Source organism: Artibeus jamaicensis, unplaced genomic scaffold, assembly GCF_021234435.1.
Source record: "Artibeus jamaicensis isolate MK-2021 breed Jamaican fruit bat unplaced genomic scaffold, CSHL_Jam_final contig_1015, whole genome shotgun sequence".
Taxonomy (NCBI): Eukaryota; Metazoa; Chordata; class Mammalia; order Chiroptera; family Phyllostomidae; genus Artibeus; species Artibeus jamaicensis.
In genome coordinates this window covers 5,265,473-5,336,959 of record NW_026521194.1, presented here as the reverse complement: position 1 = coordinate 5,336,959, position 71,487 = coordinate 5,265,473, and the positions used below count along the sequence as shown (strand labels likewise).

The 71,487-nt window shown below is 42.6% G+C and overlaps 1 protein-coding gene and 1 non-coding gene across 3 annotated transcripts; one reads left to right on the top strand and one right to left on the bottom strand.

The window, feature by feature from the left end:
- Positions 1-12,405: 12,405 nt before the first annotated feature.
- On the top strand, positions 12,406-69,356 carry ACSL3 (acyl-CoA synthetase long chain family member 3). 2 transcript variants are annotated; one of them, XM_053666604.1, is made up of 17 exons: positions 12,406-12,593; positions 15,520-15,586; positions 27,491-27,551; positions 41,236-41,653; positions 49,662-49,839; positions 51,087-51,196; positions 52,054-52,192; positions 54,268-54,418; positions 55,594-55,717; positions 55,955-56,026; positions 57,254-57,393; positions 58,596-58,768; positions 60,358-60,432; positions 61,452-61,643; positions 63,208-63,322; positions 64,667-64,824; positions 68,650-69,356. In XM_053666604.1, exons 4-17 carry the CDS (start codon positions 41,276-41,278, stop codon positions 68,805-68,807), a joined length of 2,163 nt encoding a protein of 720 aa, XP_053522579.1. In that variant the 5' UTR covers positions 12,406-12,593; positions 15,520-15,586; positions 27,491-27,551; positions 41,236-41,275; the 3' UTR covers positions 68,808-69,356. The 2 variants fall into 2 exon arrangements, with proteins under 2 accessions (XP_053522579.1, XP_053522544.1); XM_053666569.1 differs by lacking the exon at positions 15,520-15,586.
- On the bottom strand, positions 52,895-53,015 carry LOC119050975 (small nucleolar RNA SNORA68). Its single transcript, XR_005082848.2, has one exon. It is a non-coding gene; the product is annotated as a small nucleolar RNA SNORA68 (small nucleolar RNA).
- Positions 69,357-71,487: the final 2,131 nt, after the last annotated feature.

The window sequence follows — 71,487 nt, the reverse complement described above, 5'->3', positions numbered from 1 at the left end:
GGTACCTCCCACCCTACAAAGTCAGTATAGACACACACAGCAACAGAGGTGTTTATTTTACACGGTGACTATGCAGGGGATGGTGTGCAGTAAGGAGAAAGTCCACTGAAAAGCCGCAGCTGCAAAGTCCCTTCTCATTCTATCGTCCAGCTCCAGGAATGGCTGAAACTGCCCCTGCCTTTAAATCTCTTCTGTGTGTTTTTAGGAAGCTTCAAAAAGCTCGTGAGTAAAGGGGAAAGGGGAGATTGAGCTAAACTATAATTTTTTCACTTTCCCCTTTACTCATTAAAAACATATAATTAATGTATTAAACAGGTGCTTACTATACAAGATTCAAAAAAGAAATACAGAAGTGCATGGGACAAAGGGGGCAATCGCCCTCACCTCACAATCTCGCCTTGTCAGTGCCCCTCATTATCTCATGCACTTTTCAGCCCTCTTTCTGCATTTTCAGTATGGAGACACATGTACAGCAGCAACATATTTTAGATGCTTCTCTGTTAGGAAAAACAAAGGACGTAGCTTCGGATCATGAGATAAGGATGGACAAGTCTGGAAGGGTGGGCAGGGCAGGGCATCTTTGTACACAGGCCTGAGAAGGGAGGTCTTGGGCCTGTAAGTTGAGAGTTCAACGGGACAAAGCTCTCAGCGGGGCAAAATAAACCTCCTGTCAAAAGCGAACCTCACTGATGTCCCGACTTTTCCATCCCTGCTTCTAAATCCTGCGATAAGGCAGATAGTGGTGTTAGTGGTGGTAATAGAACTCTCTAATTTTTTCTATTCTGAATTGCTACTTAAAACTCAATTTTAACCATTCCCCCCACAATATTTAGCCTTTCCTTTTCAGATAAGTCAAGATAGATATCTTTTTTCCCTCCTTATGTGCCAATTTCATGATGGAATATGGATGGTCTTTGATGAATGCTTCTTGTTTTGAGTTCTCTTGTTTTAACAGGTAGAAACAACCTCGCCCTCTTCTCTCTTCTCCTTCCTCCCCCTTCTCTTTATTTATTACAGTTTTGCACGGTTTTGGTGGGGCAGGGAGCATTTTCTTTTCATTTTGGACTTTCGTCCAATTTAGACCCAGTATTGTGATTAGTTATCTAACACGCTAACTATTTTACAGTGAGGCTTAGAGAATGCCGATTATGCTTCCAGAATATCTGAGCACATGGGCATTTGGTGGGATACAAACAGACCACCAGGAAGACTGACGTTACTGTCTGGGGGCGCCCCAGAGAAAATCAAGAGCTGGGGGTCAGACCTGTGTGTGGGGCCGGTTCCACCACTCACTAGTCTGAGGATTTCAAGGCGATACCTAACAAAGTATCAGTGTTTTCTTCGGTGAAACAAGAAATGCTTTATGGGGGTATTTATCAGATTAAACAAAATAATACATGTGTAAACACTGATTCAAATTTCACATGATCCTTCCAGTTGATCAAACAGAGGAGAAGACAGTGATTCAGGCAAATGTGCCCCAAAGGAAGCACTGCTTTATGCTGCTCTTTTACTGTGTTTACTCAGAAGCCTGGGCTTGCCTGACCCCGGGCAGGAAGGCAAGGAAGCTCTGGAAATAGGATTCCTGCTTTCCAGAGTCCGGATGACAGAATGTATGCAGAACACCCGGTAAGGGGTAATGACTCTGTTTCCTAAAGACATAGCTGCAATTTCATAATAGTAACAAGCTCCCTTCCCAAGATTCAATCATTTAGTTTTTCTTCTGAGAGTACGTTTAATAAAGCTGAGGACAGTGAAACGAGGAAGGGCCCGGGATACAAGAAGCAACAGGAGAGAGCCCAGGCGAGGCTGCTCTGGCTCCCTGAGAAGTCAGGGAAAAGGGCCTGACTTCTTTCCTTCCTTCCCTTAGTGTAGCTCAGGGGATGGCGGGAGCTTCTGCTTTTAGGATGAGTAACAAACACATGCCACAGACTTCAGATCTCTGCTTCCACCACCTTTACCCCAGCTTTTCCTCCATCAGTGCCTGGGCAGGGGTGTCCACCCCGTGGACCATGCGTTCCATGTGTTTCAGGATGGCTGTGAATTTGGCCCAACACAAAATCGTAAATTTACTTAAAACATTATAGGATATTTTTGTGATTATATGTTGCACTGTATTTAACGTGTAGCCCAAGACAAGTCTTCTTCTTCCAGTGTGGCCCAGAGACACCAAAAAGTTGGAAACACATATTATGGGAAGCTCCATTAAAGTCCCTGCTCAGCATGCCAGGCGCTAGAAATCAGAGATGCTGTCTGTTCTCCGGGCCAGCTGTTTTCATTCTGTGCCTGGTTCCCATCTAAGGGGCAAGTATAACTGCATCTGGTGGTAGATTTATTGACCGTAGTGCTGGGTCGGTGTTTCCTGACCTTTAGGCACATAGGAATCACATGTTGTCACAATGCGGATTCTCATTCAGTACATCAGGGAGCAGCCTGAGAGTCCGCATTTCTAACAAATTCCCAGGGACTGCTGCAACGGCTGCTGCTGGTTCATGAAAATACATTTTCGGTAACAAGGTACTAAAGGCACAGGTAGGTGTTCCCCTGCCCTAATTAAAGCTGTTTTGTACCCAGGTGAGATTAAGTAGAAATTCTCACTAGACTTTTAATTAATACTTGGGTACTTCCATATTTTACGCCAGTCTGAGAAATACGCTCCGAGCAATGCATGGCAACATAATGAACACCGGATTGTTGTAATTTAGAAATTACGTGGAACGTGTATGAAACAGCTAATATATAAAACATGTAAAATGTGTTTATATTTGTATGAATCCTGGAAATATTTACAAGATCATTAGAGAATCAATATAAAGAGGAACAAACTGGCAAGATGCAAATCGGTAACCTTCATGTGTACTTTAGTTTACCAAAAATTGGATGTTATGATATAGTCTTAAAAATTTCTGCCCTGGCTGGTGTGGCTCAGTGGATTGAATGCCAGCCTGTGAACCAAAGAGTTGCCGGTTCGATTCCCATTCGGGGCACATGCCTGGGTTGTGTGCCAGGTCCCCAGGTGGGGGCGTGTGAGAGGCAACCACACATTGATGCTGAAAAAAAAAATTTCTGGACTAAAAACTATCTTTATCTAATGGGAAAAATACAAATGATAAAGGGTTTCAATAGCCAAAATCTGAGAAAGGAAAAGAATAAAACCAAAATGTCTTCTTTGCTTTGGCATTGACCAGGAATCTCAATCCTGTTTACCGGGTGCTTCCATCTTGGGATGGAAGCAGAAGAAGGGCAGGGGAGGAAGAGAAAACAGAAGGTGAAGAGGAGGCATGTTCCAGATCGATTTGCACCTTCCCAGTAGTGGGGTAGCAAAGGTGAAAAACACAAAACCTAGGAAGATGGCATCGTGCTTCACGCACCAGCGTTCTTTCCCTGGATCCGAGGTGAGCTTACTCACGGTTCTTCCTCACCGCAAGCCTAGATGCTACCAACTATTCTCGACCCCACTCTCGGCTCTCGGGATGAGCCCTGAATACCTTGAGTTGGAATATTTGCTCTCCTTGCACACTGGAGCTGGTTTTGAAGGAATAATAGCAGGTTAATCCTAACATGGCCAACAGAGTGGAAGAAGATATCCCCCAGGAGTTCTGGAAAGGAGAGCCATGGTCTCTTGGGCTTGATTTGGTGATTTGAGGAAGGGCAGTCTGGAGCTGGGGTAGTATTGGACGGCGAGGTCAACCCATGCAGGAATAGAGCCCTGGACACACAGGAGAATGGAGAAGCCTGCTGATGGGAGTCTGGGGGAAGCTGCCCCAGAAGCAAACGCTACCTCCACTGTTTCCATTACATAACTGAATAAATGCCTTTGTTTATTTATATCAGCTTGACTTGGGGTTTCTGTTCCAGTGAAAATAAAAATGATTTAATTGACTGGGGTATTCTTGGAAGTGCATGGATAACGTTCTTCTCTGTGTCTCTTCATCCACTGGGCCCAGCATGATGCTTGTGCACACAGAAGATGCTCATTAGTGAGCACCTTCACAGTGTGAGCCTTTTGGGGTTGCAAGTCAAGATCTGAGCATCCAATCCTAGTGTTTGTAATAAGGAAAGCGTGACTATGTGCTAGTCTCTCACCGGTTTGGATCCCAGGTTCTCCTTTGAGACACAAAGGGATTGGACTAGCTCGTGTGTTCTGGGCTGATGCTATGTAAGTTCTCACCGATGTGGCAGTACTGGCTGTTTACATCCTGTGTTAGTTTCAGTTGGTACAAGGGCCTATTCTGTTTGGCAAGTGCTTCTGCTGTGCTGGTTAAATATTTTAAGTATCCTTCCTCTCAAACTTACTAATTCAACAAACATTTATTGAGTGCCTACAATGCATCGGGCACTGTGCAAGTCACTGGGATCAGCGGGGGAGCAAAACAGACATGGTCTGTGGTTTTCATTTCTCTTACAGCCCAGAGCTGTGCTGATCAATGCAGTAGCCACCAGCCATGTGCGTCCATGGAGCACCTGAAAAGTGACTGGTGCAAACTGAGCTGCTGTTAAGTATGAAATAAACCCTGGGTTTCAAAGAGTATCCCCCTCCCAAAGTATCTCATTAGTAATTTTTATATTGATTACCAGTCGAAATGATGATATTTGGGATATATTGAATTTACATAAAATATGTCAATAAAATTAATTTGGCTTGCCTTCTTGGTACATTTTTAATGTGGCTACCAGAAAGTAAAAAAATATGCTGGTGGATCCTGTTATATCTCCAATAAAGGGCTCTAGTCTAGAGCAAGGGGCCAGCATACTCAAATTTTAATGTGTCCAGGAATCACTTACAAAATCCTGTTAAAATGCTGATTGGGTTCAAGTAATTTGGGGAGAGGCCTGAAATTCTGCATTTCCTAAAGGCCCCCAGGTGGTAATGCTGTCCTAAGGGACACACATTGAGTAGACTAGAAGAGACAAGAAGACTTATGGAATGGAAAAAACATTAAAATATATGAGAAAATATAGGGCTGAATTTATTATAGAGAGAATGAATATTAAGATAAACTAAAGATACCACAGAAGAAATAACTGAAGTAAATGTAGGGTGAGGGCAGTCCTCCCATTGCAGTTTTAAGAATCACCTTGATGTCTTGGGAAGGATTAAACACACTCTAAGTAGGAACTAGGTTGGTGTACCGCTGTGCACTTAGGCATGCATGAAGAGTATTCAGTAGTTGAATTGGACAAAGGTCTCTTGAGCTGACCTGGTGCAGGCATTGCATCTCCCAGCACATTGGGTACATCTGAGGGATGGCAACATGAAGAAGACATGCTGTTGCTCTTCCAACAGCCCATCGCGGAGTTACAGGCAGAGATCAACACAACTGCCTTGATACAGCAGCACAGGAAATGCTAAGCTTGGGCGGTGTCGGCTGGAGCTTTTGTTGCCTTTCACCTTTCTACTCAAAACTGCACTCAGATTTCCCTATGGGATGTCTACCCCTGCCTCCCAATACGTTTCCTTAGTGCTTTTTGGACGCGGGCTGCTGAAGTCCACCCGAGCGGCAGGATGGAGAGAACATATGTAGGGTTCTGAATGCACTGACTGGGTAAGGAGGGACATGTAATACCTCAAGAAGAAATGAGATTTCTGGGAAGGGAACCTGAGTTGTCAGTGGGATAGGAGTCTGCAAGTTCCTCCAGCTATCTTGCTGCCATTGGGGGGAGCGGGCAGGATGTGGGGGGGCAGGGCTCAGGATAAAGCAAATACACTGAGGAAGCCGCCTTGTGCAAAGCAGAGTCAAACTGCTCTTTTGGATTTAATGGAGTCCCTATCAAGCTACCCCTGAAGGCAGGTATACTCCCTTTCATTCTGTAAGCCATAGTTTCATTTGATTAAGCAAGCTTAATTTGCATTTTTCTATCCCTTATAACCTAAGGAGGGCTAACCAATAAACCAACAGCATGAACAAACACAGGAAGTGGGACAAGTAATTTTCCATGGGAGTTTAATAGAAGGTGTGGCATTTGAGTGAAATGCCTTAAATGACAAAGCAAGAGCTAATAAAGTTTTAGGTGATAGGACTGTGTTCCTTGTTATATTTATGGATTCTGAAAATTGAACAGGATTCCTAAAAATGCCAGGTGAAGTCCATGTGATACAAGATCATGCATGATTCTAGTTTCTGGGAGAGGCCCTCTAGGGCTGGTAGGTATTTTTCCTGCAAACAAACAAGCAAAGAAAACAAACAAAACCCAGCCCATTCCTTGTTAGGATTTAAATGGCACCTCACAGGGTTGTCTTTCTGACCGTCCAGTCCAAAACTCTATTCCTCCTTTCTGCCACTTATCCTATTTAAATGCCTGAAGAGCACTTTAGATTCCGTAAGTATTTCGTTTACTATTTTTATTTATTTATTATAATGATCTTATCTTACAATATAAGCTCCTTGAGGGTCAGGGCCTTTTTCTGTCTCCAAAAGTGCTATTTTTTGCAACACTTGTCATCTGGTGGCACTGAAATATTTGTGGAATTAATGTTCAATTGATTAGAGCATTTAATCCAGGCTTGGCTTCCAAATAGTTTACAATGACGTACAGAAACTGCAACAGGGCCAGAGAAAAAGAAACAAGATGAGAAGTTCACTAATGGACTGAATGAAATTAAGACAGACAGTTGGTAAGAAGAGAAGGCTTGGATACACCTTTTTTTTTTTCCAGAATTATAGGAAGTTTTTTTTTTTAATCAGGAAAATGTAGAACAGTTGCTCTCTATTGTCACAAACTTTTAAATCAAAGGGAGAAGCAAACAGGAACACTTTCAGAGGTCTTGGAAAGACCCTGAGCATTATCTTGTTAAAGGAATGTATTTCAGTGCCGAATATATTGTGGGTTCCATCAGCAGCCTTACCTTTAGTGAGGGGGTGGAGGATGTTGGTTGCTTACCCAATAACTGTTGTCCCCATTTGTGGTTAGCAACAGAACTGTGATTTTATTTAAGATGGCAGTGGGTGCTTTTAGGAAATTTCTGTCTCAATCCACTTCATAAGTGATGACATTCTGATCAATGAAATATAAGGTGAGATGTTGTCTGGGGAAAACAATTCTGTACCTCTTTCTATTTCCTTAAAAGAATTACTGGTAGTTACATGCCTTATATATTCTTCTTTTCTTCCTTTTTTTAAATGTCTGGAATGTGGATGTGATGAATGGAGCTCTAGCAGCTATTTTATGACCTTGAGTAAGGATGTCAGACATGAAAGAGCCACACATTAAGAACAGTAGAACAGAAAGAGAGAAGCACCTTGGGTCCTCAATGATTTCATGGAGTTGCTGTACTGGCCCTAAATGACCTAGTTCCACATTCCTTTTATATAAAATAAAAACCCTTGTATGTTTCAACCACTATTATTTTGTCTTTTCAGGGCCGTGCAGCCGAACTGAATTCTAACTGATACATCTAGGTCAGCAATTTTCAACTGGTGTGTCCCAAGAATTTTTAAAATGTGCAGTACCTGACTATTTAGTCAAGGGCACAGATTTCTTTTTTCTTAGATTGTCAAATAAAAAATGACAAGAGCCACCACCACAACAACTTTCCGGTGTGAATCAATCAAACTTATACTTATTTTTCTGTCAATTGGCAAAAAATAAATTTTCCGGTGTGCTGCAGAGTTTTAGTAATCAGTTTATGTGTGCCATGAAATGAAAAAGTTGGAAATCACTGATCTAGCTTACCTCTTTTTAATCAAATATATCAAATCTATTCCAGAACATCTGTAAAAAATGATAAAAAGCCAAATACCCTGGAAAGTTTAATGTAATGCTTGAATTCGGAGTTCTTTATAGATAGATACAAGATGGAAAGGAGATTCAAATAAATTAATATATTACAGAGAAGGTTTAATGAAAATATAAAAGACTGTATATGCAGAAACTCACACATAGAACAGTAATCAAACAAGCCCAACAATGGATTTAAAGAGACCATGAGACATACAAGAATGTGTAGCTAATAAATGTTCACTGCCTTAACTGGAAATTATCATTGATCCAAATAAACCACAAATGAGAAAGTGTGTGCTGTTATGACTAAAAACTAATTAATTTTAGGCTTTTAATGTAATTCTGTTGGGTAAGGGCTGGGAATAGATTCTTTGGATATATTTTATAATTGTCAGACCCTTGTTAAAATTTAAGCATTCTGCTTTGTGCTCCAAATGACGAAGAAGGGAGAGGAACAATAAAAATGATTAAAGAGATAGAAGGTAGGTCATTTGAAAAAGAATTTAAAAAACCAACAAAAAAAGGTTTGTCTAGCCTGGAAAAGAAAGAGTAAAAGAGGACTTTAAATTATTTCATGAATACAAAAGATTATTAAATGGACACAAAAAAAGGGGGTGCTGGTCAGTTCTTAATCACTAAAGTGAAACAAAATTAAGTTACTTTAAAGTAAAGAAAGAACATATTAGTATGTAGAGTGTTTTTGCAATCCAGTGTCATTGGAGACATTGAGATTGAGAGTCCTAATTCCTAGAGATCGTTATACAGTCTAGAGAGGATGCAAGAATGACCCACTGCAATGTCTCACCCCATGATCAACCCGGTGCATCAGAAGCTGATGCCTGTGGTGCAAAGAAGGGAAGACAGGACCACAGGATTTGGCCGCACAACTTTTCAAAAGTCTGCTGATTCCTTGTTGGAAAATTTCTTGAAATACACTCCAGTTTTTTTTTTTTAAACAAAACAACAAATGGCAGCCACTGCTGATTGCGAATGCTTTTGCTGCCTGGTATGTATCCATCCCCGTGGCACTCAGGGTCCAGTACATGCTGATGCCACCCGTGAACCTTCAGGGCTTTCTCTCTACCAGTGTGTAGCACAGTGACCTTACAGGTGCTAGCATGTCACCTGGGTATGAGTTTGCCATGCCTGCCCGCTGACCCTTGCCCGCACCACAATCCGAGGGCTCTCAGAGTGTCTGATTAACCATCATGAAATCTTACATAATACTGGTCTGCAACCAGGAGACCCATTTTATGGCAGAGGAACAATAATGGGCGTGTGGCTGTGGGATCCAGGGGTCCTACCAAATACTTCCTCATAGAGAAGTGCTATTTGATAGAACTCTTACAGGTCTCTTAAAGGCCCAGCTAAGGGGTCAGTTTGAGGATGATGTTCTTTTGGGGTGGGGTCCCTCAAAATGTGGTATATACTTTGAACCAAAGGTCAAATCATACCATGTCCCCAGTGCTAGAATACCATCCCAGCCCTAGTAGATGGTCTGTAACTGAGCTACGTTCATCAAGGCAATTGCATTTGTTAGTGATTGGTAGGGGAAGTGGGCTCAGTACAGCTTGGAAATATGTAGCTCCCTGATAAACACATACTGACATGTAGGAGACACTGCTTTTCCTGTCTGGCTTTGGATGTATTGTGTAAAGATAATGCTTGGAGCAGTTACAGCCGTCTTGTAACCATGAGGGGAGAGAACACGAACACTGAGAATGGCAGAGTAGAGACAGAAAAATCTGCCTCCTTAAAGATGGTGAGTCTTAGAAGTAACCCTGGAATTGCTTTCCCCTGGACATTTCAAGCATGACAACAGATGGTTTTGTTGTTTAAGCCACTTTTCATCGGAGATGAGTACTTTCAGGTGATATTCATTTCTTCCCATGGCTGCTTCTTTGTTGATGGCACCTGCCTTCCACTGGAGAAGCCAAAAATGCTGATACTTTCCTGGCCTCCCTTGCAGCTAGAATATAAACATGTGACCCAATGGGACTTGAGGAGCCGTTTGTTGTGAGCCTTCTGAGGAAGGGTTTCATTTTTAACAAGAAGTGGTCTTCAAGGAAACATGCCCCTACTCTTTAGCCAGTTACTGTTGTGTTTTCATGTGATACTGGAAGTGGTGGCTGCTTTCTGTGACTAGGATGATGTAAGGATGAAGCCAAGGATACCAAGACTGACAGACTGAAAGATGGTGAAAGCTCAGGTCCTCAGTGACCTGGCAGAGTCCCTGACCCACCTTGGCCTTGCCCGACCTCTTGAATTATTTTTGTGTGAGGTACACAAATGTCATAGTTTAAGTTGGTTTTTGTTCGATGTTCTCCTTGCAGCAAGAGCCACCTTAACGCAAACATGTAGTATCATATACCACTTCAGCTTCCCCCTTTCCTCCAATCCACCAGAAATGAAAAAACAAAGTGTCTGTTAAACTTTTAACATCGCTTTTCCTGGTTTTACATTACAAAAATGATGAAAAACGCTAGTATTATTTTGTGATACAGTCAGACTATTTCTTCTGCCCTTAATGAAACAGATCATTAGGTATTCATGAGAATTACAAAGGCATTTCCCCTCAGTACTTCTGTAATTTGGAGAAATAACAAAACAATAAAAGGAATCTGCTGGATATTTTCATTCAGTTGCTTTACAGTTTTGGAATTGAATTTTTCTAAAAAGGAAAATGTAGACAAATTCTGTAACTGTCAAAAGCTCTAAATAAAAATAAAAGTATACTGAAATCTTTTCTAAAAGAAAAGCAACTGCTCATGTATTTTTTTAAAAACAAAACATCTAAAGACTAGAAATATTACACTTCTGTTTCGCCTAAGCAAACAAGATGAGAATTTAAAATTTAAATTCTGAGTGATATTTTCTTTAAAAAACACGCCTCATATATGTACATATATGTATGTGTATATAAGAGGTACATATGTATACATGTACATGTACACATACAAATAAATATACAGATTCACACATATGTTTTATAATATGGAAAGATATAGTGAAGAAAAAAGAAAATAATGAAGAAAGATGTTAGGATGTCGCTGGAATTTGATAGTCTGCTAGTCAACTAAGGTTCAATATTAGTTTTCTTCCTTTGGAAATGTTATTTTTCAAGAGGTTGTTTTTTCCTGGTCTTGGAGCTACTACTTCCAAAATATACTTCCCGCTGCATGCAGAATGGCGGTAGTCTTTTTAGATAAGATATTCTGTATGCCATGTATTGTCAGGGTATCCTTTGATAGTGTTGTGGTCGATTGACAAGCGATTGAACATACAGTATTTTGTAGTGGAAGGACAGGTTGCCTGAGTCAGGGATACATTGTTTTACGTAGCTAAATTGGCCTGAGCCCAAGGTGAGAGAGCTTGCTTTGCTCTGTGTACCATCACTCCACCTAGTTCAAGTTCAGGCAGCTTCCCACATTTTGAAATTCTCCTGGGAAGTGAGCCCCTGCTTTTAGCCTGAGGCTAGATCATGACTGTCACCTTTCACCTACTTAACGAAATGTTTTGCTTCCCAGCGTCGAGATTTACTATTCAAGTCGCTATTTCTAGCCCCAACACTACTTAAAAAAAAAAAAAAATCAAAGCCCTCCAAATCTGTTTTATTTCCCGTGCTATCAAATCTGATTTAATGTTACAGTTTTGATCAGAGACTAACTAAATTATATGTTGGATTAAAAAAAAAAGGCCGAAACCTACTGCTACTAGGTTAATGAAGGTAGCCTTTCTTACAGTGCACTGCAGTTATGGTTTTACTCGTTCTTTTGGTTTCTGCTTTTTCTTTTTAAATTTAATTATTGTTCAAGTACAGTTTTCTGTTTTTTATTCCCATCCCAGCCCATCTCCCCAGTGCTCACCACCTCCCTCCCACGGTTTCCGCTTTTTCGTTTGAGGCAGTCTACCTGCCTTCCACGTCTTTATTCCTTTCTGTAGTGTCTAAAATGAAATATAAAGGCAAACTGTTAATCAGAAACACTTTTAGATTCCTAAGAACATCCAAAAACAATAATTTGGAGAGTAAACTTTATCCTTTGAAAACAAGCGCTAACCTTGCATAAATAGTGAGTGCATTTAGGGGAAATGGGTTATTTGCTTGGTTAGATGAAGCCAAAACAAAAGAAATAATAAAGCAACATGCTTTGAATTTTTTAGCCCCTTTCGCTTATGGCATTTCCAAAAAGTCATTTTATTTGACAAAAATGACAGAAATTTGTGCAAAAACAGGATACTGACTCTAGTTAAGTATAAAAATAATATGCATATTACTTCATGATCTAGACGAGTTTATATATACAGTAAAAGTGCATTTTCCGTTCTGCTTTTTTTTTGCGGGGGCCCGCGTGGAAGTCTGTTCCCGCAGGAGGAAGAGCCCTTTCCGCAGACTCTGCGGGACCCGCCTCCCTTCAGTCCGAGTCCCGGCCGCAGAGCTCGGCTCTTCTCCTCTCTCTGTCGCGATCCAGTCCCTCTCAGCCAACCCCGTTCTCGCCCTGCGGCGGCCGCGGCCGGCTCCTTTCGGTGGCGGCTCCGGCAAATGACCCGTAGTAACCCCGCTCCACCCCCGGCCGCCTGCGCCTCCGGAATTCGATAGGCCCAGCCCTGCACGCGCCACCGCCCGCGGGCCAATGGGCGGCGGCCGCTTTGCATATGCAACGAGCGCCGGCCCGGGAAGCGCGTCCCGGGCGGTTCGGCTTAACAGACGCTGGTGTGCCGGCGCGGGGGAGAGTCGCTGCAGTTGTCGCCACGGCCGGGGCTGGGACGAGGCGGCGACAGCAGACCGGACAACCGACGGTCGCCTACTCGCTGTGCGGCCACTGCGGCTGCGCCTGGGTCTCCAGGAGACGGCGCGGGACGTGAGTGCTCTGGTACGCTGCCAGGCCTGCGTGGGCCGGAGGCCGCAGGAACCGGAGCCCCGGCGCCGCGGTGTGTGCGGCGCCCACTGTGGAAACGGCAGGGGCCGGTTGGCTGTGCGGCCTCCGCGTGCAACTGGGGTGCGCCCCAGGCGGCCCCGGCGTGGGGGGATGAACGTGGACGCCCTGGGGCCCCCGTCTCCTCGGCGGAGCCAGGCTCCGGGGGCGTGCGCGCAGGCAGCCTCGGAGTCCCGAGCCGGCTAGCGGCGTGGGGACCAGCTGCGGGCAGAGTGGGAGGCACCGCGGTCGGGTCTGGGAAGTGGGTGACGTGGGGCCTCGGCCGAAGTGCCCACGTGAGCCGGGGAGGGGGGGGGAACCGCGGCCGGAGGGGCGCCGCTGTCCCGGGGTGGAAGGATGCACGGGGTCTCCCGGCGCTTTGGGGGCGGGGCGGAGTGGGGTGGGCGCTGGCAACTCGGATTGGTTGGGCTCTGACGCGGTCCTCGGGAGAAACTGAGTCCTACATTTAGGAAAACCCTGTTGGAGGGATGGGTGGGGATGTCTTGCTGCAGGGTATAAGAAATTGGGTGTGCGAGGTGGGTCGACCTTGGTATTTGTTTCTGCCACAGTCTGTGGTGGTGGGATGGGGATTAAGACTGACCGAGGTTTTGGGGTTGACAAGAGAGTTGGTTTATTTTTCTCTAAATGCGTTTTAATTACAAGCCAGTAATAGAATGTACTGCACGGAGGGCGTGCTTACTATCAGCAGTCCTGGGGGTAGGTATTATCAGGCCCGTTTCAGAGATGAGGAACCCGAGGCAGTGAGTCATTGAACTGGTTTGCCCAGTCCGGTTTGCTCTCAGCTACTGTATATATGGTCCCTTAAAAATTAGAAAGGTTGGAACAGTGTCTTTAAAATTATATGTAAGCAGGTGGTGATGGAAGAAGACTTGACTTGGGGGGTCGAACACAGAATACATTGTACACATTGATGCATTGTGGAATTGTGCACCAGAAACCTGTATAATTTTGTTAACCAATGTCCCCCCAATAAATTCAATAAAAAGAAAAATTTATATGGAAGCTAGAGAGGGCCGAGGCCTTGTGAAAGTGATTGCAACTGAGTAAAATGACAAATAGTTGACATTTATTGAGCCTTTATTACATGCCAGGCACTGTACTAAGAGCTTTATGCATGGTGTCTTTGTACTGTTAACAACTGTCTAGGGCAGTGGTTATTCCGGAACAGCCGGAGGAACTGCAGTCTGGACATGGACACATTAACTTGTCCCAGATCCCAGCAAGTGAGGAGAGAAGGTGGGATTCAGAACATCTGTCTAAAAATCCGGAGCGCCCAGAGTATTCTGCTGACTCTCCGTGGTGGCGGCTGAATAGTGCCACAGCAGATTTTTGTTTGGGGGGCCAGGAGAGCTGTGGTTTGGTGATACAGCGTTTGGTGTCATTACCACCTTTCTTTCCGTGGGAATAGCCCCCAGGGTTGAAGGGTGCTGCTGAGTTGTTCCTGCACTGTTTGGGTTATTACTGGAAAAGGTGTTGTGACTCTGTGGCAGAGACTTTATTCTTTTGTTTCTGCATCTTCCTGTGCAGGTCGCACCCTTAGGGATGAGTAAGGCTTCTGTAGTCATTCTGCCCTTTTTTCATCAGACTTTTCCTGGTTTCTCTCTTCTACAAAAAGGGTTGGTTCTGCAGGATGGCATTATTAATGGCTGTAGGGCAGACAGGTTGAGGTGACAAGTCACCTAGTGTCTTTTGGTTTCAGTTACTGGATTTATCAGACATTTGGACTGGATGATTTAAAGCTGAGCTGTTCTGTGAGTCTAAAAAGGTCCTCCTCTCAGGAGAAAAGGATGGGAAAAATGAAGGATGGACACGTTATGGGGAAGATCATGCCCTGTCAGATTTGGGAGAATCAGATCTTAAAGCTCTTTCTCATTGCGAATGTGCTTTCCTGCTGTCTGGTTCTGCTTAAATGGTTAGTTCACCTCTCATTCAATTAATTGCTCAGTTAGAACCTTTTGCCTCCTGTTGTACGTCAGGCACCATGTCAGATGCTGGGGGACAGCAGTGAACAGAATTGTGTGACCCTTGACCCCACTGAGGAAACCACAAAACCAACATGAAGCAGATCATCATATGAATGAATTGTAAGTTAGGTTATGCAGTGAAGGGAAAGTGAATGAAGACTATAATGAGGATTGTGATTTAGATGAAAATGTAGTCTAGGCAGTTTTTTGAACTGATACAGTGAGATTTTACTAGCATGACAGTTGTGCATTCTGAGGCTGTAATGAAATGTACCTAATGGGTCTGAGAACTCTTGAGCAACATTTCATTTCACAGTATCTGTTCCTAATCAGAATATCACTCATATTGCAAGATGTGAAAATGAGATAGGGAACTTTTTCAAGTAGTCATTCTGCTTACCTTCAGGGTACGTAAAGCTAAAGCTTAGATATTCCTGTAATGCTTAAGTTTTCCCCTCTGAAAAGGTACCTTTGGGAAGCAAGAATCTTTATGTGATTTGGACTTGAGGAGGGGATTTGGATGTTTTCAGCAAAGCAAGGCCCAAAAAGGTGACAGGATTTTCTGACTTTAAATAATAAGCATCATAATTATCAAAAGTATCCAGCATAGTTTACAATTACAGAGTAATTCTCAGTTCAAAGGAGATAAAAATGATGACAAGATTTGAAAAATATAAGCTGTTAAATATGTGAATATTTTAGTTGAATGTGTCTTAAACCAGTACAAACGATTCATTGTAACATATTTACTGAAGGTCATTTCCATACAAATTACTGTGTTAGGTGTGCCATATGGAATAAATAAAAAAATGAACTTGAGAAAGTCCTTACTTCAAGGCGTCTATTTAAAAAATACTAATACTCAGACTAAGTTTTTTTTTTTTTTTCCCATTTTTCAGAGTACTGTCATGTTGGCTCATTTGATTCTCTTAATTATACCATGAGCAAGAAGATGGAGATTTGGAGGTAAAGTCTCAGACGTGGGGATTAATAGTATAGGGAAGGTAGAAGGAGATGTTATTACTACGTTGCTATTCTGGAGCTATCAGTGTAGAGGTGATGGCTGAAACCTGGATGAGATTGTCTGCAGAGAGACTGGAAAAAGAACAGGAGGAGGCCTGGGGTGGAGCTAGGGAGAAGGGGCTGAGCTTGCGAAGGAGCCCAGAGGAGTGGCCAGGAAAGTGAGCGGGCAGCCAGCAGCTGGGGGAACCTATTAGTACTGCGGAATGCCCCTGTGAGAGGAAAATGGAGTCCAGCCCTTTGGATTTAGTGACTGGGAAGGTGTGAGTTGAGTGGGAGACGTCGAGTACAGATGAGAAAAGTGTTAGTCATTGATACCAAGTTCCTGAGAGTCTGGGAGGGGATGGGGTCCAAAGCACAGGCTGGGCGGAGGGACACTTCTTCTGCAGTAACAGGAGATAGGCCTGTCGTTGAACTGATAGAAATCAGTATGTTATCATGGAGCCCTAAGCAATTTCCAAAAAATTGCCAAGAATTGTTAAATTCTCATGAAAGCAGCCCACTCTTAGTTCACCGGTGACAGTCTTTTTGAACACCTTTGTACAGAATCACTTCTCTCTTCTTCCTTCATTCTTTCTCCTTTCTTTGTCCTTTGATACATGAAAATCTGCACATATTTAATGTGTACAATTTGATGAGTTTGGACATGCATACACCTGTGCAGCCATTACCACCATCAAGGTGTAATAGGGTCATCACCTCCAAGTGACCTTGTGCCTCTTGTTTGTTTTTTTTGGTTTTGTTTTGTCTTGTTTTTCTCTGACCCTCAGAAGTAGTGTTTTGGTAAGTGGTAAATTCTGAATCTGGTGCATTGAGTAAAGCCATTATATAAATAAAAGCGTACATCACTTAAAGGAGACTAAGAAATAGTAACCATTTAAGGACAAGTTAGAGAAGCTGTAGGAAGATGCATAACAAGATGTGGTTAATGTTGAGAGAGTAGTACGGAGGACAGAGTAGCCAGGGAAAGGTCAGCTAAGCAAAATGAGACATAGGTTGAATTTCAAGAAAAAGTTGAGTTTGAGGAAGGTAGTCAAATGGGGATGTCCAGGGCAGTTGGGGAAGAACAGGATTGATGGGTAAAATCGAGGCATCAGCTGTTTGGGAGGACCAGGGAAGCTGTGAGGATAAATCACATCCTAGGAGGGAAGCGAAACGCAAAGCTTGGATTGGAGGACACAGTTACATCCTGGCACAAACTCGTCTCAGAAAGTAATTGTTGAGTGGTTGAAAGGTCCTAGTCTGAGCAACCAGCAAGTGAAGACAACCGAATGGGCTCTGAGTTGTTAGAGAAAGGGCACGAGGGTCTGGCCCAAGCTCTTTCTAATCCGGCTGCTGTGACTGCCGGCGCGGCCCTGCCTTGTGGCGCTGCCCTGCCTTGTGGCGCTGGGCACAGCAGGCCTGGCAGTTGGCATTGTCTGGCTGTTTAGCTTGCCTGGAGCTCTGTTCCCTTGTCCGTAACACTTTCTTGCTCAACAAAGTTATGATCTGCTTCTCCATCGGTGTCTTTGTCTTCACCTCCCATTCTACCTCCTCATTTTACTTGCTCAGGCTTTTTGTTTTCTGTGCCACGTTTCTGTCTTAGGTTTCTTTGAAATTTTATTAGCTTTGGGCATTTCCCCCTGTGCGTTCACTGATGTGTTTGTTACTGGAATTCCCTGGGGTACTTGCGTGGGTTTTATTGGATACTCACTACCCTGCTGCATAGATAGTCTTAGCCTTTTTAATATTATTTTAGTTCTAAATTGGTTTTGCAGATATATAACCTTTTCTGCATTGCTTTTTCTGGGTTTTTGACTATTCAGTATCATTTTGGCTAAAATTATAAAAGGTGCCTATTTTAACTACAAAAGTTTGTTATTTTTAGTTATTTTACTTTTTTGGGGATTTCAGTATTCTCATTGTGGACCTTCACTTTGGTGTTTTTACTGTAAGACTAAAACAGTTGGAAACCTCCTCCCCTTGGAGACTGACTTGGTCTCTGGACTTGAGAGCCTCTCGTTTGGGGGCAGGGTGGGAGGGGGGAAGGGTGAGATAGTTACCTCTTTCTAAGATGAAGCAAGCACTTTATTTTAGTTCCATAGAAAACCAGAATGAATTAGTCTTAGAACTTTACTTGAAAATTTTAGTGTAAACAGAATTAACACTAATTGAAACTATACCAGGTGAAGCATAATACGTGGACTCATTTTTTACATACTCACAATTACTATTTTCCTAAGTCATTTTCCTTTTGTATTATAATTTTCCTTATTGCTTATATGTTAGAGTCTAAGAATTTGTATTCATCATTTACTCTGAAACTTGGTCTGACTTATAGGCTGATGCCCACTTATACAGCATAGCACCTTCCTTAGAAATTTAAAATGTTTAGCCTGTATATCATTTTTTTAGTTAATTAAAAAATTTGATTAGAGAGATTGATTTGTTCTTCCTCTTATTTATGCATTTATTGATTGATTTTTGTATGCACCCCGACTTGGGATCAAACCCATAACCTTGGCATATCATCAGGACGATGCTCTAACCAACTGAGCTACCTGACCAAGGCTCATGCATTATTTTCTGAGGCATAGGGAGAACACCTGTTCTCTCCAACAGCATCCGGAGGGGGTGGGTTGTGCTGGCGGGTAGTGAGGTCAGAGAGGCAGTATAAGGAGAGATTGGCACGGTCCAGAGGAGTGACAGGGGCTTGTGCTTTGTGACCACGGAGTTGTTTGAATCCCCAGATCACCTGGCTCTACCTCACTCTAGTTTTGTGACCACACAAATCACATAACCCCGGAGCTTTAGTTTCTAGGATAAGGATGATGTCTGCTTATAGGGCACCTGTGCTCTGGGGCGTGTGTTCAACCCATCTCTGGGTGCTGGAAGAAAATGGTAGAACTTTTATTTCTTATTTTTAAAAACTTTCTATATTTTGTGCACAATATGGTGGAACAGTCTCATGTATGCACAGTACTGAAGGCACACATGTTTGGGATGCTGGCAGTTTTTACCAACAGGGTTTTGTGGTCCTTAGAGTTTTGAGGTGGTGAGCTAGTGGATGAAAGCTAGGACCATGCTTGGAGGCTTATTGGTTTGGGGGCAGCTTTAGAGATGAACTGAGTTTGGGATGGGATTGAAGGGCTTGGGTTACTTGGCTCTGGGAAATCAATGGAGGGGTGTTGGATTTAGGTAGCGTGTCTCTGCAAGTTCATTAGAAAGATGGTGGGCCTAGTAAAACTGGCATGTGTAATGATTTGAATTCTTTTGTGAAAGTCTTAAACTGTGTATTCTTGCACTGTATCATGTGTTATCACACAGTAGAAGTTTGGATGGGGCGTAACCCAGAAACATGAGTCAGTATTAGGGAATTGCTCCTGATGTATGGCTACTTTATCCATGATGACTGAGAGCTGGCTGTATGATAAGTTAATAATGTTTATGTATATTGTATGATGCCAGAGGACAGGTGTGTTAACTGTAGGTGATTAGTTTTGTGCTTCTTGTTGATTCTAAGTAGCTTTATAAATTACTAATTGCGTTTGCTATTTTTCTTTTCAGGTAAGTCTAAAACATGGTGTGTTTCTTTTGGGGCTCCTTCTGGGGCGAGTAGCTGATGTGAGGAATCCCTCCAGTGCAAAGGTGGCTCTGTGAGGACAGGGACTTTGTGCTTTTGTCACGGGTGCCCACCCAGGGCCCAGCGCATAGGAGATAGAATCAATCATTGCATCTCTGCCACCTACCATCTGACATCAAAATGACCAGTATGCATTTATTAGTGGGAACTCAGGAATTCTTTCAGTGTGGACTTACTGTTGATACAATATGCATTTGAATAGCTAGCAGGTTGAGTAACATGTGGAGATAAATTTAAAAATTATGTGATCATGAATGCGAAAAGAATGATGGATTGTCCAGGCCAGACCAACTGCTTGTGCTTTCATGTCATACCCACTCGTCATCTTCTCTGAAAATGACGACACTCTTCTGAAGCCTCTGACACTCTTGACAATGTCCTCATCCACCCTCGTGTCTGTCTTTGGCTTCTAGGACACTGCTCTGGGCTTCTTCTCTTAGTTGGCTTTTGTAGTTTGTCCTTAATCCTTTTATGTTGCAAGTATACAGTTGACTCTTGGACAGCTTGGCATGAACCCTGCTGCATAGTTGAAAAGCCTTATATCACTGTTGACTTCCCCAAAACGTAACTACAAATAGCCTACCTCTGACAAGAAGTCTTACCAGTAACATCAACAGTTGATTAACACGTATTTTGTTATATGTATTATATATGGTATTCTTACAAGAAGGCAAGCTAGACAAAAGAAAATGTGAATAAGAAAGTCTTAAGAAAGAGAAAATAAGTTTACAGTACTGTATGTACTTATCGAAGAAAAGTCCATATGTAAGTGGACCTGCGCAGTTCACTTCCTTGTCGTTTTTGCGGGATCCTGTGGTTTTGACTCTCACGTGGATAGAGTCCGTGATGACTAAGATCCACAGCTGTGGCTCTGGAGCCCCAGTCCTGTACTTAGAGCATCCTAACCACCTCTTCTGGCCTTTCCCCACACTTCATAGCCAACCCTCTGCACGCGCTCGCTCATGTGTATCTGCTCTCTCTTCTGTCCCCTCACATCTGTCTAAGAAATGTTGCCACTAGTCTTCATAGATTAATATTTACACGTCCCCATCTCCTCCTGCTGGTTGTACCTCGGAAGAGTCTCTGCAGTTGGTCCTGCTGCTTCTCTAAGTACTGCCATAAACTCAGGACCTTCACCTGGACGTCTTTCTGGTTGGTTTTTTGTGTTGACCCAACCAGTCATTCTGAAAAAACAAATTTGGTCAGATACCTCGCTTAAAACCCTGTCTCATTCGATTTACCACATGTTTCTATATTCCATTTGTATTTCTGACTCCCCCATATTTCCTGCGTTCCAGCTGTCTCGGGGTACTCGCGGTTTCTCCTTCTGTGCTGCTCTGTGGCGCTGTGTGTGAGGCAGGAATGGAGGGAGGTATTGGAGCACACTGGGACCCTGTAGAGCCGTCTGTGGGGCCGAGGAGAACTTCAGTGGAGGCTTCAGCTGATCCTTGAAGTTTGAGTTTACTTTGACAGTCTTTGTACCTTCTGGGCAAATATGCACTAAGTATTCTCAAATTTTAGCTGATCTTTGGATGTCTTCTAGGTAAACTTTGGGATTAATGTGTCAAGTAACCATACAAAATAAGTAACCAAATCCTAGTAGGATTTTGTGGTTGGGATTGTATTTGGTTTGGAGGTTAATTTTGGTGGGATTGTAATTATCCTTTCTACCCAGGAACTAGCCTGTCTTTCCACATATGCAGATCTTTTAATATCTTTTTTGTAGCATTTTAATACACATATAAAACACACATGTATATGTGTACATATGTGTAATATATAGCTCATCTATACACATGTTTAAGGTGTTGTGTACATTAAGTGTTTGAAAGTTGCTTTTGCTAGTGTGACTAAGATCTTTTCCCTTTTCATTTTCAACTGCTTATTAGTATGTAGGAAAACTGCCAGTTTTGAATATGTACCTAATATTGAGATATTTTAGTGATTCTCCCTCTGGTTAGATAGTTTTCAGATGGCTTTTTTTGATTTTTCCTGTCAGCCAGTTAGCTGCCAACAGTAACGATTTCGTGTCTCCTTTTCCAGTGTTCATACCCCTCGATCCTGTTTCTCGTTATTGCATTGGCTAGACTGTGGTGCTCTCCAAAAGAAATGCAGCGAGAGCCACAAATGTGGGCCATGTACGTAAGTTTAGATTTTTAGTAAGCATTGACAAGGAGAAAATTCTGAGATGTCCTAAGTTAAATTACAGTAGGCCAGAGGGTGGCAGGAAGAGACGAGAAGGGGTTAGTCAGTTAACAACTCTAAGGCAAAGCCAACAAAAGACCGCTCACCTCCTGAGTGTCTGTTGGAATTTTAGATTAACTTGCAGGTGACTGTTTCACAGTGAAACTAAAGAGGGAATAACCAGGCTCCTGGAACCCCAGCAGCCTCCTGTTCACACCTGGGCTCACTGGCTGCTGCATACAGCCAATGCAAACTTCTGCGTGCGCCCTGCTGCGCCTGTCCCAGAACTACACGCATCTCACCGTTTCCCAGCTCTTTGTCAGTAGCTAATGTAAATTCTTCCAGAGCAGCCTGCCTCTCTTCCCCTCCTTAAGGTATAAAAAGCACTTGCCAACTCCGAGAGGGGAGAGGGGAGAGGGGAGAGGGGAGAGGGGAGAGGGGAGACGGGAGACGGGAGACGGGAGAAGGGAGACGAGCTGGCCTTTCCCACTCAGCCATGCTGCTGGTTCTTTAGACTTCCTGCCCCACAGACCTGCCTTTTTCTTACTAGCAGTGGCCTTATAAACCCTTCCTTTTGAAAGACTTCTGGCCGTGGTAGTTAAAATTTCAGTTTAAGAGCCTATGAAATAAAAGTAAAAAGAAACAGTAATTTTAATGTCTTTTATTTAATTCAGTATATCCCACATGTTATCATTTCAGCATATAATCAATATAAAAATTATTAATGAGATGTTTTACATCTTTTTTATTCATACTATGTTTTTGTAATTCTTTGTATATCTAATCAGGGTGTCCAAACTTTTGGTGTCTCTGGGCCACACTGGAAGGAGAGGAGTTGTCTTGGGCCACGCATGAAATACACAAACACCAATGAAAACAAAAAAAAAATCTCATGATGTTTTAAATAAACCTACGGTTTTGTGTTGGGCTGCATTCATAGCCATCCTGTGCTGCAGGTTGGACACCCCTGTTAAATTTAGAGCACATCGTAATGTGGACAGACCACACTGAAAAGTGTTCAGTAGCTACACGTGGCGAGTACTTGTAGGGCTGGAGTTTTCCTACGGTCATAGCCAAATTGCTCATGTTGTTCCTGACTTTAATGGAAATTACTTTTGGCTATGACATTTGCTGTTGGCTTCTGATAAATATGTACACTTTTATTAAGTTCAAGGAAGTTTTTTTCCTTAGTAAGACGATCCTTTTAAAGTTAATTGATATTTACTGTTTTTAAATACTTAAAAAAACTAACATGATCACATCACACCTTTCCTTCCACTTAAACTATTAACATATAGAGTGTGATAGTAATAGAGTCCTGTGGTATTCAAAAATATATTTGGTCTCTGTCCCCATTTTGGGAACAGAGTTCCTATATCCTCTGAATTTCCTGATAGGATTGTCTTTAGTCAGATCAAAGGTGTCACCCTCTTTCCCTCCAAAAGTCCCCACAGGAAGCAGGATCTCTGTGACTGCTCTCTGTGATTGGACTCTTTAAACTATTCTTTTCTGTTAATACCTTGCCTTTGTGTGAGCTAGACAAACAAATGGAAGAACTCCTTTTGACCACATCTGAGTTTATGCTAATGAAGGGATAGGGTTGGGGCTCCTGAACAGCCTCAGGATGGGGGGGTAAGACTGTAAGGAGTGAAGAGGCTGTAGACAGAGCTCTGCCTGGCTCTTGACACGGTGAAAGTCAGCCTGCAGGCTGGCAGAGGCGGAGGCTCGGGGAGGTGGGGGTCAGAGAGGGCGGGAGGCTCAGCTGTGACCCCCTTCCCTCCATCCCTTGCCTTACGCATCTTTTCCAGTTGTCTGTGCCTAAGTTGTATTCTTTATAATAGTTTGGTTAAAACGCTTAGAAAGGCCAAAACTCACAATGTCAGAGTTTGGAGTGAGGAAAGGTTTATTGATCGAGAAGATGCCGACAGAGGAGAGGGGAGACTTCCTGGTGCTGCATATCCCTCCATCTTAAGAGAGTACAGAGTCGAGGCTTCTTTATGTCAAGGGAAGGGGAAATGGGAGGGGCTAGAGGTGACTGATCAACTAGATAGATAATCGGAATGCCTGCAAGGGTCCGAAAGAGATTGTGTTAGTGATGTGAGTTCAGTCCAAGGTTCCTACAAATCCTTGATAAACAGGACTGCACTTCGCTTAGCCCCTCAAGCTGCAAGCAGAATTCCTCCAATGTTCAGCATGTCTACGTGCAGGACTCAGCAGAAGCTACTCGCCTGAAGGCCTTGGGAGCGAAAAGACTAGAACTGGATGCCCAGAGGCCGAGCAGTTCACGTCGCCCTTTTCAGTAGAGTTGGGGGTTAGAGTTCATTTCTGCCAGCACTCTAAAGACACTGTGGCCCTCCGGCTTCCAGTGTTGCTGAGACGTCTGATGCCAAGTGTGGTTCTTACTCCTTCGCAGAAAGGGTGACTGTGTATCCTGGTTTTCTGGAACACCCTCAAGTTAGGTTTTCCAGCGAGTGCTCTTAAAAAGTATCATTATTTGTTGATGAGCTACAGAATCACTGTATTTGTAGGTGACCTGATTTTTGTGTTTTGGAAGCTTTTATCATATTCTTACACCTGAGAATTAATTCACAGGCCGTGTCTAGAGGGCGGTTTCTGTTCCCCCTTTATCTGCTCTGCACCCAGCTGGGCCTTCCGTTCTGAAGCCCATCGGCTCTGGGATATTTTAGTGCAGAGTGCTTTAGGAATTTCTGGCTCTTCATTCTCTTGTTCTTTCCAAACCTTCTTTTAGTGGAACTTGGTTTTTTGTATTAATTTGACATGTTACTTTAAAAAATCTTTTTGACTCCTGTTTTTAGTTTTTGCTTTCCTTTCTGGGAAAATATCCTCAACCTCATTTTCTAATACATTTATTGGCTTTTTAATTTCAAGTGCTATTATTGATTTCCTAGAGCTTTTTCTTATTTTCAGTCCTTCAGTATAGCCCATAGCATCCTTGTTTCATCCATATAATAGTCTCTCATATTTTGAGAAAATTATATGTACATATTTAAAGTATGTTGCTTCTATTTCCTACATTGTCTATTTTCATTGAGTTTTCTCCTTCCTCCTTTTTCTTTAATTTTTAAAAAATTGTACTGGTACTAGAGAGAGAGAAAGGGAGAGAGATATCGATTTGCTTTCCACTTATGTAAGCATTTATTGGTTGTTTCTTATATGTGCTCTTATGGGTGATTGAATCCACAATCTTGATATATCAGGACAATGTTCTAACCAGCTGAGCTGCCTGGCCAGGACCTTCTCTCCTTTCTCTTTTTGTTTTTGTTTTTGTCATTGTCTTTGTCTGTCAGTTGGATGGGTTTTTCCTCAGATATCTGCTGATCAAGAACTACATTTTCTGTCTGGACTTTTGGTTTGGATACATCTTCCTGTTTCTAGTGTCTTTTTCCGTTAGTGAGTTCACGATATTGGCACTGGGTTCAGCATTGTGAAACAGATGGGGTTATGCTCCTGTGTAAAAAACCTGAATGGTTCTTCAGAGACCTGGGCGATGTTTGAACTGCTCTGCACTTAGCCCGGCGTGCAGGGCAGTGAGATGCTGTGTGTTTCCTAGAGCTGTTGTTAACGCCTTAGGTTTGGGGGCTTGAAACAGCGGAAATTTACTCTCTGACAGTCATAAAGGCCACATGCGGAATCAGCATTATTGGGCTGAAACCGAGGTGTTGGCAGGGCTGTGGTCCCTCCAGAGGCTCTGGAGGAGAAGCTGCTCTTGCCTCTTGAGCCTCCGCGAGGGCTGCATCGGCGCAGACCCGGCCTTCCAGCCCAGCGTCTTCACGTCCCCCTGCTCCTTCTTCATGTGGCCTTCTCTCTGTGCGTCAGATCTCCCTCTGCCCGCCTCTTAGACGGACACTTGTGATGGCGTTTCAGGCCCACCAGGAAATCCAGAATCGCCTACTCATCTCAAAATCATTAACTTAATCATACCAGACCCTTTTCCGAAATAAGGCAACACTTACAGGTTCCAAGGATTGGTGCTCTGATACCTTCGGTTTCATTTATCAGCCTACTACAAGGACTTACTGTTGTCTTAAATGCCGGGTTTTTTTTTTTTTGATAATATCTCTGTACTTTTACAGATGCTGTTACTGCTGCCTCCAGTTCTTTCACAAGGTTGACTCCTTGGCCCAAAACAGTAGCTTTTGACATGTCAAAATCCTGTCTGTCTCTACCACTGGAGTAGGAACTTTTCGAGTACCATGGTATGAAAATCGTTAGGTATGGAGCTGAGTAGAGTAGGCATTTAGCAAATATTTGTTCAGGAGCTGCAACATTTATTGAGGGCCAGTTAAATACTAGGGCCTGTCATGCTTCGTCACCGTTGAAGTTTCTCCACAGCCGTTTCTCAGAAGGGATTTGCTAGGTCATAGGAATTTACGTTTTCAGCTTTTGGTAGGTGCTGCCAACTTGCTCTTCATAGTGGCTGCACTTTCCCAATAATGGCAGTAGCTGTCTTGTTTTATCTTGTTTGAGTTATTTATTTTTTATTTATGAAAATTGTGCAGATGTTACAAATATGAGTTTTTATGTATGTTGCCCTCATTTCTGTGAGATCCCCGCCTCTCCCCCCGTGGACAAATTGATAGATAAATAAATGAATGAACTTGTCTAGAGCAAAGCTACATGGATAAATGGATGAACTTGTCTAGAGTCATAGCTACTAAGAAACAGCAGGGATTAAGGCCTGTTTTTCTTTTTTGTGTTTTTTAAGTATATCTGACTGCCTTCCAGGGAATGAGGAAATTGACTCCACTTACTAGCTCTGAGTTTAGGCTGATGTCAATACGTTTTTAAAATAACTGTGTTGACAGCTATCTGCTTCCCACCTGAGAAAAATCATTGAGGTAACGCGTGAAAGTGTTGTATACACAGTGAAATAACTGTTTATAAATATTGGTAATTCTTTTGACTATCATCCTAGTGAGTGAATAAACTTGATACACTTAAAAAGTTTTGGACGTACATTTACAAAAATAGACTTTTTGGAAAGCAGTTTCAGGTTCACAGAACAGTTGAGCAGATACAGAGATTTCACGCATACCCCCTCCCCTCATATGTGCGTGGTCGCCTCCATTATCACCGTCCCACACCAGAGTGGTGCAGTTATTGTAATTGATGAATCCACACTGGACCCACATCGATGTGTCTGTATCACCCAGAGTCCTCAGTTTCCGTTAGGATTGACCCTCGGTATTATATCTCATGGATTTTGACAAACATGTCACGACGTATATCTGCCCTACACAGTAGTTCCACTACCTTAAAAATCCTCCGTGCTCTGCCTATTTATGTGCTTCTTCCCCAACCCATGGCAACCCCAAACTGTCCACATCGCCTCAACAGCTTTGCCTTTTTTAGAATGTCATATAGTTGGACTCATACAGTATGTGGCCTTTTCACACTGACTTCTTTCATTTAGTAAAATGCATTTAAGGCTCGTCCATGTCTTTTCCTGACTTGGTTGCTCCTTTCTTTTTGGCACTGAGTAGTATCTCATCGTCTGCATGTACCTCAGTGTGTCCCGTCAGCCACTGAAGGATGTCTGGGTTAGTTTTACGTTTAGGCACTTATGAATAAAGCTACTGTAAATTTGTGTGCATTGTCTTCTGTGGACATAAATTTTCAGCTCCTTTGAGTAAACATCAAGGAGCTCGATGGCTGGATCCTATGGTAAGGGTCCGTTGCGTCTGTCAAAGACGGCCAGCTGCCTTCCAAAGTGGGTGAGCCCTTTCGCATTCCCCCAGTGATGAGTGGGAGTTCCTGGTGCTCCGCCTGCTTGCCAGCACTTGGCGATGTTAGTGCTTTGTGTTTTGGCCATTCTGATAGGTGTGTATTGGTCCATGGTATGCTTTTTTGGTGAAAATTATGTGATAAAACGTCATTTGCTAGTATGATTTGTCGAGAAAAACTCAGCAGAAATTCTTCATTGAGGTTTGGAAGTAGAAATGTCTCCAGGAAAAGGTGGATGCGCGGCTCTGATTCACCAGACTGCGAGCAGTGATGCTTATCTCGTGTGTCTGTTTTCGCAGGTGTCGAAACCCAGTCGCCTGTCGTGAAGACGCTACCAGTACCTCCTGCCATTGTCAACTGGTAAAATGTTTTAATTACAAAATATCTCTATTAGACATAAAATACTATTAAGTTCAAGTTAAACTGAACTCAAAGTTAATTATTCCCATTTTGTGATAACAGAATTATGAAGTTATGAGATGGTAGCTTTCATACCAATTTTAACTCTGACCGCATTGGGACATTAAGCCATGTTATTCAGCAACATAATTTACCTTCCTTTCCTCAGTTTGATTTCATTTTGCATTTGTGTTCTGTTTGAACTCAGCAGCCTCTTTATTTTTGCAAAGGTTAGTCCTTACTGGACTGATATTACTGATTCAACATGTGATGGTCATTTTAAATTTGTGTGAGTGTTATTTTAAGTTTCTAACTGGACATTTTAATGGAAGCAGGTTCAAGGCCAGGAAAAGGACAGTGGGCTTTTTGTTAACCTATAGCAAGTTCTGCATGTTAATTATAGTTGTCGTGGGGGTGAACTATAGCACAGTTTTATTCTTTCCTTCTGAAGTGAATTAGAGCTTTTGGAATTTGGGGGCAGGAATTTAAGGATCAAGCAGCTTGAAAGATTTTTAGCATTCTGAGAAGCAAAAGAAATTGGATAGAACTGTTACCAGGAACAGTGTTGGTAAAGTACTTTGAAACTATAAAACAATGTAAAGTGCTATGAAACTATAAAACAATAAATGTAATTGTACCTACTTTTTATCTAATTTTATCTATTAGAATCAGGATTGTTGATATTTGTCTTGTTTCAGAAAATCATTTTAGAGTCTTTGCACATGTTAGTTGAATTTATTAATCCTTATATTTTTTTACTGATTTTAAAAAGAAACTACACGAATGTATTTATTATTAAAAACTATAAACAGTATCAGAGTGTGTAAGCAAAAGGGAAACGTGCCTTTCCCCCAATTCCTTTGCTAGGTACTACCCCCCCACCAGTTTGGAGTGGGTTCTTCCGGGCCTTTTGTGTGCATAGCCAAGGTTACCATCTTTAAATGAAGTGCGCGTGACCCTAACCTTGACCATTGATATGCCCTCACTTTATTTTAGACATTTCTTTCCTATGTCTTCTTGAGTGATATCCTTGGCCAAATGAAAAGTGCTTTGAAGAGACTGAGTAAACACACCGGGACACAATACTTTCTTTACACCTTTCGTTTGTGATTCGTGGGTTATGGAAATCCCAAACTTCGAATTTCTAGCTAAGAATGGATCAGCAGAGTTTAGATTTACATGAAACTGATACTGCAAATATAATTCACTGCATATTAAACAGTAGGTATGGCATTTATGTAAATGACTGCAATTAGTATTACTTTACAGAAGGTCAGCTAGACTGGGATAGAGAGAGAAGTGGTTGGAGTTTAGTACATCTACTTAGGGGCCGGGCTGGGAGGCGGTGTCTGAGACTAAAGTGACAGAGCTAAGTATCTCATAATTTTGCCTAGACTTGAGTAGGCAGCTGAAAAGGGAAAAGAGATTTGTGAGAGGGAAAAGAGTATGTAAAGAATTAAAAAGAAAAATAAAATGATTGAGATTATATGAAGAAGATATAATAGAAGACTAAGTATTGACTAAAGGGAACAATTGCAAGTTTAAACCTTACTCTTAACTGTTTAACATTTGGGCAGTACAAATAGTATGTTAGTTGTGATGTAGGTGATTTATTCTGTAGTTATATGTATTTCCACGATATACTTAAACTTCTAATTAGGTATGTATTTGCTTTTTTTAACGTGTCTTGTGACTGATAGGGCAGATACAGATAAGATGGTCTGAGGAAAAGAGAAGGAGGCGTCCGAGGCCTCTTACTGAACAACTCGTAAGTCGTTTGAAATGAAAGAAAAGGTATGGCCTTCGATTGAACAGTCTTAGATGGATTCAGACTGCAAAATTATCCTAAGCACTTGTAGCTCTTACTCATAAATGGAATAAGCATTTTTGAAGTTATCTTGAAAATTATAAATAAGATACTTCAATCTCTTTATATCCTCAAAGGCTAAGTTTACCTGAAGAACTGTTTTTTTTTCTCAAACATAGATACGATGTTCTCATTATAGGCACATTTACTTTTGCTGACAATATTTCATACATTTAAAACAATTATATTTAGCCTCTGGTTTTTGAATTTTCTTTAATTTTTTAAAATTTTAATCTGGGAAAGAAAATAGGTAAATTTGAAAGTAAAATTGTTAATTCAACTAAAACAACCTTCACTTAAAAATTAGGCCACCTGTTCAGTCTCCTAGGTACAGGTTCATGCTGTATTAATTACAGTACTTGGCTGGACTGAGTTGGAATTAGTAAGACCCTCAGTACCAGCTAGCCAGGAGGATGTCATTGTGCAATCTAATAGTTCATGTTCTGAAATGTTCATGTCATTAGCTCTCATTAACCATTTTGTAGGGGCTGATGGAATACATAAATCATACTAAGGGGGTAAGTAGTCCAGTTCACGTTGTCTTAGTACAGTCAAGCTGTTCAGTGGTTGGCTAGTTAGTACCGACCGATACACATGTCAGATGGTTGCACCAAGTAGGGCTCCTGCTCCACCATTTGGGTAACGTAATGGTGACTGAACATGCCATCCCCCTGTTCTTCGGTGAGTCAGTCCTGAATAAAAAGCTCAACTCTGTGGCTTGGGAAGGTAAGTAGAAAGTAGAGTAGCACTAGGTTTTTCCATAGATGAGGAAGCTGAGGCACAATGGCTCAGCACCTTGAACTCAGTGTTGAGGGGTGTGTGGGGATATACCACGTGACTAGGTAGGTGAGTGGACTGTGGAGCCACCTCTAGTGCTTCCCTGTGTGGCACTAGGTCCTGGTATGGGGTAGTTAAGGGCGGACATAAGCCTAAAAACCCTGAGAGTTAGGAAGCCTGTGGTGGGTCATCTGTTTTAGATGTGTGGAGTCTGTAAATTGAACTGGTTAATAGACTTGGTTCTGAGCTATGTTCCACATGTATCCTCTACTTTTGGGACTGGAGTGGAATTCGGAAGGTGGGGTTCAACAGTTCTGTGTCATAAAATCCCAGGACATGTAAGTTTTACCCTGGGGTACTGGACATAAGAAACAAAATGCTTAATATATGAATTTTCTTAAAAATAAATTTGGAATCATCTAACTGAAGCTTATGGAGAGATACCCGCTAAACTGACTAGTTAAGTAGGGATGCTAGATGGAACAGTTGCAGTTTCACATACAGGATGTGTTAAATATCATTCTTAAATATTTTACTTACTGTTATTGTATGAGGAACTTCATGGGCAGGTATATGGTGTCAGTCTCCTGTGGCCTCCGAAGTTGTAAATGTATTAAACGTGAATACTAATGGTAGTGGGGAGATTTGAGTGTTTATTATTATAAGGCAAGCATTACATTCTGAATTAACTGTTTAATCCTCTTAATAATCTTATGATGCAGATATTATTCTCCACACTTTACAGATAAGGGACTGGAGGTTAGAAAGGCAATTTGTCTAAGGCAACATTCAGTAAGCAGTAGAGCTAAGTGTCAGACTGTTTGGCTCTAGAGCCTGAGCTCTCAGGAAGAGTCCAGTTGAATGGACTTTGGTATCTATCAGCAGGATGTAAGAAATAAAGGAAAACAAAATATTAGTATACATAGTTTTATAGCACAACAAAATTTTAAGTATCATTAAAGCATACATTGTGTTTATGTAGAATGCTTTCACCTACTTTCCTTATTTGTCCCTAACGGGAGTTTTATGAGGTGCTCACTGTTATCACCCCAGTGTTACAGTGAACCTGAAGCTGGGGTGTTTGGGGACTAGTCCCACGTGACATGATGAGTAAGTGGAGAGGGCGCGTCAAACCCAGAGCTTATTGCCGTAGTTCTAAAAGGAGCAGGTTTATTGAACGTTTTTTATATGCAGTCAAACCAGTGTTGCAAGTAATCAAGACCTTCAGCAGATCACATAAAGTACCTAAGTAAAGTAAGTACCTGTCGGCTTTGAAACTGCTCGAAACAGAACTTTGTGCTCATTCCAGCTGTACTAACTTGCATTTGTAATGCTTTTGCATTTTTCCAAAGTCCTTTACATCTACTGCATTCCATTTTATCCTCACAGCAAATTTTGTGCATTAGATAAATGATGACAGATATGTGAAAATAAAGTATAGTAATGCTATTTCAAAGGAAAAGAGCAAACTTAATTACTGGTGGGGTTCAGGCTACAGTTTGTTTGCTTACTCTGTGAGATTATTGACTGTAGGGTGATCAGGTTGTCCCAGTTTGGGACTTTCCCGGTTTTTGTAGTTTCCGAGTCCTGGGGAGTCCCTCAGCCCCAGGCAAATTGGAGAGGTTGTTCATTCTAGTGACTTGCCCCATGGGGTGATGGACTGGGTGTTGGGAGTATTTTCCATATGGGAGTACAACGCACTCATGTGAATCGGAATCCCAGTCAGCACTGGCTAATTTTTTGCTGTATGTCCCAAATATTGCATTGGACATGCATATTTTGAAATTTGTTCATTATTAGAAATTTACATTAAATTAGGCACCTTGTATTTTTATTTGTTAAATCTGGCACCCCTAAGTAAGAGCAAAGGGAAATTCTGGTGTGTAAAAGTCCCCACTTTTTTGGTGAACACATTTATGTCTGTAAGGAAGCTCCACCTGCAGTTTACTTCTGTGGGGTCCAACTCTTGTCCTTTCAGCTACATGGGCAGGATGGGTGTCTGAGGTCAGGATGAATATGTGAAGCCAGATTTTGCCTGGTACGTCAGACCTGGTTTCTGAGTGTGTTGGTGTGAAGCTGTTCTCCTTTACTTGTCAGACTGAACGCAAATCTGAGCCCATTTCATCTTTGTTGGACCAGTCTGTCAAAAAACAGCACATTCTCAGAGACCACCCATGTACTGTCTTCAGATTGTATGTTAAAAAGTAATTTTGTTGTTGTTAAGATAGTGCATTGGTGTGATTGGAAGTGAAAAGGAAGTAAAGGCTTTACCCGTCCTGTTCTTGCACCCATTATTCAGTTACTTTCTGTGGAGACCATGTGGTCTGATTGGAAGATGTTTCAGTTTTTGAAATGGACCTTAGGAGTCTTCTCATTGAATGCTTTTTTCTTTTTTAGAAGTAGGGGAGCTCTTCCTACCTCCCTACCTCCTAAAAGCAAGTGTGTGTGTGTGTGAAGGGAAAAGTACTTTATACAGAAGAAAGAAGTGGGTTCTTGGGTTACTTAAATCCTTATTTTTTGATGATCATCGCTACTTCTAAATTGATGTGGGAGTTGTCCTAAGCCTTAGTAGGATAGATTTAGTTGAATTGCATCAACATTAATGGAGAGCAAATTATGAGGTAGTGACTCAGATAAGGTCTCATGGTAACTAGTGCCACAGCAGAGACTAATGTCTCTGTGTGCATGTATGTTTCTGCACATGTTAAAATTCCTGTTCTGTGTCAGCCTGAAAAGGGTATAAATTTCCTTGTTTAATTTTCTGTTTCCTATTTGATTTTATGTAAACACCTAGCATTTGTGTGTGTGTGTGTGTGCTTTGTTTTGTTGTTTTAAGAACATCTATCTTGGAAGTAGATTAAAAAAAAATGTGCCTGGATCCTGGGAGTCCGGGGACTATACTCGTGGTTCAAGGAGAATACTCGAGAGTTGTACTGTCATTTCAGCTATTATAATAAAAGGAGTAAAAAGGGTTTAAAAGTTACAGTAGGCAGCTGAAGATTACAGAAAGTTATTTAGCTCTGTTCAGTTGATTTTCAGTTTTTAATTTAAATATATTCATGGCAAGAACTTTCTGGCTTTTCTTCCTTCCTCCTCCATTTCTCTGTCCCAATATATGTCTTTATGGCCCAAATTTTATTTTCTGAGGTTAGAATAAATACAAGCTTCATAGTTTCCATAAAAAAAGACCAAACTTATTTCTTTATCAGATTTTCTAGTTGTGAATTGAAAATTTATCTAATCCAGATGGCACTATGACTCAGTCCTGTGATAATGTCTTTAATTGACATTCTGGTCTAGCATCTCTGGACCTTTTTTTTTTGTTTTTAAAGATTTTATTTATTTATCTTTAAAGGGGAAGGGAAGGAGAGAGGGAGAGAAATACCAATGAATGGTTGCCTCTCATGCGTCCCCTGCCAGGAACTGGCCTGCAACCCAGGCATGTGCCCCGACTGGAAATTGAACCACGATCCTTTGGTTCTCAGGCCCGTGCTCAATCCACTGAGCTACATCAGCCAGGGCTCTGGACCTTTTTATTTGTTATATGAAGGAAGAACTTACATGGATTACTGGTCTTGATTTTCCAGCTGTACACTTTAATTTATATTCATAGAGAATTGATAGCTGTGGGATCAGAGTTGAAATCTTCAAGATTGTTATAGATTGTGTTAGTACTTAGGGTTTTAGAAAGGAAAAATTCGTTTTCTTTTTTTTATTAAAAGGGAGAGTGAGAACCACTGTAGTACATAGTACTGAGTTCTTATTAAACTCAGGCAAATAAAAATATTGCAGTGAAAATAAGAATATTCACTGAGAGTTTTCAAATTCTGGAGGGATCAAGTGGGGAGAAAAAGATAAGTGTTTCAATTGTGCTTATAAAGATATGTCGGTAATTCACCAGATTGCTCTAAGTCATAGATGGCTTAAGAGAAAAGGTTTCCTAGTATCTGGAAAATAAAATATTAAAGAACCAGTACTATTTCAAATAAAAAGTCATAAAATTATAATCATCCTTAAATTCAGTCTCATTAAGTCTTATTGATCTTAATCTTTTTGTTAGAAGTTTTATAAATTCAGTTTTTCAGAGTTCTGCAAATCCTTACCCAGTTCAAAGGTATGATCTTAAAATTTGTCAGAAACCTGTTTTTTAGCATATGAGTCTTCTTCATTAATCTCTGAAGATGAAACATATTTGCAAAAAGTACGAGTAATATAACGACTCTGTAAATGAGAGGCTTAAAATGACGTGGTTAAAGATCTCTGATTGCATTGCAGTTGACAAAGAAATTTGCTTTTTTCTGCAACACAGCATTTTCAGATAACTAGAATTACATTCTATAATTGATATTACATTCTTTCAAGATACTGTAGAGTATTAGAAATTTTATATAATTTCTGGAACATTCATTTTTAACAACAATGTATTCATCCAAATACAATATTCACTCATTCATTCATTTATTTACTTATTTTAGAGAGAGAGGAAGGGAGGGAGGAAGGGAGAGAAACACTGACGTGCCAGAGAAACTGATGGGTTGCCTCTTGCACGCCCACTACTGGGGACCTGTCCTGCAGCCCAGGCATGTGCCCTGATTGGGAATCGAACCAGGTACCCTTTGGTTCGCAGGCTGGCACTTGATCCACTGAGCACACCAGCCAAGGCCAATTATTTCTTATTTGACAAAAATTTCCATGTAATTTAACATATGAAATAGGCCTAATTAATTTTATTTCCCCTTTTATAAAGACAGAAGTGTTCTTTCAAATTTTTCAGAGATGTTTTAAAAGACATTTTTATTTATTGATTTTAGAGAAGGGGAGAAGGTGGGGGAGACTGAGTGGTGGCTCACCCACTTACGTGTTCATTGGTTGTTTCCTGCATGTGCCTCGATGGGGGCGTGGACCCAAAGTATCCAGATGACGCTCTAACCCACTGAACTACCTGGCCAGGCATCTTTCTGAAAAATTTCAAAGTTATTTTCAGGCTAAAAACACTATTTAATTTTTTATGGGAAGTTTGTCAAATATATCAGAAGTTTTAAAATACTTGGTCAGATAGGATTGTAGGTCACTCTTGCTGTGAATACTTAGTTCTTAATCATGGTGACGAAGACTTCACAGGCAAACACAGAAAGTTAAATAGTTATAAGTAAAATTTAGCTTTTTAAATATTAGGATGACTTGGTTGACCAAAGTAATCAAAGACCTGATGATATATAGAGCACAGGAAATCGTTTTAATAAAACACAAAATCTTTACTTTCTCTTTGTGATGTCTTATTAAGAGCAAACCAAAAGATAACTTGGCTTCTCTGCTGGACTCTCCCTGAAAAGGACGACCGTTCAGCGCTGGGCTGCTCACCGCAGGTCACCTGACCCAGCTCCAGATGAGGAAGGGAACCCAGGACGGGCCGTAAACACCATCAGTTTGCTGAGAACCCCCAAAGTTACCTCTCACAAAGCTGAGCTCTTCTTCCCCACACCTGTTTCTCCTGCAGTCTTCCCTGTCTTTCTCAGTAAATGACGGCTCTTTTTTCTTTCAGTGTCTAAAGCCAAAACCCTAGTCGCTTAGACTCTTCTTTCTCGCTGCACGTGAGGCTGCACTTTCAAAACAGTCAGAATTGGGTCATTTCTCACTATTTCCTTCGTCCTTGCTCTGGTCCGAGCTGCTGTCACCTCCAGTCCAATCCCTGCGCAGGCTCCCAACCAGTCTCCCTGCTTCCTCGCCACCCAGAGGCGCCCTGTCCCTGGTAGGTCACATGACTTCATCCCCGTCAGCGCAGTTCTCAGTCTGGGGGCCCTTCAGCCTCTGGCCCCCTCTTCCCGCTCGCTCTCGGACCTCATCTCCTTTCTCTGTCCCCCGTCCTCCCCGGGCTCTGCTAGAATGCTCTTCTCCGAGGTGTCCATGCCGGCCCCTCTCTCACTGTCTACTCCTAACACGCAAGATGCCTTTGCCTGACGCCCTACGAAGGGGCAGCCCTCTCCGCCGTGGTGTTCATTCTCTTTAGCCTGCTTTCTTAGTGTGCGTTACCTCAGGACGTTTAGCTGTTTCTTCATGGTCTGTTTACCTCTCATGTCTGGGTCACGGCTGTGACTTGTTCTCTGGAAGAGTGCCTGGTGTGAAGTCTGTGTTCAGCGTTTGGGGAGTAAAGGAATAGTTGAATCCTAGTTCATATGTGCTTAATATGTACTTGCTTTTCTCCAGACCAGGATTCGGAAAGTGGGTTTGCTGAGTGTGAGTGTGTTTTAAATATTGCCAGCTTGCTTCAGTGGATTGCAGTCTTTTACACGTGTGTGAAACTGTTGGATGGAAATTGGCAGGGCTTCGGTTTAATCTCGATTGCAAGTTAAGGAGAACATATTGTCAGTATGTAGTAACCATCTGCATTTCCTCTTTTTTGGCTTCTCTGTACACAATTCTTTGCCCAGTTTTCTGTTACTTAATTTTTAAATTTTTAGGAGCTTTTTGAATATTTTGTTACATTTTTCCCTGAATATTGTTTTCCTTTTTATATTTTAATTGTTTAATCACAGATATGTTAAGATTCAAAATTAATGTGGAAGAATAAATCTTTAAAGATTGATAGGGAAATTTTGAAAAGTAGATAGTGAGAGTCTTACCAGCTAATGAAAGCTGTAAGTTCTTAGGCATTAGTATACATAAAAATCACATGGATGCCATTTAAAAGTGAGCCTGCCACTTGTGTTTTCAATTTATAGGTATGGGGAAGTGAGGGAAGGGGTTAAGACATGTCTGAGGGATCATCATTTTAAAGATTCTCTAGTATAATTCTGATGCGACTGGTTCACGGGTCACAGTTGAGAAACACTGCTACAGATCTGCTACATTTGGAATAGTGTGGTATTAGCACAGCAGACGACTAATAGATCCAAGAAACTAATAGCATCCAGAAAACAGATCCAAATGTGAATGAGACCTTATTGAAGGTGACATTTTGGTTGAGAAAAGAGAGGCTTATTTAATAAATGGTTTCAGGAAGTTCCTTTGAAAGATGAGCTTACCCTACGTAGATAAATAAACTCCATGCTGCTTAAAGATCTAAATGTAGAAAATATGCAAAGCCTATGAACAATGTAGGTGACCATTAGTTTAGCTTGGGATAGAGGAGGCCTTCTTCATGGTGGGAATCTAGAAGCTGTGAGGGAAAAGATTAGCAGATTTCATTGTCTGACTTTACTTTCTGAAAGGTAATACTCTTCTGAGGTGTGACAATGTCGTAAAGTACCTTTTCTTTTTCTGTCTTTTAATCATCGTGCTAAGACTACTCTTATTTATTTATTTATTTACTTATTTATTTAATTATTTTTATTCCTAACCCAAAATATGTTTACTGATTTGAGAGAGAGAGACATCAGTTGGTTGTCTTGTGTACACGCCCTTACTGGGGATTGGACTGCAACCTCCTTAGGTATGTGCCTTGACCAGGAGTCAAACCCACAGCCTTTTGGTGTACGAATCTATCTATGCTCCAGCTGACTGAACCACCTAGTCAGGGCCCCTATAACGTTTTTCTGCCCTTGAACTTGATCTTGGAGGTGTCCTAAAGGTCGTCACTGGGCACTCTCATTTTCTATCTCATTGTGACTCCAATATGTGTACTTCTAACTCTGGCCCTTTTTTTAGATTTCAAACTTCATGTATTTGAATGACTCACTGGCATCTTAAACCCATTATTTTTTTAATATATATATTTTTAACTTAATTATTGTTCAAGTACAGTTTTCTGTCTTTTACTCCCATCCCAGCCCACCCCCCACAGTGCTCCCAACCTCCTTCCCATTTCCACCCCCCTTAGTTGTTGGCCATGTGTCCTTTATATTAGCTCCTGTTAAACCCACTATTTTCAAGAGTTATATTCATCTCCTTTCTACCAACCATCCAACCACTGACCAAATGGTCTGTCTTGGTTGAAGGCACCACAATATTTTCGTGTCTTTTACTGCCACTGCGGTCATTTGTGACTGGACTCCATCCAGGACTCAGGTACATACAGAAGGCCCTGACTGTATTACGCAGGAAGATTCCAGTCGTTGGGAAGGGCTGGAGCAACAGCTGCTGCTGGTGCCCCACTCTCCGCCACCAGGCCTTGGGGAGTCCCAACTGCTGGCTTTACGCCTCACCACTCCAGCCTCCTCACTGATCTAGGAGTAAAAGGGTATTTCGATTTTTTAATCGAATTTCCTTGCCTTCAGTTCCTGCTGCTTTCGGATTAGTTTTCCTCTGTATACACTTATTTGTAAAACTATGCATCTGTGTACATTAGAATACAAATTAAGTTCCTTCCCCAGCCTCAAAGCCACAGCAATTGGACCTCTTCAGTTTGGGGCCTTACACACCTGCCCTCACTCATCTCCTCACCCCCACCCTGCTCTGCTGGGTGGCTGAGGACTTCTGAGCCCCTCCTGCATCTGGTCTGGGTCAGATGTGTGGTGCCATTTATTTAAAATCTCTGTTCTTCTCTCCTCTTCCCCCTCGGCCTTGAAGATCCTAAGTTGCTATTTGGTCTGAGAAGACTCAGAACATTGTGGAACTAGCCTCTGCCTTTTCACTATACGTTCCTCAAGTGCTGTTTACTCTCAGTGATCAGTACCTAGGAGTTAATTTTTTTGTGTGGTATAGGAAAGGGGCCTGTTCTTGTTGTTTTCCATCTGGATATGCAGTTGTTCCATACCATCTGTTGGAAATGCGAAGACCGTTCTTTCACTGTTGAGTTCTCCTGTCACTCCGCTGCAGGCCGGTGGTCCGCAGTGCGAGGGTTTGCTTCCGGGCCCTCAGCTCGGTGGCGCTGGTCTGCCCGGTGCTGTCTGTTCTTTCGCCCGGGCCGGGCGGTCCCCGTGGCTGCTGCTTCGTAGTGAGTTTGGAATTCAGCTTCGTTGTTTCTCAAGATGAAATTTTGTCCTGGCTACTTGGAATTGTCATATGAATTTTAGGATTAGCTTACAGATTTCTGTACACAGGCCAGCAAAATTGTGATAGGAGTTGTGTTGAATTTGTATATCAATTTGGGGAATGTTGACATTTTAACAATATCGTTTTGTAAGCCATAAACAGAATGCTTTTCTGTTTATTTACATCTTAGTATCTTTAAACAATTTTCTCTGGTTTTCACAGTACAAATTTTGTACTTATTATAGCTAATCTTAAGTGTGGTAAATATTCTTAATATTCATCGCTAGTACATAGAAATACAATATATTTTTGTATGTTCACCTTACAGTCTGCAGCCTTTGTTGAAATCTTTGTTATATTAGTTTTTTAGTGGGTTACTTAGGATTTTCTTTCTTTGTTTTTTTTTAGGGACATTTTAAAACCTTTTTTAGTATGAAGAAAATTAACCATATAGAAAAGTAGAGAGAATAATATGAATCTCCACATACTTGCTCCTGAGGTTTAACAATTATTAATATTTTGCCATATTTGATTTACATATTTTAACTGAAGTGCCGTGATATCGGCACTTCATGATGTTTTCCCCTGAAGTAGTTCAATGTGCATCTCTACTCTGCCACCTTGACTGGAGGGCCCCGGGGCTTTCTGTATGTACCACACCATCTGTAGGTAAAGATACATATTTGTGAGACGTCCTTCTCCGGGGTCATCAAGGTGCATCTGTTCTTGCAGCTCCGACTTCCTGGAGGTGGCGCAGCCCTTTGTTTTCATTGTGCCCTTTTCCTCTGCAGAAACCTTCAGTGGCTCCCCATGCCCTTCATGGCAGAAACCCAGGCTCCCTGGACTCATCCTGCAGGGCACTGCTCAGCACACTGTCAGAACACAGCTTGGTGGTGAACAGAGCCCTGGGGTCGGTCGAGAGTCTTGGCTTCTCACCAGCTGTACACGGGCGGATTTGCAGCTGTTTTTATCTTACGAAACTGCAGAGCTGGACTTTTAATTTTTCAAGCATTATTTTCTTTAGTTCTTTGAACATATTATAGTAGCCGTTCTGATGTTTTGTCTGTTAAATTTGACCTTTGGGACCTCTGAAAGATGATTTCTGTTGCCTTTTCTCCCTATGTATATATGGTCAAACATTCCTGTATTTGCCTGCCTTGTAATTTTTTGGTTTAAGCTGGATATTCAGATGTTTTATAGTAATATGGAATTCTGATTCTGAATTCTGATTCTTTCCTCCCCTTTTCCACAGCCTCTTGTCTTGCTGGTGTTTGCTTGCTTATTTGTTTAGTAGTTGTTGGCTGGCCCGTTGCGGTGAAGTTTATCTGTTCAGCAGTGTGCATCCTCTGTTGCTCTGCAGAGGGCACAGCCCACTCTGCGTGCTGCGCACAGTGGATTTGTCTGCCTCTACCAATGACTGTGTAGGTTTGTTTCATGAGGGAAAGGACTTAGATTTTTGTTCACTGTTAAATTCCTTGTGCTTCCAGTTGTAGCTAACACATAGTAGACTCTCAGAAAATCTGATGAATGCCGTGTAAGATGACCAAAGTTTACTGCCTTCTTGCTTAAATTGGAGAATACCTAGAACCACTACGGGAAGTGAATTTCATGTTTCCTTACTCCAGTTGGCTTGTTGCTGCCTAGAGTGAGGGAGTGGGGGCTCACTGGGAAGGAACACAGCGATGAGCAGGAGCTGCTCTGGGCCACGGGAGAGGAGAGCTTGGTGGGTACGCCAAGTGCGGCCATCCTTAACGTAAAGAGACCGAAGAACGAGAAGTGGGTACATTTTTGGTCTCCATTCTTTTGTAGGTCTTCCGGCTTGTTCCCTCCTCACCCCTGGGAAGTGTTTGTGGATCCTTGGGGTTAGTTTGGAAAAGCTGCCCGTCACAGAATGATGTGGAAACATTCTGTGGCAACTCCATTATTAATTCTTAGAAACGCCAGGCACGACAGACTGCCCTGGGGCCGGTGTGCCAGCTGCTGCTTCATGGGGAAAAAGAGACTTCATTTGCCTACTTAATATGAAGAGTCTTTCTTTAAAATAATTTAAAAATGGTTTTGAACTAATGTCTTTCCTTCTTTTCCTTCTAGATTCTTATGGAAATCTGTTAATCCTACTTTTTGAGCACTTATGAATAACTACATATCTTCAGCACCATCTACCATGAAGCTAAAACAGACCATCAACCCCATTCTTTTATATTTCATACATTTTATAATATTACTTTATACTATTATAACATACATTCCATGTTATTTTTTGTCTGAGTCAAGACAAGAAAAATCAAACCAAATTAAAGCAAAGCCTGTAAATTCGAAACCCGGATCTGCATACAGATCTGTTAACAGTTTGAATGGCTTGGCCTCAGTATTACACCCTGGATGTGATACACTAGATAAAGTTTTTATGTATGCAAAAAACAAATTTAAGGACAAAAGACTCTTGGGAACCCGTGAAGTTTTAAATGAGGAAGATGAAGTACAACCAAATGGAAAAATTTTTAAAAAGGTAAGGTGATGTTTCATTGTCTTTGAATTGTTTTTATAAAATGTACTTTTAGAAGTGACAGCAAGGGACAGGCCTGGCCTGCTTCTGCTGGACTTGGATGATGTGGCAGGAGAAACAGGGTGGGAAGGGATAGACTGTGTTCTTACCTCTTTTGTTCTTTCCAGCACTGAATTGTCCTGAATTTTCACAAAGACACTGAGCATACCCCCTGGTGTGGGGCACTTCAGAATCTGCATGTCTGGCAGGGCTTGGACGAGAACGTCTAGGGCAGTTTGGGGTATAACACCCAGAACTTCCGGTAGTTCCAAAAGCACCCGTGTGTGCTTGAGACTTGAGATCTCTCTGGCTTTTAGGGTGGGTGGGAACCTCTGTTTCTGATTGTAATGCAGCCTCCGTTGGAACTTACAGCGTCTTGGTTCCTTGGTTGTGGCAGTTGCGTGGGTTTTCAGAATGTCTTTTCACAAACACGAAGAACCTGCCCTTGTTGGTTGAAGTCGGGTCAGACATCCTGCAGGGCAGCGCGGCACAGCGGGTGGGAGCCAGACTCTGGGCCAGACTGCATATGGATTTGCACCTTGGCCGGTTTACTTACTAGCTGTGTGACATAGTTAAAAATTTGCCTCAATTTTTTTTACTTGTAAGGTGGGGATAATGATCATTGCTGATGTTCATTAGCACTTCTTCTAGCCAGGCTGTTGTAAGAGCTTTGCATATATCAACTTCGTTAAGACTCACAATAGCTGAATGAGTTAGTGGTACTGTCCTTACTTTATAGGCGACCACAGGGAGGCACAGTCAGGTCGGGGAACCTACCCAAGGACATCACAGTTGCAGGTGGCGAAGCTGGAGGTGGAACCCAGGCTGTCTCCCTCCATCCCCTTTAAACTAATCCCCACTCTCACAGTGGTGTGGAGAGGATTAAGTGAATGTGACACACATGCACACACACAGTGTGCTTATGACAGTTTGTGGTGTCTAGTATAAAGAAAGGCTCTAGTGTTTATTACTACTATACCTGGGCTTTGGAAAAACTATGAGTGGATACAGACTAACAATGGGGTGCTGCAGCACTGTGAAGGGTAAGTATACAAATGGCACGAAAATGCCGTTTTCGAACTTGGATATGTGACTTTGTTATAAGTTGTTCTTGAAGTCCCTGTAGGTAAAAACTGAAGATAAAATTATTTTAGAGGCAGTAAGGTGATCTGTAGTTGGTTGATGATTTGATCAGGTTATAGGTTCGATGCTGTTTGGCCAAGTTACCTTGTACCCCTTTTTCCAGAACTACATCCTGACTCGAGCTGCTTTTTCTTTTAACTCAGTCATGAAGGAGCTGTCGAGTCTTGGAGGAAAGTCCAAGTAATCACACTAGGGAGTAAAATACTCAGAGTTCTTCCTGTTACTGCAGGACTAAGGGGATGTTGTTTAACCTAATTCATGGTCCTTTAAATTTGGCACTTATCATATGAATTCCATCAAGCAAGTTAGTGTCATTAACTCCTAGAAATTGCAAACGTTGCTTTAACTCTAGACAGGAGTCTGTGAATATTCCTCAGCTTGAAACAGAGCGGTCCTTTCTCTTCTGCTGCAGCAGCCCTGGTTCATGCTCATTCTTTGGATGCTGTCAGTTCCCCTCCCAGGCTCAGAAGTGGTTTGGGTAATTTTGTGGTTAATCCACTTTTAAGGTGTATTCCCTGTTTCTTTTACTGACTTAATTTTGACTCACTTAAATGAATTTTTTCTACTAAATTAACCCAAGATCTAGCTGGAGTTTATAGCACATTTCTAGAAATTGAAGTCATGTGGTTAAACATGCTTGATTATTCTGTAGCCTATAGGTTATAATTTGCAAAATGTATTTTATCATAATGGTGTCTGGTTTTTGTCATATTTAGTTGCCACTTTTTATGGTATATCAGCCTTGATTCTGTCTCTGAGAGATCTGGAAGTTATAAATGCTATTTGAGTTCAAAGATTGGGTTCTTTTATTTTTAATCTAAGCACATTATAACAGAAGTCATATTAAGTAGGAAGCTTATTCCACACATTATAGGCTTGTATGAAGCTAGTACCATTTTTTTAGTCATCAGTCAATACTTCAATACTCAACAAACTATTTTCCAAATTTATAAAAAGAAAAATATGGTGAGTATGAAATTTCTTTGTAGTTCAGGTATCAGTATCATTAGGACAAAATAAAATCCCAGTACTCTCTCAGTTGCTTGTAAATGTAGACAGAGAGCACACCGGACACAGAGGAGTCCTACCCCACGTGGGTTTTGTTTACGCCTGCGCGTGTGTGCATGCAGCGTGTGCGGCTCCTTCCGCCTGCTCCCAGCCCGGTGCTTTTGTAGTCATTGTTTATTCGGTGAAAAAGGATTTGAACTCAAGTACAAGAGTTAAAAGGTAAGGAAAACTTCCTAGTCAGCAATGTTTTCTTTCTGTATCACATTACTCTCAGGTCTGCCTACCTCCTGTTGACCTTTGCCATCAGGCTCAGAAGTCGATATAAACGGATGCAGAAAACATCACCATACTATACGAAAACATACTATATTTTCCTTGTTTGAAATTAGGCTCACGAGACAAGATCAGGCTGGTTCAGGGTTATGTGGCTATAGATACGCATCATTAGAAAGTGAATTAACTTTTAGGGTTGGAGTGTACAAAATGAGGCAGGTATTTTCTGTTAGACTTCCTCAGTGAGAAAGGGTGCAGTCACCAGGCCACTGAGGCTGGCGTCCGTTGGTCTGTGTGGCAGCCGTGGGCAGGTCTGCAGACTGGACCATGGTGTGTGTCCCCACTGGGTGTTAAACAGCTAGGCTTTTGTGTCCCTCTTGGTTTCGTATTTGCACCCGTGGTGTTGCAGCAGTAATGGCCTCTGCTCCAATAGGCTGACAGAGAGGGGACCATTCACAGCTGATGTGAGAGAGGGGTCGCTTAGGTGGTGTGGCTTCTGCCCGGGGTGCTTGCCAATGTGGAGCCCAGATGTATTTTTGACAAAGTGTCTTCATTTCATAGTTTCCATATTTGAAGACAGTCCTTAATTGGGAAAGAAAGCTAATGATGTAGCAATATCTCAGAGTTTCCACCCAGTTTTGAGGGGCTGAGCTTTGGGAATTAACCCTAGAATGTATCTGATATGGTTGAAGCGAAGTTACTCACACCTTTATTTCCAATTAATAACTCTGAAGCTTTCTGTCCATCTTATTTTACAAGTCTATTTTGAGCTACCAAGGGAAGGAAAGCGGAAGGAAAAAGGCAGTGTGAGGATTCTTGTCTTTCCCATCTGTCTCCAGGGGGCACAAATAAAAAGATAGAAGGCAGAGAAGCAGCAGCTGCAGCGTTTGTTTGAGGCTCAGCAAGCTTTTTCAGGTCTATTGTCACATTATTTTGAGAGTCATGTGGCTTTGTGAGACAGTGGCAGAGTTAAGCACCTGGACTGTGCGTCAGTACCTCCTGATTGCAGCCTCTCCAGCGGCAATCTCACTGTCCAGCATCTGCTGAAATGAAGAGCAGGGGAGCTGTCGGCTCCCAGAGCGGCTCTAAAGTGCCTGTGCCCGAAATAGAACAGAATGGCAGAGAATAAACTAACTTTACAGCGGAACTGAAAAGAGCACAAGGCTGGTTCAGACATTGTGTTCTAGCTACCAGCAACACCGTAAATTTTTTTCTTATATTTTATACACATTAGATAGGAGAAAAAATAGAACCAGTTATGTAATGAGTGCCTGAAAAGAGATTTTACCTGACATTCCTTCTAAATTGATCCAAAAAGATAACAGAAATCTTTAATTCTTTGCTTTCTTTTCTCCTCTTACATGTGTGCTTTTGTGTCATTTCTTACTGCAGCGTCACATTTCTTTCCCTGTTTGCATGTGTTTACAGTGTTCATGGTCTGACTTACTAGGACACCGACATCATAATGAGCATATATGGTGGTTGGTCTCTTTGCTGGGGTTTGTGCGGTTATTACATTCCTCTCCCCTTGTTCTCCCCAACCAGAACTGTGGGTTTGCCTTTCCCTCCTTGTTCCTCTCTGTCCGCTCCCTTTGTTAGAGGCTCCATTCGCACCCAGTGGCTCAAATCAGATAGTCAGGAGTCTGTTTTTTTCCCCCTTACAGCCACCCCTCCCCCCCTTTTAAAACAGGTCTCGTGTTTCCACTCTTGCCCCTATTCCAGCCTACACACACCAAGCAGCTGAAGCACTCTGTCACCGCCAGGCCACCGTGTCCCCCCCATCCCCCCACTGACATCCCAGCTCCTTTCCCTAGTGCAGGTGGAGCAGAGTGATTTAGTCGTTAGTTCCTGGAATGAGTCTGCCCGTGTCGTATTCTTAGTATGTCACTTGTAATAGCTGTGTGCTTTCAAGAGCTTACAGGTTTTCTGTGCCGTAGTATTCTTGTATGTAAAACAGGCACAGTAATAGTGGCTGTCTCCTAGAGTCACCGTGAGAGTTGAGGAAGCTAATTCTTGCAGCACACGGAACACAGCAAACGCTCCTGCAGGCTACCTGCCTTCATCATCACCACCACCACCACCACCACCATCACGACAATTACCAACCATCCAGATTTCTTGAATATTTGCACTTTCTGTGCCTACCTTGTAATAATTTCATTATAATCTTTATTTGCAGAGAGAAAGGTTATATGAAGCCAGCTGTGTTTTGCTAAAGAAGGCAGAGAACTGTATAATGTTGAACTATTTCTCAGGTTAGGCTCTCAGAACTTGATCTTAATAGACTGTCTCATTCTTCAGAGTCCTAAATTGTGCAGTGTGTGTGCTTTTATAAAATGTTCTATATGTTATCTTAATTTATTTTTATAGTTTTCTTTTGAGATAACAGACTCCTGATCAGTGTTATCAGATGTGTACTTTCACATGCTCTTGAACAAAGTAAATAAGTTTTTGTGTCCCAGGCAGTGAGAGTCTGAGTGCGAACATCGGTGTCACACATCTGTGTGTCACACCTGTCATGGAGTAAAAATCCAGCCAGTTAAATGTGAGAGAGGAAAGTGGCCACAGGGACCGTCCCAGACCGGCCCTTACGTTTACAGACAAGGAAACCACTCAGAGACTCCGCCCCCAGCATGTGTTTCCCTGACTCTCAGGGAAATCCAGCGTACTGATGTCTCACGTGAGTCATGGGTGGAATATTCGAGAAGTCGGAGGTGAAGGAAGTGTGTGTTTGAGTGGTGTCAGAACAAAAGTAGCTAAATGATCAGGTGGATATGGCTTGTTTTTGAAGCATTTTTTTAAAAATGCGGCTGCTGAAGGAGAGAGCAGTGGAAGACTCCCTCCAGGCTCGGAGTGAACTGAAGTCGTGTTTGACTGTACCACCCGTTCCACACTCTCAGCAGATAACCGCCAAGCGCCTGCTGTGTGCCAGGTACTCCTGTGGGCACCGGGGATGCTGGTGAACCAGACACACAGGCTGTTCCTCGTGCGTCTTATTTGTATGGGAGGAAGAGCGCGCGTTTATAGATTTACCGAGTGCCTGTGAACAAATGGGATGTAGCCTCTCCGGGTAGGCCAGGGAGGGCTGTGTGGAGGCCTGAAAGACGGGGAGGGTCCAGGCAACGACCCTGGTGTGCAGTGGGACAGGGTGGTGCCGTGGCTCTAAGGCAGGGGTGGGCCCAGGTGGCTGTGGCCTTGGTGGGCAGAGTCCAGGAGGCACTCAGACGTGGGGAGAGTGGGCCCGCTCCAGTTCTGTGCCCTGGGTGCCTTTCTTGCCTGCTCCTAGTCTTGCCCTGGCCCGTGCAATTTGAAGGACAGAAAGGACAAAGTTGAATTCACAGGGAGTGAGGCAGGGCAGAGGGTTTGAGATGATGGGCACAGGGACACCTGCAGCACTGGGTCCCCCAGGGCCTTGCGGGCCAGGGCGAGGTTTGTGGGCTCCGTGCTGATGGACCGAGGAAGCACCACAGGGTATTCAGCAGAGCGGTAAGTTCATGTGTATATGTTTTTAAAGAAACCACTTACAGATTTAGTGAGAATGGGTTGTCGGGGAATAAGACTGAAAGCAGGTTGGCCAGTCACATTCATTAGTTCAGTGGAGAGATGGCCTAGGGTGGCCAGGACCGGAGATGGAAATCTGGGATACTCTTCAAGGCACAGTCCTTGTGAATTTGTCTTTTGTCAGGGAAACCTCCGCCGTTGTAACACCGGAGGGACTCTGGGAAGAGCGTGGGTACTGATGTGCGTAAGTTACTGAACTTGATGGTAGGAAGTTTAGGGACTTTCTGTTTAATTTCTAATTTCCCGGTGAAGTGTGAAACATCATCATCTGAAAGTGGAGAAGGGAGGGGGAGGGTACAGCATATTTGAGGAGAGAGCAGGTTCCAAAATTGCATTTCAGAGTGAGAAAGTGAATATGCCAGGAAGTGTGGTCTGTGATTCCGGCTTTGAGGAGGTTGGTGTTCTTCTGCAGTGCTCAGGGGTACAGGGCAGGGCTCACCATAGGGACAAAATTAGGGTTAGAAACCTTTACAGCACAAGTCAGAAAATGACGGGAGTCCTCTAACTGTACTATGTATGGGAAAGATCACTACTAGAAGATTCGGTGTTTTAAGGAATTGAAGTCAGATTTTGATGATACTTAAGTTAAACTCGTGATTTGATTTCTTAGTCACAAGGTGGCACCATCACATGGCTTTACATATTTGGACAGAGTATCTAATGCTTTTTGCAGCATGTATATTCTCAGAAACTCATAAAGCCAGTCATTAGATTTTAGAATCTAAGAGGAAGCTCATGTTTACCTGTGGAGTGTAAAATTCTTAGTAGTTGTAACCCAGTGCCTGCACACCTCAGCCAAGTTCTCATCTGTCTTCCCACCCTCACAGAGCTCCTTTTGAAGTCATTGGAGCTCCTCGTGCTGAGCATTTCGTGGGGGTGCAGAGCAAGGTGAGAGTTGGGACCACTGAGTTACATAGAAGTATTTTAAATACAGGGGCATTATACCTCAAGTAAGTATTTCTTAAGTTTGTTACGAAATAGAGCACTAGAGGGCAGCATTTACCCCTTTTCCATTTTTATCTTAATCCAGGCTCTGGAACTCTCTTCAATGTTCTATGCAGTTTTGAAAAAATCTGGTTAGATAGTTTTAAGGCATGGGACATACATTGATGACAAAGCCATGTTTGGGAACTGTCCGTATTTTTTCAGCGAGAGGATCTTTTAATTTAGTTTGTATATAGTTGGGGACTTACAGTCTGATGTCAGTTGGAGAAAATTCCTGAAGACAAAAACACGTTAACCCACTTTAAAAGGAGACTGTTAGTCATGTAGAGTCGATGTTACCCGAACTTCTGGTGAGCACAAATAGAATGTTAAAGTCTAGCAGTGCCGGTGAGTATTAAGGCTTTGACAGAGGGACTTAGAAATATATAACTGGTCCCCTCCTGGTCACAGAAATAGACTGGTTTACTTCACTTCTCCGGCATCAGATGGAGCAGTTGAAATCGAACAGTTATAAACATTTCTGTCGGCCTGGGTCTGGCCAGTTCTCTGTTTGTGAATCATGTTTTACTATCTGATATTGAAATCCAGGAATTCATAAGTAAAGGGAAAGTAGAATTTTGTATCTATAGTACTTGATACTAGGCTAAACTTTCAGCTAATGTACAAATCTTTTAAGTAAACAAAATCTATAAATGAATTATTAGCATATGACCCTTGGGCCAGAAAGGTGACCTTCACAATCCTATAAAACACTGAGTATTTTGTAAAACAAACAAAAAACCCCCCTCCAACCCCTTCAAAAAACTATGTTTGAAGATTTAGCATAAAATTTGAATTGTTGTAGAAGATACCACAAAATAGCCAATTTTCAAAATAGAATTTTCACTTGAAAGCCACTTTCTGGCTTTTTGTTAAAAATAGTTTAATTACTTGCAAATATAACTTCCTGATTTGTCAAAAATTGGAACACATCCTGGCTTTCTAGAAATTGGTATTTTGGTTATACTGAAAGCTATTTGTATGTTGTTGTTTGCTTTATCAGGTTATTCTTGGACACTACAATTGGCTCTCCTACGAAGACGTCTTCATTAGCGCTTTCAATTTTGGAAACGGCTTACAGATGCTGGGTCAGAAGCCGAAGACCAACATCGCCATCTTCTGTGAGACCAGGGCTGAGTGGATGATCGCTGCGCAGGCGTGCTTCATGTACAACTTCCAGCGTACGTGCGCCGGCTCCTCCGCCCCCCCCCAGTTTTCCCCGGCTCCCCCTGGCTCCCTTTCTGGAGGAGGGGACCCATGCTGTGGTGGAAGAGGTGATGCTGACTTTAGTTACAGATATCTCACTCTTACCAGATTAAAGCTCCCACGTTATTTTTCACCTTGCGTTCAGTCAGTGGAGAACTTGTTATAACTTAGAGTTATTGATCTATTTTGGAAAAGCAGCCAGTGGGGGAAGAAGTGGTGCAGTCACTGGTAAGGGGACTTCCTGGGTATAGGGAGCCAAGCCCACACGTTGCTGCCGTCTCCCAGGGTCTCCCCTCTGAAGGAAGGTGGTGGCATTTTGTTAGGCCACCGCTGTCAGGAGTGACAGCTGGCCTCTGAAACACTTCCAGTCCTCGGACCCAGGAGTTCAGCCAGGCGGTGGAGAATTTTTGTATGGTCGCTGTGTGAGTGGTGTTCACGATGCTTTAGTCTGTGAGGCGGTCCTGGAAGCGGGCTGAGAGGTCTTGGTGCCAAAACGTGATGCCAGGTGTGGACAGTGTCTTATCCTTTAGATGAAGCAGAAAGGACACTTTTGCCAGATTTCTTGCTGTAAATGCCTTCACCGTGTTTTTTTTTAATTGGCACACCTTTTAATTTTCAAAGGTTTAGGTTTACAAAGTGTTTTGCGTTTTTTTTTGAGAAGCTTTAAAATAATTAAGTCAAAGCCACTTTAAGTCTTAACCCTTGAGTTATGCAGAAAGCAAAAAAAAAAAAAACCTCACCCGTTTATTTCAACATTTCTAAGAATATTTTTCTTTAGATTTTCTGCTTTAGAATAAGCAGCACGACTCTTGTTCAAGCCATTTCTATGTATAATATCTTAAATGTGATTTCCAGTGTCTTTATCTTATTGCTTTATGTTTTTTTCATATTTTAGTACCAAGTAGTTAACAACTAAAATTTAACATTTAAGTTTTATGTAATTACTTCCAGTATGACAGTCCTACAGAAACATCTATAGGTGAAACAAAATGAAATTAAAAAAATTTTTATTTTAAAATATTGGGACTCTTGGGGGAAATTAGGGAAGGGTGAGTTGGCATATTAAAATAATTTGGGAAAACACAGCACAGTTAGATGATAAACTGTAGACCTAATGGTGTAGGACTCAGTAAGCTCCATTATGCGTGTCGGCTTTCAAAGGCGTTGCCTACATTGTGCAGGCCGACGTGAGCATGTCTGACTTGCTCTTCTTTCCCTACAGTTGTCACTTTGTATGCGACTCTGGGAGGCCCGGCAATTGTCCATGGACTAAATGAAACGGAGGTGACGAACATCATCACTAGTAAAGAGCTGCTGCAAACAAAGTTGAAGGTGAGGACTGGAGGGTTTTTTTAACTGTCCCGTGCTTCAGAATTTTCAGTGTCATGAGCTCTGTTATTGATACTTAGTTCTTTTATGATCTTTAACATCCTTAATGTCTTTGTAAACTAATGGGACTATCATAGTTTTACTCCTTTAGAAAAGAGAAAGTAGATCTCGTATTCACATACAACTAGTGCAAAGAGCCAACAAATTAATTGTTAATAGGCCCATATCTAAGGCAAAGGGATTATAACTATTGCGCTCAACCATTTTCTAGTCTATTTTTAGTACACTTGTAATTTTGACCGGTTATTTTTAAACTAGTAATTTTATTTCTGAAGCATTGAGTCCTTATGAGTTCTCAGGATTTTTTAAATGGGGAAAATAAAGACTTCATGAAACTATAGGGAAAATGGGTGTCTTTAATTTCTAGACATCTCCCTGTGAAAACAGTAATTTCCAATGCTTTCTTGTCTTAAAACATACAAGTCTGTAAGTGCATTCCGTCCCTTTCCCTGTGTCGTTATTAGCCCCTTGCTCCCTGAGGGAGTTCGGCTTCCCTGCAGTCCGGGCAGCCTGTGCTCACTCACATGCCTGTTCCTGAGAAAGTAACTTCGTTGATGAAGGGTTTACCAAAGGGCAGGGGTACAAACAGTAAATCTAATGCTGTAAAACTCATTTAAATTTCAGACCAATATCTCTGTATCTGAAAAAGTGGTATGCATGCCAGTGTGCTCCTTCCTCCTTTTTTGAGGCAAGAAACTAGTAACTCACCGAATATGGTGAACTGCTTTGCTTGTGTCTCGGGCCATTGCTAAGCTGTGTCATGAAGAATAGTGACCATGATGAACACTGTGTTTTTCCAGGATATAGTCTCTTTAGTCCCTCGCCTGCGGCACATCATCACAGTCAATGGCAAGCCGCCCACCTGGACGGAGTTCCCCAAGGGCGTCATTGTGCACACCATGGCCGCAGTGCAGGCGCTGGGAGCCAAGGCGAGTGCGGGTAGGTGGCAGCACCCGGGCCCTGTGTGTTCTGCAGTGACCCTGTTCTCCAGAATCGTTTCTGCACCTCTGCTTTGGGAAGTTCCCGAGAGAGGTTTAGGAAACGTGCAAATGTTAATTTATGAATGTTCTAACAGTAGTATTTATTTGAAATTACTTTGAAACACGTTTTACTTTATACAGTTTTTCCGTTTCCTTTTTCTGATAGTTTTGGATGGTTTAAAGTTAGTTTTATAAATAGGGGCATGAAACTTGTCCCGTGAATTATCTGTATTAAAAGACAGCTGAACCTAACATCCCTCCTTTTACTCCCCTTTCCAACTGCACCTCTTCCGGAGGGTGCCTCCTTTTACCCCCCAGCGAGTGAGCACACCTGGGCACCGTGACTCTGGAAGCTCCTCCCCTCACATCAGCGTCAGCAGATGTTAGTGAGCACACCGGCATTTGGGGATATCTGAGAGAGCTGCTGGGTGCTGGGGTTGCATTTCCTTTCTAGTTGGAAATTAGTGATTAATTCTCTGTAAGCATTGGCATTGGCTCTGGGGTGGGGTTATGCTGACGTTGATTCTGGGCAGGTGCTGGTGGGACATCCAGAGGTGGGTGTCTAGTGGGCAGTGGCCTGTACAAGTGCAGTACTCTGGACTTAAGTTTGGGGTTGAGATTTAGAAGCCAGGAGCAGTTTTTTTTTTCTTTTTTTCACCAAGGGTGTAGAACCTCCCAACTTTCTTCAAGGCACATAGCCACAGCCTCCAGAGGTGACACAATCCCCTTGCTGTCAGCCCCTCTGTTTAAACTGCTGTAGCGGCAAACAGCTTAGGGGCTGGCAGTTAGGTTTTCATTGTAGCTGTGACTCAGGCGAGGTCACCCACAGAGAATGGTACATTCGAATGCCACCCAGAACTGGGCAGAGGGGAAGGGAGAAAACGAGTGTCAACGAGGCAGGGCCAGGTGTGCCAGAGGAGTCAGGTGGCACAGGGATTGCAGGTCCATCTGATTTGGCACATCTCACCTCTGAGACAGCCATTTCCAAGAAGTGGGGGGAAGGGGGAGGGAGTGCACATTAGGAGGGAAGGGCTTGAATGAGGACCGCTGGGAGGAGGTGTGTCTGGGTGGCTGGAGAGAAAGGGCTCACCAGGGAACGTCTCGAACGTCTGCCCCCACTCATTCAAGAAGTCCGCATTTGGGTAGGTCCAGGATACTTCAGGCAGATCATTGGCGCCATCCTCGACCCACTTCTCGGGTCCCCTGTGTCTGCTCTGTGGGACGTGGCTGCTGGCCACAGGCTTGTGCACACGGAGGACACTCTCTTTTAATCCAGGGTTCCGAGTGTAGCCAGGTCGACTTGACCACTGAAGCAGAGAACCTTTTTAGCGAATGTCTAGGTACCCTTCTTTGTCCGCCTTGCTATATGTTATTTGAATTGCTGGAATAGCTTTTTGTCTGGGCCTCTTTCTTTCCCTTTTTAAATCGTGTGGCTATACATAGCCAAAGCGGTCTGTCCAGGATGACGACGATTCCCTGTCGAAAACAGCACTGCATTGTGCTGCAAAGTACAGTCCTAAACCCTTGGTGTGGCCCTGAAGGCTCTGTGTGACGTGGGCCTGGACACTGCTCCACCCTCCTCCCCTGCCACCTTCGCCTTGCTCACTCGACCCCGCCGCACTTCCTGCTGCCCCTCCTGCTGCCCCTCCTGCTGCCGAGCGCGTTCCTCCGCAGGGCCTTTGCACGTGCCTGTTTTCTGCCTGCGGCCGTCTCCCCGTCTCAGGGTTTTCCTGGCTCCCTTCCACACTTTCTTCAGATCTTTACTAAAATATTAATGCCACAGAAAGGCCTCTCCCGACTTGTGCAGCTATGTAGCTTCTACTGTATCATCTTCGTACCTTGTCCTGCTTTATTTTTTTTCATAGCTCTTATTGCATTGTCCCGTATATGCAGGGACCTGATCTGTCTGGTTGACCTGTGTGTGATTACAAGGAATAGTTGTTGAATTGAGTTAATAAACAAGTGATATGAAAAAATTGGTGCTTTGGCTAAATTTCTCAGAAATGTGTGTGTGTTTTTTTCCCTCCAATGCAGAAAACAAACCCGAGAGCACCCCAGCACCCTCGGATATCGCTGTCATCATGTACACAAGTGGGTCCACGGGGCTGCCCAAGGGGGTCATGATCTCCCACAGCAACATCGTCGCCGGGGTCACTGGGATGGCGGAGAGGATCCCAGGCCTGGGGTATGTCGTGGTGAATAAAGAGCAGCGCTCGAGCCACTTAGTCACGAATGGTTAAATTAGTCCTGCGGAGTCTGTTTATAGTAGGCATTTCCTTAAAATAAAAAAAGACATTAAAATTAGAAAATAATCATAGTTGTGAAGTTTTATAATATAGTTTATAGATATCCTTGACAGTTAGCTTTTTTACGTTAAAAGTGTAAATTTTAACTGTGGTCCTTTTTATACCTAAATATGTTCTAGTTCAGGTGAGCAAATACCTTGCTCTGTCCAGTTAGTGTTCATTGAGGTCTGAAGACAAATTCCCGTAGCAGCGGGCGGAGCAGGTACAGCAGGGAGACGGTGGAGGGGCCGGATGGGGCCGTGAGGGACTGACTGCAGGACTCGTTCCCAGAGACGGGGTCAGCTTGCTGACGGCTGATCTGGGCAGTGGCAGGATATTTTTGGAGCCCTGTGCAGAGAAATGACACACGCACTCAGTTCTGTGGACTGAGTTTGGCCATGGGAGGGAAATTTCTGTTAGGCATGTATCATTTTCAGAAAAGAATGAAGAGCAACACTGACTCGTTTGCCTCAGTTGCCTTTCCTGGTTTGGAGAGGGGGCAGTTCTTGAACTTTTGAATGTGTACTCTCAGACAGATGCCCATATACATTTTCTTATGTAAGGCATAATTTATTGTGTGTAATTTAATGCAGCTCTCAGAACAGGAATCTCTTCTGTAAGATTCCTGGCAGACTGTGGGTTCCGTTTGAACTCTGCGTGGTAGCCCACTAGCATTAGAGAGCATTTTCTCCTGGGATCTCTTCTCTCCTTCTAAAGAAGAACCCTTCGTTTTCTTACCCCATCTTTAATTTCTTCTGCCTAGCGCTTCGCTTCTGCAGCACTTAGAATTGATCAGCGAGTGCCCTCCAGTAGGACGGGACTCAGAGCAGCTTGCCTAGAGTGTCTGTCTGCCTCCTCGGTTTTAGGCTGAGCTGGACTTTTCCCCCCTGACACCCCCAGTGTCTGTCTGTCCCTCTGTGTCTGCCGCTCTCCTCTCTCACACCGCACCACCTCAAGCAGAGTCATGTGAATGCCGAGGGCCCTTCCTGTGCCTTCTCGGGCTTGGTCCCGCTGTTACCACTTTTGGCAGAAGGACCTCCTGACAGTTTCTTCCACTCGTTCCCTTTTCTTCCAGGGAGGAAGATGTTTACATTGGATACTTGCCCCTGGCCCACGTGTTGGAGTTAAGTGCTGAGCTCGTTTGCCTTTCTCATGGGTGTTGCATAGGCTACTCTTCGCCACAGACGTTAGCAGACCAGGTAAATGAATGTCTGCCACTTCCGATACTGGAAAACCACGATAATTTTTAACACATTTTCCCCATTGGTTTGATAGTATGTTTTGAAGATGACAGTTAATTATCTTAAAATAATCACTTGCCTTTGGATTGCTTTATAGAAGTAAATTAACATGACGAATTTATAATATGCTTTTTTTATTCCACTGAATTTTTAAAATAAGAATCACTTTATATAGATCACTTTTTCTCTCTGTAGTCTTCAAAAATAAAAAAAGGAAGCAAAGGGGATACATCCACACTGAAGCCGACACTGATGGCCGCAGTTCCGGTAAGAACTGACCACTGGTTAATGCCGCGTTCCAGAGAAGGGTCATCCGCAGAACATGGTGCTAGTGGGAGAGATGCTGTTGTCCAGGTGGTTTGCGTGGGGTTTAGTTTTTATTGATTTTCTGTAGTGCTTTAAGCTCTACGGGTTTATTCAGTATTAGTTTACCTTTTGTTAAATTTTCAGTCTCTGTATGTATTATATTCTCAACTGTTTTCTCTAAATAGCTTTTTGCTCAAATTATTTTTATGCAGTTCGTCTGCTATAGTAGAAACCTGAAGCTCAGCAAGAGATAGGAGAGAGGGTTTGAGAGCAGCACCGCCTTCTAAGCAAAGAGTGTGGTTACCTCCCAAATCCTCAGGGAATGTCTGGCCTAGAAACCAAAAAGAGCAAAGAGCAGCCAGTGCCACTTGGATGACCTGCGCATCCCAGTGTAGCACCAGGTGTGGGGAGGGGCCCGGGAGTGAGAGCAATGGGAATGAGCCATAGTGGCTTTCACTGTTTAAAGCAAGTCGTATGTGGCTTTCTGATTTTGTTTGAAAGTGTTGGGAGTTATGATTGGATATGATACCTGAGCACTCACATCTAAGCATAATTACATGGTTATACAAAATAATTTAAATGACCAACAGTTCTCTGGCTATATAGTTTTCTTAGTAGTACCTTATTTTAAATTTTCAGTTCCCATGAAGTTTATTATTTAACTGCAGAGGAAAAACCATGTGAAGTCGTCAGAGTATACTTCATAGTAGTCATAGGCCAAGCAGGCAAAATAGAGTGCAAAGAAAATTTCCCAGGCGCAGCACCGAGAGACAAACAGCAACCGAAAGAACCCCGGAGAGTGTCGTACTCTGTAACTAAAACCTTTCCATGTAGTTGTTGTTTGTTTGTGTAGTGAGTTTAGTGTTTAATTCAGAATAAATGAAGAAAAGTAATATAAAACATCTGTATCGTAATGACACGTTACCGCCCCAGTGTTCTTCTTCTTCTTCTTTTTTTTTTTTTTTTTTACTGCTGAGCATCTAGGTACATTTTTGCTATTAAAAATTTTTACAGAACCTTCGTTTTTAAACTAATTTTTTTGGCTATAGGTTAAAAATGTGTTCCTGATAAAGTATCTTTTAGAATGTCTTAGTATTGGTAGAAATATTAATCTGATATGCCGCTTTTAATAGGTGTAAGGCAGCTGGTAGCATTATTAACTGTGTTAACTCATTTTTATACATGTAGGAAATCATGGATCGAATCTACAAAAATGTCATGAATAAAGTGAATGAAATGAGTAGTTTTCAACGTAACCTGTTTATTCTGGCCTATAACTATAAAATGGAACAGATTTCAAAGGGACAGAGTACTCCGCTATGTGATAGGTAAGTCAGGGCTGTCCCTCCTGATCATTCAGTCACTCTGTTCACATCAACAGCCCTGTTAATTGAGGTAGCTGTAGGAAATACATTTATTTTAAAAAGTCAGAGGGACTCTTTAAAAACCCCATCTTGCATAAGAATATGAACAATTTAAAAATACTGCCATTTTAGTTGAAAAAAATTTACATTTACAGTTTTACTTGATTTAATAGTGTGCTTATATTTTATGTAGACCCATATGTGATTTTAATTATTTTGAGCAATAGTTTCTCTTTGTTTTTAGACTTATTTCGTATGAGTATAAAGTGGCAATCAAGTATGATTGAATGCCTTCTGTTTAAACAGACCTATTAATTTTTTGTTTTTGTAGTACTAATAGAGTAAGTAGATTTAATTATAAAATAGTTTATAATTTAGAAAATGAAAGTGTGGCACTCAGATTATTTTTCTGGTAATATTAATAGATGGTAGTTTTCAAATGCTTCATTTTATTTAAAACTTTATAAGTTTTTTTCTACCTTCTAGTTATCTCTTTAGTGACATATATAACCTATTCTGTAAAACTTTTAATATATATATTTTTTAATGATTGCCATTTGGTCTTTGCCCTTTTCAAAGTTACTTAACAAAAAACCTCTTCCTTCCTTTGATCAAGGTAGTGAGTAAACTTTTTAAATTGTATTTTCAGAAACATTTCAATTCAATATTTGAATTTTTTAATTCACCAGATAATATGTTAAAAATAAACACATTGGAACTTGAATTAGTGTAATTTTTTTCAAAAGTTAGATTGCTGTGTATAAATGTGTACATATTTCTAATGAAGTAAGCTAAAGCAAAAAATTAATTTGCTTTTAATGCTGTTTATAAAGATATAATAGGGTTATTCAGTGTTAATATGATATGATGTAGAAGGAATTGCTGTGCCCATTAGTAAGCGTTTTCCATTATTCTGTAATATTAATCCAGACAATTTTGAATTCAGCTATTAGTTGAAAACTTTTTAAGAGGAGATCATATATTCTTTACTTGGTTGAACTTTTAAAAATTAAGACTTAAGTAGTGGGTCAAGAGAATCTCTTGAATTGGGTGTGTGGCCTTGGATAAGTCACTAAATATCAAAACTAGGAGATTAATGTAAATGATTTGGGAAATCCCATTCAGCTTTACAATCCTGTGATTCTCTGGTTATTTCATTGTTTTAGATTTGTTTTCCGGAAAGTTCGAAGCTTGCTGGGTGGGAATATCCGGCTTCTGTTGTGTGGGGGGGCTCCACTGTCCGCAGCCACCCAGCGCTTCATGAACATCTGCTTCTGCTGCTCCGTGGGGCAGGGCTACGGGCTCACCGAGTCTGCCGGGGCCGGGACGATCACAGAAGGTCAGTGCCGCCCGGACTGGAGTGTCCGGCCGAGGCTGGGTGCGGCTTCGTGCACTTTTGGTTATAGGTGGTTTTCTACAAATATGCAGGAGAACAGGGGTCAAGATACTTGTCTGGCGCAACGATGGTACATTCCATGTTCTGTGATTACTTATTAACGTTTTGGAATGTGTTAAGTAATTAAATATGTCTAATAGTAACTCATCTAGAAGAGTGTTTCATGTTAAATTAGGTAATACTAAAAAAATAGCATTTTGGAAATTTTAGTAAAAAATAGTGGCTATATTGTATACATTTGTTACATCAGTTATTAAATTCTGCTTAGGTAGAAAATTAATGTATTTTATAGTTTGTGTATTACATCTCAAATTCAGATATGCTTCTTGAGGGAGGGGGTGTGTGCAGAACTATGGAGTAAGAAAGGTATACACAGAGAGAAGTCTGGACAGTGCCATCTTCAGAGTTTAGCACGATGACATGGTTGATCTGCTCCCCGGGTGGTTCCCAGATGAATCGCACAGCACCTCATGTGCCTCTTCTGTGGGACAAAGTCACGTTGCTTTCTAGTTTCTAGTCCTAGGAAAAGCTGTGTTTCTACTCTGTATTTTTTAGATGCCGACAGATATTAAACCCCTTCATGGCTGATTTTTTTCTTATTTGCCTCGAGTGTCTCTGTGTACTATTTACCCTCTGTGTATGTTTTTAGGCATTGCTCCTGTATTTTTCTGTTTTCAGTTATGTTCTCTGTATTTTATATATTTTTGGAAGCTAGTTCTAAGTTTTGTAGGAAATAAACAAGTAGTCTTTAAGGATCTTAATTTCATCTATATTTAAGATTCACCTTGAAAATGTGATGAATCAGTTACAGTTTGTTTTAACTAGAACTCTCTACAGTGTTAAATTGTGGCATTGTATTTCTGATACGTCAACAGCCTTTGAAGAGGAAACAGTGCAGTTTCTAATGCTGGGTTCTTTTCCCAGGTTCTTGGACATTAGTGATCTTAATTTCCAGCCTGGTCTTTGAGCCCTTGTGGCAGGAATTTAAATATGGCAATGATAAGATAACTGATGAGAGGGAGGCTTCTGAGGTCTCATGTGGAAATAGTGACACATGGGAGAAAGTTGGAGAGCCCATTTCTACTTCAGAGTTGTCACGTCTGATAGACAGTGGAATTAGGTATAAACCATTCTACTCCATTTTGGAAGACGGGGGCAGGTACTTCAGTGAGAGGAGCAGGCCCTGATGTAAGGAGATGCGATGGGCAAGGGACCTGGGAACTGGAGCAGCAGGCCTGTCCGTCAGCGAGGACTCCAGTTGTTGCTGAGCTGGGAACGGGGTTCCCGGAGACTGCACCCCTGTGTGAAAGGGCTTGGTGTTTTCAGTGTCAGTAATCAGTTCAGATCAAAAACAAAACAGAAGAAAAACTCAGGGTGGGCCACACAGCCCATTGGTCACTGGTGTGTGACTTCTGCTTTTAAGGATTCTCTGGGGATATCTGAGGTTTAGGATAAGTTACTGTTTTTGTAATTTACAAAGATGAAGCAGTTTATTACCTACTGTAATCAAAGACTTTTCCTTTGCCTCTCAGTGTGGGACTACAACACTGGCAGAGTGGGGGCGCCCCTGGTGTGCTGCGAAATCAGACTAAAGAACTGGGAGGAAGGTGATGAGTATTCTGACCACAGCCTCGTTGTGTCTAGTATTATAAAATTAGCATTGTGCTTCATCGTCATCTTCATTTCACAATACAAACTACAACTGCTCATTCTGGTCCCTTATAATACATATTTTTATCTAGAGCCATACTTTTTGGCTTAGAGCATTTACTTTGCTTGTTTCAAAGATGATTGTGACGAATTACAGTTGTTTTTATTTTGCTAAAAAAAATACAAGTAAGTACATTTTGTCAGTTAATTAGGAATTATAACTTTTATTTTGTAGAAGCAAATTTGTAAAATTTATTCTATGAATCCAAAGATTTTTACTTTTTTTTCCTGAGGGCTTCAACCAAGAATTAATAGAAGGAAATTTTTATTGTAATTTCATAAAAATCTGCTGTTATATGCCACTTAAATACTAATTACTCTTAAATTTTATTTTGTACATATATTATCAACGATTTGTTTGGATGCCCTTTTCTTTCATGCATAGTAAAGATTCTAAGGCTCAGATACAATTTTTCAGCTATTAGCAGAATTAGTGAAAATGTTTAATAAATTTAAACTTGGACTATTCTGAAATTATCTGTAAAAATTAAATCATAAATATAGAGTAACCTGATTTTTACACTTGCTGTTCATTTGCTGAATATATGATTTAATGCTTTTATTAGTTCTATTAGTGTAATATTTAAGAATCTCTACAGAATTCTTAGAGGAGTTTACTTGTGAATGTGTATAATTATTTTATACGATAGATATTGGATTTTTTAGTGGAATTTATTTTTTTAATTGTAGTTTAAAAGCATATATTCTGCGGTTAAGTAAGTGAAGTTTTGTACCTTGTTTTATGTTGATAAGCTTTGTTAATTTACAGTGTCTGCCTTATTTCCTTTGGGAAACTAGAATCGGATGAAATTAGGTATCCCTGTTCAGAAACTTAGAAACTAACAGTTTCAAATTTTCACATGATGCATATAGGGATAAAAATACTGGATTAACTCTAAGTTACTCTGTTTATCAGGTGGATACTTCAATACAGATAAACCACATCCCAGGGGTGAGATCCTTATTGGTGGCCAGAATGTGACGATGGGGTACTACAAAAATGATGCAAAAACAAAAGCTGACTTCTTTGAAGACAAGAACGGGCAGAGGTGGCTCTGTACCGGAGACATTGGAGAGTTTGACCCCGATGGTTGTTTGAAGATTATCGGTGAGCCAGCTAATGTTCTCTTTTGAACGTGGGCATTTCTGAAACCCTTTTACAGGAGGGATGTTGTGTATTTAGAGAAGCTGTTTAATCATGTCCAGATCTCTCCATGTGATGTTGGTGTGGTCTGTTGAGTCGTCCCTGGAACATAAAAGTTTGCAGTAGGGATGGTGCAGAATTATTGGCACAACAGATATGTGCGGTTTTGGAATCTGTTCAACAGCAGCGGTGTTTGTACTAACCACTGGCTAACCTGTAAAGAGTCATATGTTTTTAAAGATTTTATTTATTTATTTTTAGAGAGAAGGGAGGGAGAAAGAGAGGGAGAGAAACATCAGTGTGTGGTTGCCTCTTGTACACCCCGCACTGGGGACCTGGCTGCAACCCCGGCATGTGCCCTGACTGGGAGTTGAACCACGGCCCTTTGGCTCCCAGGCCGGCGCTCAGTCCACTGAACTACACCAGCCAGGGCGAGAGTCATAGTCTTAATAAGGAACATTCATTTGTGTGAATTCTTTGGTGTCCAGAGGTTGTAAGACAGGGCTCTCTCCTGTCGGAGCCATGCCCCTGCCTTGCCCGTGAGAACTAAGGAAGGCCTGGCGCTCTGTGGGGCGACAGGCATCTTCGCCTGCTCCTCTTTAAGATTCTTTCTCAGTTAATGTCATCTCTGTCCCAGTCAGGACAGAGACCTGGGAAGAGATGCCTCTGTCAGCTCCCCACATCTAACCCACAGCCCGTAATTCACTGTACGAAGTAGACCTCGAGGTCCTGCTCTTCTCTCTCTCCCCCCCGCCCCTGCCGGGCCGTGGGTTAGGCTGCACCTTCTGTCACTGTCGCAGGAAATTCCTCTCAGTTACCACAGCTGCTCCCTTCGCACGTACTTTCATGCTGCCACTGTGTGCTTCTAAACACTAATCGCATGGGGCCACTTTCCTGCTGAAACCTGTTAGTCTCTCTTAGAGGCTCAGTTCAGGGCTCCTCTGTTATGTGGCCTGATGCACCTTCATCCTTACTTCTGGTGGGTGCTTTCTTCTCTGCTGCGGAGTTTGCTAGTTTGAGCTGGCCTGTGTCTGGCTCTGCTCTCGGCCAGCGCTGGTGCACTTGACTATCACTCAGCCTTCCCCCAAGACTCGGCTCAGGCCTCGCGTGTGGGAATGCTTTCCAAAACAGCAGGTTGGTAGTCTTAACACTTAGCACGACCACAGTGTGTTGAAGCCCCTCGGTTTCGCATCGTGCATCTCTCCAGGTAGAATGTGATCTCTGGTGGCGGTGAGTGTATTCTTCACCTTCCTGGACAACGTAGACCAGGGAAACAGCCGTCGAGAAGAACATAACTACAGCTCTGATGAGGGGGGAGGCCCCTTCATCAGAAGCTAATTAAAAAAATGTATTTAATACTATCAAAATTAGGGCTTAATTGTATTATGTACTTGTAATGTTAGCGTAACTATTACAGTGATCTCAGCTGATAGCAGATTGCTTAGAGAATGGCTGATACTTCTGCGTATTAAAGGTGTCACTAGCGTCATCCTCTAATGTCGCCCCTCCCGGCCTTTGTCTTGCACAGATCGTAAAAAGGACCTTGTAAAGCTTCAGGCAGGAGAATATGTTTCTCTTGGGAAAGTAGAGGCAGCTTTGAAGAATCTTCCATTAATAGACAACATTTGTGCATATGCAAACAGGTAAGAAAGTACAATTCATACAGCTTTTACTTAAACCATTTAGTGTGCTATTATAAGCATTTCCTTCCTATATGGGTCTTCTTTGGGAAATTATACCAAGAACCCTCCCTTCTTATCTGTTGTCTCATTACAGCCATGAACTGATTCTTTCCTTGTCGTGCCTCCCCCACCCCCACTCCCACCCCACCCCACCTTCCTGTGTCAGCTTTCTGTCTCACAGTCGTGCCCTCTGCGGTGGGGAGGTGAAGACAGGAAAGCCCTCCTTCCTGCAGCCCGGGTAGCCCTAGCTGCCCGCTCTCTGCCCAGGGACGCTTCCCAGAACCAGTCCAGAGGAAGCTGGAGTCAAGAAAGAAGTTGGGTGCAGGCGAGGGTCCCTGCTCTAAAAGGGAGCCTGCTTGGGACCCTGGCCAAGGCCAAGGGCTTCTTCCTTAAGCTGTTAAGCCCATGATGACTTAGAGGCAGTCGGGAAGGAGAGTTTAAAGTTAAAATCCCAGAATTGCATTCTTGGGAAGTGAGTTAGAATTTTAGATTGGCGCTGTGATACCTTTTCCCAATAGTACTGTGTGGGATGGAGCTGTTCTCCAGGGTCAGATGTGTCGTGGCCAGTCCAGCAACCTCACCGCAGCAGTTGACGTGACAATTTTGGGGGAAAATAGGCCCTGCTTTCAGAAGAGGTGATTTAGAAACAGACTTTGAGGTGCAGCCCCAGTTAAAGATTGATTACATTTATGTGTATAAATGATTCGGCCCCTTAATGACAGATTTTTGTTAGTGATGCCACGGTTCTGGGTTTTACAAACTGTGACGTTAACCAGAACGGCCCTTCCCTTCCTGCTGCCGCTGCCCTGGAGGCTTGTGCCTTCAGCGGCAACACAGCTCCTCTTCTGACCCAGGTTCTCAGGAGACCAAAGGGAAAAATCAGTGTGATCCCATTGCTTGGGTTTGCTGCCAGATTTCTTTAGGTACAGCTTTGTATTTGTATTAGCTTGTATATCTGTTTAAGCTGTTAAAATGAATTACTGATTTTTTTAAAGATGAGTTTTCTAATATTTGTGATTTTCTTTTTAAAAATGTGTGCATGGCACTATTCCTGTGTATATTTGAAATTGATCATGAAATGTCAGGTTAAGGCGTATTTAGCAATGAACCCTGCCAAAGCAGCAGCACGTGCTGTGAGTCAGACAGCAGAGTGGCTGCGGCGTGAACTCGGGCCCGTCCCCAGGCTGCCGCCCGCGTTCTCTGGGAAGCAGTGCAGGGCTGGCCACCGAGATGCCAGTGTGGGTAGACCTGCAGCCACGGCCTGCCTTTCAGTTCCGTCCCTGAGCTGCCCTTTGACTCTTCCAGCTACCACTCTTACGTCATCGGATTTGTTGTGCCAAACCAAAAGGAACTGACAGAACTGGCCCGGAAGAAAGGGCTGAAAGGGACGTGGGAGGAGCTGTGCAACAGCTGTGAGATGGAAAACGAGGTCCTCAAGGTGCTGTCCGAGGCCGCCGTTTCAGGTGAGCGATTCTCACACGGGCTCTGAGACCAGGCTGGGAAGAGAGTACGTACACGCGCTTGTCCTGTCATGTTACGGGGCTCAGGTTACATGGTTTCCCTCTCAGAAACCGCTCGACTTTCCCTACCATCGGTAGAGGAACATTCCAGTCCCCCGTGGAGCCCTGCCACCACGGGGCACGTGGGTCATCGGAGGGCTCTCGCCGCTGCTGCCGCCACCGCCGCCTTGCGGGCCGGCCCTTTCTCTGCGTTCCTCAGCCGTTTCCAGACCCGCTCGGCGTGCTGGTCACCCAGCCCTCACGCCGTCTGCGGTTCTATTCTGTACTCTCTGTGCTGCTGGTGTCCTGGGCGCTGGTTGTGCTGGTGTGTCCCTGCGCCCGCTCCGTGTGTTTGGGGAGGGAGACAGGGAGACTAGATTAACGTGCTGGTTTCGTAGAAGCCTCCTGAGTCACCAGTATTCAGTAGAACACAGGTGTGTCCTTTATTCTCCTTGCGTATGTTATTCACGTGTGTGAAAAATGTAAATGGCACTTAGCCTGGTGGAATCATTGTTCTGACCCTTTATTTCAACAGTAATATTTGTTAGTGGGTCAGCTTGCGGATTATTTCCAGTAGTGTTTTAGGAACTTAAAACTTTGGACCAATGCTAAATTGAGTTAATAGATATTCATTAGAAACCAACATAATTTCTAAGTAAGAGAATACTGAAATGATAAGCATAATTTTAGACTTATATACTTTTTTGCTTGTTAATTTTATTTATAAATAAACAGCTTTATTGAGATGTATTCATACACCCAACAACTCACTCAACGTGTACTATTTAGGCAGTTTGTCATACGTTCATGGAACTGTGCCCCTGTCCCTCCCCACAGGCAGTTTTTGGACATTGTCATCACCCCCAGAGGAAATCCCGTGGCCATTGGCACTCACTCCCCAGCACACCTCAACGCCCTCAGCCCTTGGCAGCTACCAATCTACTTTATTTCCATGGATTTGCTCATCGGGGCGATTTTGTATGAGTAGAATCACATAATGTATGATTTCTGTGGCTTGTTCCTTTCACTTAGCATAATGTTTATCCATGTATTAACACTCATTCCCCCTTTTATTGCCAAATAGTGTTTCACTGTGTGGGTATGTATATCGCACGTTGTTTGTCCATTCACCCTCGGGTGGACATCTGGGGAGTTTCACCTGGGGCCGTAGCTGAGTGGTGAGCGCTGCCGTGAGCATTCACACGGAAGTGTGTGTGGGTGTGTCTTTCTCTCGGATAAATACCTAGGAGTGCAGGTGCCGAGCCTGCGCCAACTTTATGTCAGACTTTTTGAGGAACCACCGGACTATTTTCTAGAACAGTTTTTCCCAATATTTTCTAAAATGGTAGCCCTGTGTTCCATTCCCACTAGTGTTGTGTGAGGCTTCAGTTTTCCTGCCTTCTTGCCGACTTTCGTCATCCGTCCCTTTGCTTCCGGCCGTCCTAGTGGGTGTGGAGCGGCACCTCACTGTGGTTTGCATTGGTAATTTCCTGGTGGCCGGTGGCACTGGGCATCTTCTAGTGTACTTACTGCCCGGTGTATGGCCTCTGTGGGGAAAGGTCTGTTCGGATGCTTTGCCCGTTTTCTAAAACGGGGCCGTCTTTGTATCACTGAGTTTTATGAGTTCGTATCTGTTCTAGACACGAGTCCATTTTCAGATCCATGATTTGTACATATTTTCTCCTGTCCTAGTTTTCACTTTTTGGATGGTGTCCTTTAAGGCACAACAGTTTTAATTTGGTAAGATACAGTTTATGTAGGATATTTTCCTTTTGTTGCTCGTGCTTTTGGTGTCACACCTGAGAAACTATTGCCTAACCCCAGTCACAGAGCTGTCGCCCCTGTGTTTTCTGGTTTTCACTCTTACACTTTGGTCTTTGATACGTTTGGAGTTCATTTTTCTATATGATGTGAAGAACAACTTTCAAGTTCATTCTTACCCCAAATCTCCATCAGTCAGGGTTGCAGCCCAGGAAGAACCAGTAGGTTCTATAGATGAGTGAAGAAACTCACTGCGTGGAGCTGGTGTGTGTGGTTCTTGGGCTGGCTGGGCGGGGCTGGGCATCTGGGGGGTGGGGGGCTGCTGGGAGGCCGACCAACCTCTCAGGCGGGGGCTGAAGCTCCTGTCTCTGTCCACTGTGGAACTGTTTTGGGGGGATGCCTCAGCTCTGCTCTTACAAGCTTTAACTGACTGAATCAGATCCACTAAGATGATCTAGGATAATTTTCTTCATGTAAAAATAAACTGATTATAGACTTAATTACATCTACAAAACACCTTCTAAGCCCCACCTAGACTGGTGTTTAATTGAGTACCTGGGAACTCTAGCCCCGCCCAGGTAACACATAAAACTGACCAGTGCAGTCCACCCCTTACCAGCTCGGCATCCTCGTCCACCTGCTGAGACTGCAGTTAATTTGCGAGTGAGGGCTGTGGTCAGGTCAGACACCTGCCTGACAGGATACAGCTGTCGGCCTGGGACTGGAGAGAGTGATTTGTACTCTCCCCTTTGATGTCCTGTGAGTTAAATACTGCGATACAAAGTAAACTTATTAATAAATATTATGATAAAGGGGGAAGAGAACAAAGTGAGGAAGAAATAGTTATTGCAGCCCTCATTCCTGTGTTTACTTTTCTAAAACACTGGTTTAGATCATGTCACTGAGTTAGGCCATGCAGTGCAGTGCCAAGCAGTCTGGAACCTAAAACTTAGCTGGTCTCCCCACCCTGGCCTTTCCGTCTCCCCACATCTCAGGGACGTCAGACTCCTCGCCCAGTAAGTCCTGTGGTCCCAGCCTCGCCGCTCGGCCCCTGGGGGTTTCCCCTTGGACACCGCTCCTGGCATTCTCTGTCTCTGAATAAAACCTTGTTTGTTATCTCTGCTTACATTTTAATGTGTTAATAAATCACTTGTTCCTAAGACACTCGAACCTTTCATTTAGCACATTATAGATACGTACCTTATTGTGCCTGGTGTTTACCTATTCTCCCCTGTTAGATTGTGTGCCACTTGAGAGTAGAAACTGCCCATTTTTGTGTTTTTAAAGCCTGTTTAGCCGAGTGCTTTACATAGTAAGTTTCATTAAGTATGTGTGGAGTGAATGCTGGACGAGGCGGCCGGTCCCACGGAGGAAGTGTGTTTCTGCGAAGCTCGGCCTCCCGTTCCGCCTGCTTCCGTCTGCTGGTGAGGCTCTTCCCAGTGTCTGTGTCGGGACGTGTTCTGGCCCAGTGACAGAGTCTCTTTAAACTTGACACGTTTTTGTTTCTGACGTGGTTGTGCCTTTGTAATGAATTCAGAGAAAACAAGTAGGTGTAAAGAAGAAAGAGACCGTTCCCGTCTTCTTCATCCTGCACCCCGGCCCCCAGTGCCGTGTACAGGTTCTAGTTCGCTGTGCGTCCTTCTCGTCCTCCACATGTAGCTGCGTTGAAGTTTACGTAGCATTAAAAAACCTTGCCCTGTTTTTAACCTGGCACCCTGTTGCAAAAACTTCACACATCTATACCATGTAGGTGTAACTCACTCTTGATGACTGAGTTGCATTCTTTTTTATGCCCATAGCACAATTTGTTGTACTCCTTCTACCGGTGGACATGAATTTAAAGTTTTTTGCTGTGCCTATCCATGTATATTTAACTTGCGCAGCATTTCTGAGGGGTAGATTGCCTGGCAGTGAGAATCTTGGGATGTGCGCTGTGCATTTTGATGGGTACTCAAAGACTGTTTGCTAAGAGCTTCACTCGCACATTTTTCATGACTTTGCATTTCTATTTTTCCCACACCACCTCAGCAAGCCTGGAAAAGTTTGAAATTCCAGTGAAAATTCGTTTGAGTCCTGAACCATGGACCCCGGAAACTGGTCTGGTGACAGATGCCTTCAAGCTGAAGCGCAAAGAGCTGAAAACACATTACCAGGCGGACATTGAGCGAATGTACGGGAGGAAATAGCGTTCTCTCCGTCTTCGGTTTGCTGCAGGGAGCTCGGATCAGCTCGGGAAATACTTGAAATGCATGTCTCAGACCGTGAGGCGAACTCCGTTCCTCATGCTAGACCTGAACCGTCATTTCTCGTGACGTCGCCGCCTCTGACGGGACGAGGGAAAGACTGAGACAGCCGACGCCCTCGGTCTCGCCTTCTCCTCCTCAGTTCGTACGCGCCCGTCTGCGCGAGGACTCCCTCCCACACTGCACTGGGAGCAGCGGTTTTAAAACCTCAAGTTTTTAAACATGATTTGTATGTTCTGTATAATGTTCAGTTTGTAACTTTTTAAAGTTTGGATGTATAGAGGGTTAAATAGGAAATATAAAAATTGGTTATTTGGGGGGCTTTTTTACTCACAGTATTTAAAAATGTAAGGTTATGTATGATGTGAAATTATGTAAATTTCAAATGCTTATGAATCAAATCATTGTTGAACAAAAGCTTTGTTGCTGTGTAATTATTGTCCTGTATGCATTCGAGAGAAATAAATCCACCCATACTTACGTTTTAAGAAACTGAGACTTTGTGAATATGTGCCCGACAGCGTCCTCTTTTTACACTTGGTTTTATTGTGTAAAAATGAAGTTTGGTCGGTGCTGCATGGAACGAAGCCGCAGCAGAGGGTTGTGGTTTAACAGGGAAGGAGAGGACGCGGCCAGGGAGCCCCAGGGGTGACTGGCCTCGGGTGGCTCACCCTGGAGGCCGCAGTCTTACGTCAGCTGTCGAGACCGGGGAAACGTGCGGACTCAGAATTGAAAGCAGTTCTAAAAGTTAGACCGGGTAGAACTTAAACAAAGGGTAGAAAGTTAGTTATTCTTTATTTCATCGATCGTATGCACATTGAGTTGTCTGTATTTATGGCACATTAATTATGGAGATATATTCTGTGCCGCTCTCCTGCTTCTCATCTGCACACTTAACCTGTTTCTCCTCCCAGTTCGGATTTTTTCCCGGTGGTTCACACTTGTGTGTGTGCGTGTGCGTGTGTCTGTGTGTCTGTAGCTTATTGAAAAAGCACCTTGCTCTTTCTATCTTAAGCTTTCTACACTAGAAAATTAAACAACTTGGAATGCTTCAGATAATAGTATTCTTACTGATTTTCATGAGAACTTAATTTAATGAGATAAGTTTTAATTTGTGGATTTTCATGTCCGTGTGCCACATATTTGTGATTCTAGAAGCATTGCTTGTATGATACACAAAGTCTTTTCACATGTGTTTCTTGTCTACTATTTGAGCATTAAGAGTGATACTGTACCGATTAAGATGTGTTCAAATCAAGACTTTAAGAAAACATAGGTACCGTGTTTTTACGTCACATTGGTTATTTTCTGGATTCTCACTTCAGCATCAAAAGGCAAGAACCACGCTGAAACACAGACCGGAGGTGGGTGGGTGTGGGGTGGTGGGGTTTCCGGTCGCATCAAAAACGTCATTTTAGAGACATTGCAAATGGTGTTTTGTTTGGTTTTGAACTTGACTTGTATTCTTTTATATTTGTATTATGTTTCGAATGCTTTTCTCTTCATAGTTTATCATAAGGTTTGGGAAAACTGCCAAGAATTAAAAATGTGAAAGAAGTTCAATGGAAACTCCATCAGGATGTTGTGATCCAGAAGTTAAAACAGGGTGGGTGATGTTTCTGATGCTTTGTCTTCAGAGTACTGGTTGGCTTTCAAATGATCTTTAAAAGTTGTACTTAGAAAAAGAAGGTTCATTTCTTCAAAGGAGAGATGTTGGCGATATCACTGAATCAGAGTCAAACTTGTTTCTTTTCGGAAACATCTCATGAGGCTGGTTTAATTCATATCTAATTCCATTTTAATTGTTTTTTTTTTTATCATTCTTTTCAGTCCTAAAATAATCAGATGCCGAGTGTCCGGTATCACAGCAGAATCTGAAATGAAGTAGAATTCCTTTTCAAACACATTACTTTCTAAACCAAACCACCCATAGTGACTTGAAGAACAGTGTCCCTTAATATTACCCTTTCAAAAAGAAAAAGTTGGTTGATGGGGAAAAAACCCCCCACCAACAACTGTAATTATAAGATGCTGCTTTAACTCGGGGGTACCGGAGGAAAACGAGGAACTTCAGAGTACATACATCCCCACGTCTGCGCACATCTGTGTATGGATTGTAGGTCCCGAGAGGATGGTTCTCGGGGGCCCCTGGAAAGGGCTGAGGCGCTCTTCCCCACGCTCGGGGCTGCCCTCACTTACTCCCCCAAGCTCCACTCCCCACTAGTAGTTTTTAGCTTAACTTCATCAAGTTTTTGCCGATGACAAAACAAAACTTTCTAAGTACTACCTTGTTTTTAAGGAATGGGTTTGCTATCTACAATTTCTCTAAAGTCTGCAATTTTTGCAACAGTGTTTAAAAACAGATGAACTTGGCATATGCCCTTGCGGCTAAAATTCACAAGATTCTGTAGTTTTCAAATGATGAGTTCCTGTGATTCGACTTGACAGCTTAAGCAGAACACTGATGTGTGGGTTCTTTTGTAAAGAAATTCTGTGCATCTGGGACGTGTTACACGGGGGACCCGCTGTTCAGCTGTCCTACCAGGCCACTGAAATGGGACACACTGTACTTAGTGGTTGTTTACCGTGAGTTTCTCTTCAATGTTTTCTTGGTGATTGCTGT

Coding starts and splice junctions, on each gene's coding strand:
- ACSL3 (XM_053666569.1), top strand. CDS start 41,276: ATGAATAACTACATATCTTCAGCACCATCTACCATGAAGCTAAAACAG. Junction 41,654..49,661: donor ATGGAAAAATTTTTAAAAAG/GTAAGGTGATGT, acceptor TTGCTTTATCAG/GTTATTCTTGGACACTACAA. Junction 60,433..61,451: donor ACTAAAGAACTGGGAGGAAG/GTGATGAGTATT, acceptor TCTGTTTATCAG/GTGGATACTTCAATACAGAT.